Raw genomic sequence first — 72089 nt, forward strand, 5'->3', positions numbered from 1 at the left:
TTCTCGCGAGGAAGCCTATTCAGCATAAGGGAAAATCCCTTTAAAAAGGGATAACTTGGCAGCTATGGCCTGGGGTATGTTTCTCTTCCTGAGCTGTACACGTCTGTTACTTTCCATATGCAAAATGATCTCTCCTGCTGGTCTCTCCAGCTCCCCCCCTCCCTTTCTCTTTTTGTGATATCCAAATTAGGATTTGAAAAAGGAATAATGGCAGCTTCCCATCCCCTGCATCTTTTAAATCTTGCTAAATTCACTATGCAATACTACGGTATTACATAACGAAAGATTTATTTTTTATTTTGACACCATTTTCCGTATTTTAAAATCAGTGAGGATACTCACATGGCACATGTTATTTGTGTTTTTATGCAATCCCCAAGCAATAGCCAAAGAGCTGATGAGGCAGGGGGGGAGGGGGGGACGCTATTTGTTACGGCCTGCTGGACTGCATATGAAATTTACAATGAAGTCAGAGCTGTCTGGTTTTAATTCCCCCCCTTCCTTTTGTATGAGTCTTCAATAAAACATCACAGCCCATGGAGAAAAAGAAAAATTAAAAACAGGCAACTTCTGCTACATTGTCCGTTTCACATGCAACTAAACAGACGGCACAGACCTACAGGGAAACTCCACCTTTTCCCCATAAATCTGCAGAAAATCATTTTTAACGGGCACTACTTTCATGCTGGCTATTGATAATGTGGTTTGAAATCTACTGTTTAAATGTTACTCTAGAGGCAAGTAAGAATTCCAATCAAACCCCTTGTTATCAGAATGAGTCAGGGTAGATTGTTTGTGTTACAACTTGTTTCTTGTGGCTTGTATCAAGCCCACCCTTTGGGCTGTAATCAAGAGACGGTTCATAATTCTTTTCAATGCAGCTTGAGATTGTTGTTACTCCTGCAAGTGTCAACACTATAGTTACAGCGTAGAGTCCATCACCGACAGGCCAGAAATACCATGAATGCCTTCCTTGCATCACTGTGGCTGTTATGATTGCTCACAACTCCTGTGATATTTGGTCATACCAAATATTGGTATGATATTCGATACAAGGAAAGGTCCTAGAGCAGATAATTAAACGGTTGGTCTGTGAATGCGTAGAAAAGGATGCTGTGCTTACTAAGACCCAGCATGGGTTTCTAAAAAACGAGTCATGCCAGGTGACTCTCATTTCCCCTTTTCATAATGTCAAGCTTGGTGGATCGGGGTGAATCCTGTAGACATAGTGCATATTGATTTCAGGAAGACTTTTGAAAAAGACCCCCCATGATATTCTTACAAGGAAGCTGCTAAAATGTGGGCTGGACAAGGTAACTGTTAGGTGGATTTATAGCTGGTTGACTGACCGAACCCAAAGAGTACTCAAGTATAGTTCCTTCTCACCCTAGAAAAAAGTGATAAGTGGGGGTGCTGCAGGGTTCTGTCCTGGACCTGATGTTCAACATTTATAAATGACTTGGTTGAAGGTATTGAGAGGATGCTGATCAAATTTGCAGATGAGACCAACCAAACTAGGAGGGCAAGTCAATGCCGCTGAAGACAGAATTGGGATTCAAGATGACCTTAACAGATTGGAGAATTGGGCCCAAACTAACAAAATGAATTTCCATAGGGACAAATAAAAGGTTTTACACTTAGGTAGAAATAATCAGTACATGTGAAAAGGATCTAGGGGTCTTAGTAGACCACAAGCTTAACATAAGTCAACAATGTGATGTAGCAGCAAAAAATGCTAATGCTATTCTAGACTGCATCAACAGAAGTATAGTGTCCTGATGAAGGGAAGTCATAGTACTGGGACTATTCTGCCTTGTTCAGACCACACCTGGAGGACTGTGTTTAGTTCTGGGAACCACAATTTAAGAAGCATATTGACAAGCTGGAACGTGTGCAGAGGAGGGTGACCAAGATCATCAAGGGTCTGGAAACCAAGCCTTATGAGAAACAGTTGAGGGAACTGGGTATGTATAGCCTAGTAAAGAGGAGACTGAGAGGAGATCAGATTTCACATGGAGGAAGGAGCAAGCTTGTTTTCTCCTGCTCTGGAGCTTAGAACCCAAACCAAACCATTGGACCTAAACCAAGAAAGGCAATCACAACTCCATCGTGTTTTTATTCTTATTCTAATTCATTTAGTAAATTTATATCATGCCCTTCCTCCCAAAGGATCTCAGAGTAGCAAACACATCAAATGCATGGTTGTTAAGGAACCCCTCATGGAGCTAAACCTACCGAACACCTGTAACAAACTACAGTTCCCAGGCTTCTTTGGGAGAAGCCATAATATTGAAAGTGGCATCATAGTGCTTTAAATGTAAGGTGTGGATTTCTATATGCCTCCCAGGGGTTAGTAAAAGGCTTTATTTGTTTGTTTGTTTTCAGAGGCATTTTAGAATTGAATTTCTTTTGCTTCCTGACACAAATAATAAATTGTGCCGCACAGTTTTATTGTTCTTTGAACTAAGATTATTGATTATTTTACCCAGGTTTTCTTTGTGTGCTTATGCACATCACCTTGGGTACACACTGGAAAAATGATTAAAATATTCTTTCATAATTGCTTACCTAGCAGACAGGGAACTGTGATTCTTTTATCCCCCACCCAACCCCCACTTTAGAAACCTACAAGATGAGTGGAAGGCAGGGCTGCAAAGCCTTTAAAAAATAAAATAAAACTCATTTCAGGCTTGTTTAGCGGCCGATGCTGTTAAGAAACTGTTCATACTGTTTGACGTAAGCAGGAATTTTCTTTTCTTCTCTTGCATTGTCTATGCGAAAGCCCCCTTCTTTTCTCCACCCCACCCCTACTTTATAGTGTCTTCTGTGGGTGTAAAATTGGTTATGTTTTCCATGAGAAGAAAGAGGTAAAACAGATTTTTGTCTTTGAATTTTTATAGCCATATGCTCTTATGTTCTTTTTTCAGGTTTTTTCCCCCCTTTAAGAAAACTTTTTAAAAAATATTGGGTGTGCCCGACTGATGCTTGAGCCTTGTGAAAATAAAAAAGGGTGCTGTTCATAATGGCTTGAGTGCCTCGAGCAGGATAAATCAGACACATCTTGGTAGATAATAATGTTAAATGCTAATCATCCTTTGCTGGAAAGAAAAAGGCCCTTTGTTGTTCTTTTTGAAGTCTGGTGGTGAAGAGAAGCAGGGACTTTTGAGCCTGGTTTAGCAAAGACCCCACATATTGTAAATTTGATGGGTGCCTTGTCTATTAGATCTCACTGCTCAAAGTTAAATAGACCCTCTTTACTTGTTCCATCTTTAGAGTGTGTCTAATATTCTCAACAGACTGCTGCACACAAATACACTCTGTCCTTTCTCAAGTGGCGTCTACAAGTCTTGAAGACAGGAGTGTTAACTATGAACCCTGAAATATGGTATTCCCCTAAAAACCCATGTCCAATGGCTTGTGCTAGTTTTCTGAAATCATATACCACCACCACCAAGTAGAGACCAATATAACCAATCAGAGTTCCTAGTTAGCATCCTCCCCCCCCCAAACAACCCAGTCATATCAGTTCTAAAACTACACCAAATATTATTGCTATTATTTGAGTCTTTTGAATGACATAAAATTATCTGGGGAAACATCATGAAGTCACTTCACAAGAGAAAAAAACTTTCCACCCTCCAGTGGGTGAAATATTTATCTTGACTCATTCTAGGCTCAATTTTCCAATGTTTTCCTCACTTTTAAAAAAGCAAATTGGGGGGGGGGGAGTGGCTTAGTCTTGCCTGCCTCCTGGAAGCTGTTGTGCCTTTAGCATCTCCAGCCCATTTGGAGCCTAATACTGGACAAACAGTATTATGGAGAGTTCAAAGTATGACGAAAACTTTATCAGTACTAATGCAGCCATGGTTTGACTGTAGAGTATCTGGCTTTGCTTGCAGAAGATCCTGGGTTATGAACTGGGTTATTAGCTAAACCCCCTGCAATGCAGGAATCCTGCCCTCAGCTGTCCCTGGGAGGGCTGCAGCCACCAACCACAGGAGGTACAGGATATTCTCAATTGCCTGCATTGGCCTGGCTGAAAGGTTTTCTGCAGGTGTTTGAAAGTTGGCACAGAAAGCACCCACTGAATCTTTAATGGCAGAGTGTTATACAGGTCTGGGCTGATGACACGGGAGGCTCATTTTCTTGTTGTTGTCAAACAAGCCTCACCAACTCAAGGAGGGACCCAAGATGCTCCTGGAGGTGATCTCAGTGATCATAGCCAACTCCTAGGGGCCAAGGTCCTTTCACACACACCCATAAAATATTTGAGCCCAGCCCCCAAGTTAATGAGCATTGCCATTCAAAGGGTGTCCATTTACCGCGCCAAGTGTCCAGGGTGGGGCTTACCTGCCCCCCCAATATTTTCTTCAAGTTGGCACCCCTGTCAGTAATTGAGCTGGAATATAAGGGTTCAGGCAATCGCTGAGGTATCCTAGACCCAATTTGTTTAGAGTTTTGTACATCAACCCTGAACCAGGCTCAGTAGCAGACTGTAAGATAGATCAACCAACACGACTACCTGCTAATGTGACCTGTTTTCAAAGGCAAAGAAGCAGCAACAGCCCATAAAGCAGGTGTGGGGAACCCCCGGCCCTCCAGATGTGCTGAAACACAACTCCCACCAACCCTGGTCATTGGGCATTCAGGGTGGGGCTGATGGGACCTGCGCCCCACACCTGCCCCTGAACTTTAATTGAAACATGGGAAGTCAGCGAGGCTTGGCTACCAAGTGGTTGCTCATTTTGTTTTTGAGGGAAACCCTTCCTTCTGCCATGAAAAAGAGAGAGTTCCACACTGATTTCTTTAAAAGTAGAAATACTTCACTTAAAAACAACATCAATTACAAGAAAGCCCAGCTGAAGATGTCAAATGGTTTTTGGGAAACCCCAGAAGGCTGCCAAGTGCAGACAAGTGGAGAGGGGATTTGAAGAACAAGGGGCAAAATGGCAATGTGCCGCTTCCCCTCGCTGTCACTCCAACGCCAGCATCACACCTCTTTTACCTGCAGCACCAGTGGTATCCCATCTGTGAAGCGCCAGCAGCAGCTTCTGGCAAGATACCGCCGAAGTCTCATGAGATCTCATGCATTCCGTGGGATCTTGTGAGATTTCAGCACATCGGAAACCGCTACCACTCATGGTAGAGACAACAGGGCAGGTGATGGAGGCAAGGTGAGGTGAGGCAGGCTCCCCACCCTGCCCCATCAGTGGGCCCGGCCTATGTAGATTTCTTTGTAGATGAAAGAACATGTATAGGATTGCACTGTTGGTCTGCAATCCTATATGCACTTGCTCAGGGATTAAGCCCCCTTGTCTGACCTCGGTAGAGGCTTACTTCTGAGCAGCCTTGGACTGTGCTGTATGAGAGCTTATTCGCTGGCAACTAGAACCCTTTATGCCCTTTGTCAGTGGGGTTTTCACCTGTCCAAACACTTGAATATCCATCAAACCATTCAGATAAATGAGGTGTGCTCCAATATCATGAATTTCTGACTGAATTTTTATAACACTTAATTGACACATCACTAAAGCTTGTAAATAAAAAGCACCTCTGTATATTAGCTTATTGTAAAAAAGTAATTGCTGATGATGTGAATTTCTTGTTTTGGTAGTTGCGTTGGGATTTCCACCTTATTGTTTAAAAATAATATTATCTGGCAAACCTGATCAACAAAACATTTTTAAAAAACAACAACAACAACGGTTCTGGTATTTGAATAATAAACGTTAAAGTCATTATGCAGCAGAATTCAGGCCTTTAAAAGAAATTATAATTTACATATCTTAAATTCTACCCGGTTGGAAGTGTTCAGATTCTTCAAGCCAAATTATAAATTACGAAGGACTATTGCAAAACTGGGGAGAACAGGATGGAGGTATCCCATGCCATTAAAAGGCTTAGCATATTAACAGCCCTTTGACATTATCAACCATTCAGCTGCAGGATTCTGTCATAGGAAAGAAAAGGCTTCTTACCCCAACAGGAAGCACTGGCAAAGCAAAAGTGACATTAATTCCCTGTCAAATGAAACCTTAACTCTTGTTTCTGAGATGCACAATGCATGAAAATGCTTGCTTGTTTGTGCACAAATATTTTTTTTATGTAAACTTCTTCGTATATTAAGAAGCTCGTCCTTTAATTTTGAATCACTTTTTTATGAATTGTGTTTTCATCCTATTAAGTTTTGCAACAAAGACATTCCCATTACCCATTACAGTTCAGATCACAAAATGTCACCTCCAGCAGAAATCCAAATGTGCGCTCTCTCTCTCTCTCTCTCTCTCTCTCTCTCTCTCTCTCTCTCTCTCTCTCTCTCTGTAACACGTCTATTGAGGCTTTCTCTGCCCAAAGTCAATACTTCCACTTATATGTCATGACAAAAATTAAAAGCCCAAATAGAATTACTCACCAGGATCCATGGATTGCTTGTGTTGCTGTTGTTTTATAAGAGTCTGAATTTTGTGTTCCAAAGAGGCTGTGTGTGCTTGTTTTTTGTTTGTTCCAGAACTGTCACTCTAAATTTGCTGGTAGTGGCATGTCTTTGCGCAGTGAAATCTTGATCCTTTGCTAATTTTGTTTACCCATGTATTATTTTTACACACTCGCTCCTACACTGTCCTATACACTTTATATTGTCAATTATTTTTTTTCTTTCAGTGAACATTTCAAAAGAAGGGAAATAATCATTTAAGGGAGATAATCTCTTCTGTAACAAAGAGAGAGAATCAGATTTAAATGAGGCAGAGTTCATCAAAGAGACTTGTAATCCTTATTGTGTCTGTGTATTCCTCCTATCAATTCACAAAACGTACTTTTAAAAACCATAGCACAAATTGCAGCAAACCTAATACATCCATTTATATTCACACACAATGTTTGACACTTTCATATACTGCAAACTTAAAAATTACTTAAAACATTTTGTTCTTCCTTGCCTTTTCCATGCATCACATGGAAGCTATTGATGCAGAATTTAGATTTTTGTTTTCTTCCATTGAATTTAATTGTACCCACATATGTAATACTTTGTAAGAAACATTTTGTTGCTCTAGACAGAAGTGCACAAAAAATTATTAAGGTAAATTTGGAACCCTATCCATATCTATTTAAGCATATGCCCTATTGAACTTAATGGATCATTGCCAGGTAAGTAGAGTTAGGATTGCAGCTTTAAGCATCTATATTCTATATGATTTTATTCAAATCTTTGGAAGAGAACTAGACAATCTGATAAGAGAAGCTTTAATTTTTCTTGAACAGCTGATTTGCAACCAATGTGATATTTAGTGGTTTAATTTGCATCAAGCTAAATAGATTAGAATTTCATTATTTTATATAAATCTTTTTTATTTCTCCAAGTAGTTCTGGTAATTCTTATTAATCTAAAATTGTTTCACATACTCTTTTATAATACTTAACTATAGAAAACAATAGAACTAGGCAATATTGGAACTATAGAAGGATACATGTTAATGACACATTCAGTTTAAGGTTTTTCTAGTCCAAAAGAGATACAAGTATAATCCCCTTTAAAATTCTTCATTCTACATACTTTTAATCATTTACCAAAACAAAAAAGCACAGGCTAAGATTTAGATAGAAAGTGGTGGAGCTGTATAAAACGCCACATGAACAGGTTCCCAGAATAAAGTGCCCTACTTAAAGAAAAACTATTAGCTCCTATTTAGACACTGGCTATGTTCACACCACACTACAATTCCTTGAGTGGCTTAACATCCAATCCCATTTCAGAGAACTTTGGGAGGGAAATAGGGTCTTAACAACTCTCAGTACCCTTAACAAACTGCAGCGCTTGGGATTCTTTGGCAGAAGCCATGAGTGTTCAAAGTGTTATCGTAGTGCTTTAGATGTATGGTGTGGACACAGCCATCTTGTGGTCCTGGAATATCAAAGTCCAGTGCAATCCTGCGCGTATTTACTCTGTGGGACTAATTCCCAGAAAAGAGTTGCAGGATTGTCAGAAGTTGTCATGAAACGGACAGCAGCTGTCTAGGGTTTCAGACAAGGGTCTTTCTCAGCCCTGTCTGGAGATGCCAGTACATGGCAAAGCAGTCGTAGTATGATTTTCATGTACGCACATGCTACATTAAAATATCTGCAGAATATTTATTGAAATGCTAAACTTTGGTTTAAGGCAGTCTGCCCCAACCTGGTGCCTTCTATATATCTCTGGGCTACAATTCCAACCATTCCTGACTCTTGGCTTTGCTTGTTGGGATTGATGGAAGTGGAGTCAAAATACCAATTCAGGCATGCACCATACTGGGGATGGGGTTTTTTTTAATTTAAAGCATGGTGATTTTAATTCAAGGCACCTCTCCTCCTTGCTATAACATGTGAATGTGGGGTAAAGAACCTATATCGCTCCATATATTGTTGGACTCCAGTTCCCATCAGCCCTAGCCAGCATGGTGAATAGTCAGCGATGATGGGAGCTGTTGTGGTTCAACAGCTAGAGGTCCACAGTTCCTTATCCCTGGTGCAAGTAGTAAACATATCCTGCAGTCTCACATGTTGTGCTCATGTACATCTTGGCCTCCAGGCATCTTGAACCAGGACCAGCTCCACTTTTGAGAGGACCCTGGGCAAACTGTCCACTGGTTGGTCCTTCTGTTGTATTGGCAATAGTCCAAGCAGTGCTGGGCAGCTTGGTCTACCCATCCATTAAATTCCTCATGACCAAAGGCCATCCTGGCTTGGGGTTTTGAGAATGCAGCCCAAGATAGCTGGAGGGCACCAGATTGGGGAATGCTCATGCACACACTCTTTTAAAAAATGGATAATATGCAGAGAGCTCAGAGTACGATAGTGAAGAGGAGGAGGAGGAGGAGGAGGAGGAGGAGGAGGAGGAAGGTGGCGGTTTACAAAATTGCATTTGGGAGGAAAATGGATTTCCTATTGCTGAAACATAATGCCATGCAAGCATGTAAAGTTCTGCCAACAATTCATTCAAAGCATCATCAGCAAAATCATATTTCTTAAATATAACTAATGGATGAAGTAGAATTAACAGCAAAAGTTGACAATTTAACCTTTAACCAATGTCAATTTAACAATTTAACCAATGTCTCTGAAATAAGGATTCAGTTCTCATAGACTTGTTGCTATGTATTTAAGAATGACAGTATTAAAATTAGCAACATGTTTCCTGCTCCGTGTTCTGCCTCATCACAGTTTCCTTTGACACGATCTATTCTTTTTAAAGTCTCTAAAATGAGACAGGAAATGTGTGTGCGTGCGTACAGGGACGGGTGGGGGGACATCACTGATTTGGATCCTAACTTCATTGTGATTTGTCCATCAGTTCCCTGGATTCAGAATCTTCCATCACAATTAGCACTTCAGTGTCCGGATTTCCTTCTCCTTGAATGCCCACAAGGTTCTGCTGTGATGGCTTTTCAATGTGAAGACCTGGAACAAGAGGATGAATTCAATAGCAACCCAAACTGGTGAATGAATGGTATTCCCAGGCCATTGTGCTGGTTAGTCGCATGTGGGGAGGTAATAACAAGGCATTCTAGTCTTTCTTAATGTCTCATCTACATATCAGTCTCATGGGACCTGAAGCCTTTTCAGCCAAAGCTTTCCAAAATAAGAGCTAAGAGGTATAGATTTCCCAGGACTGCCAGCGTGAACACCAGTCATCTGAAATATGCAAGATCCCATTTACACTTCACTCCCTTTCTCTTTCTTTCCCGACCCCCAAATGCTTGGGATATCTGTAACATCAAGTATTGGCCAAAGTTTGAATATATTTAGACAATTATAAAACTGGAAACCCAGCCCCAGCTTAATGCTGGTCATGGGTATTTTGATTGAATAACATGTTTCAGTTCGCTTTTGAAATGACCAAGCTCTCCCAAAGTTGCCCTGGATTTACTCTGAAATGATCTGAGCTCTTCTGGGGAAATAAAAAAATCGAAACAATTTTTCTGAGCCAATCCGAGACTTTGGAAAACTTACCTGTCTGTCTGTCTGCTGTATTTTCTCAAATTGCTCATTGGAAGAGAAGTTGCTTTGCATGCAGCAGGTCCCAGGTTTAATCCTTGGCATCTCTCCATAGGGCTGGGAGAGGTACCTGTCTGAAATCCTGGAGAATTGCTACCATCCAGTGTATTCAATACTGGCCTGTGATCCAACTCAGTATGAGGCAGCTCCCTTTGTTCTTAACAAAGGCCTTCTCGGTGGTGGCGCCTGCCCTGTGGAATGCCCTCCCATCAGATGTCAAAGAGAAAAACAGCTACCAGATTTTTAGAAGACATCTGAAGGCAGCCCTGTTTAGGGAGGCTTTTAATGTTTAATTGTTTTATTTCATTTTTCTGTTGTAAGCCGCCCAGAGTGGCTGGGGAAACCCAGCCAGATGGGCGGGGTATAAATAATAAATTATTATTATATTATTATTATTACAACGTTCATCAGCTCATCACCAGCTCACATCCCCAAAACACGTTCCTCCTCCTCCTTATCCTCACCTGTAATTGGCCAATAGGGGCTGTCATCACCTGCCCCCCCATCCCACCCCACAAAATAATGCCTCTGGGAATGAGACAACATCATGGCGTGGCTTTGTTCTGTTCAAAATTACAAAGTGGAAAGCTGCTGGGATGCTGAGGCAGGAAAGTCCCCACCCCTCTGTGCTGGGAGGGGGGCTGGTGCAGGTTTGTTTTTAATTTATTCCTTTATTTTTTAAATGCATAACCCATTTTTCACCATCTCAATCCCCAAGCTGCTCATAAAATACATACAGAAAATATACAAAATGAAAACTATAAATTAAACTTCAGAGGATTAAAACACTGGTGCAGCATTCGTGGTGCAAAGGCCCCCTGGAATAAAATGGCTGTAACCAGGCATCCAAAATGTAGCAGGGACGGTCTCTGGCTGATTTCTACTAGGAGAGAGTTCTGTAGAGTTGAGCCCACTGTACTGAAGGCATAGCTCCTCATTGACATGAGTTGTGTTTCTGTTCCATGGGAGACTACTAGGAAGGCTCCATCAGATGATTGGCTTTGGACCTACCAACAGCCCAAGACATCTGGAGAGCAGCAGGTTGGCGTAGGCTGATCTAGGCGGTCCTTCCATTTTCCCTCATTAAGTCTGCACAGTCTTTTCCCCCCAGACAAGCACATTCAGAGCCTGCCAGGGTAGTCAAAATGCAGCTTGCTCCTCTGCTCAGTTCCTTCCCTGTGTGCAGAAAGTTATTCTAAGTACATGTGTTTGTGTTTTCTATTGCTTTATGATTTATTGTGGGATGTGGGTGGCCTAGGGCTTGCCAATCAGAAGGGCAGAAGGTCGGCGGTTCGAATCTCCGCAACTGGGTGAGCTCCCGTTGCTTGGTCCCAGCTCCTGCCAACCTAGCAGTTCGAAAGCATGTCAAAGTGTAAGTAGATAAATAGGTACCACTCCAGCGGGGAGGAAAACGGCATTTCCGTGCGCTGCTCTGATTCGCCAGAAGTGGCTTAGTCATGCCAGTAAAGCAAGATGAGCGCCGCAACCTGAGTCATCCACGACTGGACCTAATGGTCAGGGATCCCTTTACCTTTTTATGATTTATTGTACCCCTTGATATTTAATATGAGCTGGCAGTATAATAATATTTTTCTATGACTAAATACCACATTGATTCTCACGGGAGCGGAGAATTGCCGTGGAGGGAATGTTGCTTTGAAACAGGAAATTTAAAAGGTGCAAATGCTGCAGAAAAGAGGCTTGTGGCACCTTGAAGGCTAACATTTTTGTGTGTGCAGCGTGAACTTTCATATAGTTCTGTGGCTTTTAACTACCAAACCTCATACTGCCGTGTAAGTGCGCTACCCTTTGAAGGTGCCACAAGGCTCTTAGTTGTCCTTTCCTGTGGAATTGTATCTTTTTACACTCCCTGTTGCAAAGTACTCTCTAAATACCTCTATGTGCCATACAGCAAACTGAATTTAACAAGTCAGTTTGTTTCAGACTTGTTCAGCACAGCACTCCTGCGTCCAATTACTTCCCTTGATTTTCCCAGCAAAATTCACACAATCACGGTATGAATATGAATTCAGCATGGAACAGTTGGCAGGTTAATACATTTATGCGCATTAACATGGACACCTCATATTCAATGCATCTGCAGCTTTGTTAGTTCCTTTAATCTGTCTTGCTTATGCATTCAGTTAGCATCCCATAGGAATAAATGTCTCACACATTCCAAGCATTTCTGAAACAGACTCGTATCTCTTAAACATATGGCAGACTTGATTTCATAATGGGGCTCACCCATTCTAAGCTTCACATCACCTACCAATTACTCTGTAACTTAATTGCTGCTCTGATTATAGAATACATTGTTTTTTGGTTGTAGTAGTATGAAGTAGAATTACAAGTTATTTGGCTGAGGGAAGGTGGAAGAAGAGATAATAAATAGAACTTCTTTCGGTTTCTCGTTTTCCATATAAAAAAATGAAGCTCCATCAAGCATACTTTCAGGATAAAATGCTCTCTAGTCCACAAAAGGGGCTAGAGAGAATGGGTCAAGCAACTGTGCTTTCATATTACATATGTCCTCTTTTTCCAGGACATGCCCTCTTTTTCATGGATATGTAAAAGGAGAGTCATCATAAGCAATCCGTACCGGTAGTTAAAGGCAGAAGTCGGCAAACGTGTCTTCTTTTTTGCTCTTCAAAATATGTCGGCCCCATCATATGTCCATTTATTGTCTCAAAGGCTGTGGCTTTCTTCACGTATCAGATGCTGGCCTGTCTCTTCTTCTGTTCTCTTCTTGGGAACCTTTCAGCAGCTATGCCTGCCTATGTGACATGGGTCTCCATGGGGCCATTTTGTGGGATGCATTCTGCAACATGTCATTGGCACAAAAATGCCAAGAGAGAAGTGGTGGTGAGAGTGTGGGGATGGCTGACCCCTGAATCGGAAGAAACATCAATCTGCATAAAGCAGCAGGGCAAACAAGCAGAATGTGGATGAGCAATCAGTCTTAAACTGGACACATAGTGTTGTATCCCCATTCACGCAAGGACTTCCACATGTGCAACAGAACTTCTCCTCCCTCTCCTCCTGCACCCCCCATCTGTTCTAGGGATTCCCCCAACTCTCCAGAGGGGGGATGCAGGGGCCTATGGGTGGGGGGGGACAGCTGATCTAACCCATATACAGTGGTACCTCTACTTACGAATTTAATGCGTTCCAAACACACATTTGTAAGTAGAAAAAAAATTGTAAGTCGAATCCCATAGGAATGCATTGGGAGAAAAAATTCACAAGTAGAAGCAACCCTATCTAAAAATTCGTAAGTAGAAAAAATCCTATCTAAACCGCATCCAAGATGGCGGACAGAGCTCCATTTGTAAGTAGAGTTATTCATAAGTAAACGTACCACTGTACATTGTAGCAGTTTGGAATGAATAATCTCCATCAAGAGCCGAAATGGGGAACCAGTGCCCCTCCAAGATGTTGGGGAATGCCAACTCACATCAGTTACAGCCAGCTTAGCCAATGGTCAGAGATGATACAAGTTGTAGTGCAGCAACACCTGGAAGTCTACAGGTTACCCACCCCTAATCTAGAGCCTGACAGAGGAAGTAAGATTCTGTTAGAGCTTTTGGATCTCTCAGCATCTTTTGACACAACTGATCATCAAAGCTTTGTGAGCTGGCTGAAGAAGCTGGGTGTAATTGTTTAGACATAATTGTTTAGTGGTTCCATTTCTAGACCAGTATTCCATGTCTGCATCAGGACCAGTAGCAGAAGGTAGAATCGGATGAGTACTGTTCTGCCTCATATAAATGGAAGGAACAATAATTTGGAGGTATAGATATAGATATGTCAGGTTATGTATCCACAGCAGTAACCAGAGGAGGAATGACCTCTGGGAGAAGTGCAAAAAGAAGAAATGCCATGGTACACCTTCATCTGCTCCAGCTGCAACAAAACATGTCTCTCCCATATTGGTCTCTAAAGCAGCAGCAGGCACTGTAACTCTCCAAAGGTTTGACTTCACCCTCAAAGGCACACTCTTCCATTGTCTTCTGAGACAGACAGATGCCAACCTTATAGATACATATGAATTGAAGTAGCTTTGGAGGAAGCCTAAATCCTGAGCCGAAGCAGGGTGCTTTGGAGCAAATCGGGACTTGTCTGAGATGAAGTGGAATCAGTACAAGGCACCCCAACTCAAACCAGGAATCTCTGCTAAGCACCTTGCAGTGCTTGAATGAATCAGATGCCCCTACAGACAAGTGTCTGCTAAAAGTGGAACTCATTTCTCTAACCTTACCTTATAAGGAAAACATCAGAATAGAGGGGAAAGGGGGAGACAGGGCAAAAGGGAGATGGTAGGGGAGATTGTGACTGTCAGGTCAAGCTTGTAATCAGGAGAGATGATTTTACCCAGACACTCCAATCCCAGTATTTTCAGAAAGGAAAAACCAATAGATTTTAGTTTTGCCTCTCTCTGAAAATCAACTCTAATGGTAGTCAGTGCTAAGACTGCTGGACCCATTTGTTTGCAGTTGTCAGGTTTCTTAACTAGGGGCACCTCTCACATGCCTGCTATATTCCAACCAACTGGTTGTTGTTGTTTTTCTTCAAAAAACCAAACATTAAAGGTTTCATTGGACATGCCTGAAAATTTGATCTAATTCTGCCAAAATTAAAAAAGTTATAGAAGGTACACACACACACACACACACACACACACACACACACACACACACACAGACACACACACAGACATCTAGCACAGCACACACCCCGACCTATTTGTCTGTAATTTGGCATGTTTCTTTCCTCAAGGCACCTCTCCTATGTCTGGTATTTGCAGACCAATTGCCCACAGATCACTTGGGGAGATTAAGTGAATCCTTTTTATCCACTCCAAGGCTACAAAGGCTGCCCTTAAAGGAAAGCACTGCCACTATCCTTCTGAAATTTGGCAGGATTTATTCCCTTAGGAAGAGCTACCATGTCTGCAAATTGTATCCCATTTCAGTGTGTGGGTGTGTGGCAGGCACCACAACCAGTTTCTGCAAAATGGCCTTGTTTCTAGCAAAGAGGGGTGAGAATGTGAACTCTGAAAAATACCTCCTGAGAAATTTCAACTTGCACTGCCTCTAAAGTGTCAGAATTGCAGTCCTGGTATCCTGCTCTGCTGCTATATACACTAGTAGCAAAAGTAGCCAGGATGGCCGATTACCAGCTTTGATTTGTATTATGATCCTCTCAGATCATGAGCTGGCATCCATTCTGCATGCACTGATAATCTCCTGTGGATTGCTGTAAAGCACTTTACACAGGGCTGCCTTTAGAGACGGTTAGGAATGCTTTGATTATTGCAGAAACCAGCTGCTCTTTTACGGAAGAGAAATCATAGTCTTGCTAAGATTGGCTGCCTGTTTGCTTCTAGGGCCAATTCAAGTGTTAGGGCTTACCATTAAAGACTCAGATGGCCTGGTTCCTGCCTATCTCCAAGAGTTCCTCTTCCCATATGTGCCTTCCTGGTCTTTCAAATCTACCCAAGACATCTTGCTCTGTTTTCTATCATTATACCAAAGAGCAGAAACATCGAGGCCTTCACTGTAGCACTTCACTGTGTGGAACTCCCTAAAGATTCAACTTCTACCAGTTCAAAATTCTACCATTGTAGAACTGCTCCGGAGGGCAGAACCTGAACCAATGGCTTCAAGATACAGGAAAGGAGATTCCGACTAAACATCAGAAAAAACTTTCTGACAGCAAGAGCTGTTTGACAGTGGAAAGGTCTCCCTTGGACTGCCCTGGACTCCCTTGGACTGCCCTTCCGCAGAGATTTTTAAGCAGCGGTTGGATGGCCACCTGTCAGGGATGCTTTAGCTGAGATTCCTACCCTGCAGGGGGGAGTTGGGCTAGATCACCCTTGGGGTTCCTTCCAGCTCTACAATTCTAAAGACAAACGTCACAAATCTCCTAGACCTCTCGCATTTCATGGCCTTTTGGCCTCACTGTTTACAAAATTAGTTTCTGTATCTGTGTCTGCCAAGTGAGGATAACACTTCATGCATCTGATAAAGCTGATACTTTCCCCCTGAAGCTTGCGCCAAAATAGATCTTGAAGGTGCTTCAGAAAACTAAATTGATTTTGCTGTACCAGACTAATCTGACTATCCTTCTGGAGTTTCCCAGAAGTTAGGCATTCTTTATTTGATAAGGGTTCTGCTGGCACTTTGCTCATTGTATCAGAGTGTTTCAGAGGCTTCCACTGATGGTGGAAGTCTTCTTGCCAGCTGAGTGACAGTGTTGTATACAGCCCCGTGGTGTCTATTCACATATTTTTTTGTAGACCACCAAGTATAAATAAATCCAGCTATCATTTTAGGTTTGCATAGAACTACTAGGTGCAAGGAATTAATTCCTCAGCAAGTAGATCTGTTAATACACGATTAAAACTTCACGATCCCAGTGTCCACCAATAAAAGCTTTATTGTATGCAGGCAAAATACATGGTTATATTGACATTGTATGGTTTTACAGGATAAAGAAAGAGTCCCCGGAAGGATTCTTGAAACTGGACTAAGCTCTTAACGACATAAAGAGGAACAAAAACTGTCACAATATTTATTACAATATTTCAGCCTTCCTTCGAGAAGCTGAGGGCATTGTATAACCCACATTTTATTCTCACAACAACCCTGTGAGTTGAGTTTGACTGAGAGAACGTGCCTGGGTGAAGGTTCACCCCATGAGCTTTGTAGCTGAGTGAGGATTCGAACCTGGATCTCTGACGTTCTGGTTTAACATTCTAAACACTACTGCACACTACTAGCTCTCAGGTGCCTCAATATGAGACATTGGAAGTAAGTTAGAGTACAATTTTCTAGCATCTAAATGTGACTTCGCACCAGAATGAAACATTTATTCTGTGTGGAACAACCCTTTTACTCAATCGTGGTTGAATAAATAATAGTAGATAAAATGATTTGATCTGTGCTTGTTTACCACTTTCCCATAGCTCTAATTGATCACTTCTAAAATGTCTGTATTGCCTCGAACCCTGTTCCTTTTACATCCCCCAGTGAACTAAGGTTCAGATTTCATTTCTTCAGGTTTACTATGGTTCAGAGCTGTAGAAACAGGAGACCAATGGTTCCCGTGTTGTTGGACCTCAACTCTCATCCTACCACCTCTGGCCACAGTCAGTTCAGGCAATAGTCAGAGGTGATCGGCAACATCTCTGGAGGGATGCCGATTCTCCAGTCCTATGCTAGGCATTTTGCCAGAGGCCTCATGGCAATTTCTAATGATCTACTGGACTCCACTATGTGTATTCCTCCCATCACACAGTGAAATTTTTCCTTCACTCTCTGCTACTGATCACCACCAGTGTGGCCCCAAATCACATAGTGAGTTCAGTAAGCGATATGGCTGGGAGTAGTAAATCCACCAATCAAATATAAGGTTTAAAGCAGCGCTGCAAATAAGTCTTCAGAAGACCACTAGTGGCCAGTGTAGTGGGTATGGAACTTAACTTGAGAGGGCAGAGCAGTGGGGTTGTAAACATTTTGGGGGGTGGCTCACTCAGGTGGGAGTGTTGGCTTGCCTCCACCATAGCCCTGCCCAATCCCCATCCAGGTTATCTGCAGTGACACTGGTGTTTGGAGGGTGACTTCACCCTTCCACACCAGCCAATACTGCAAAAATTACTTAGCCCACAGGTTATTTTACTAGTCCACTTCTATTTGGTTCATCTGAAAGAAAACCGCTTCCACCATCACCACCACTTTCCCAGCGTATAAATGCTTCCCTTCCTAATCATGTGACGCTTATTCCTACTCCCCACATGTGATGAGGCAAGCAGCCATTTTCAAACACGGTCAGCACCAACTCTTGGAGTTCATCCAGCACTAGATTGGGATTTTTATATATATATATACCCAAAGAAAAGTGCAATTTTGCTTCCATGATGGAACTCAAAGTAGCATATAAGGGATTTACCTCCTGGTCTTCCATTCATAGCGTGCCCAGGGCTATACCTGCTTAGTTTTTAGTTGACAGGACTTCAGACAATTCCCCGGGGCTCGAAATAACAACCTGCATTCACAAACTTGGTGCTCTCCAGGTGTTTTGGACTGCAATACCCATTCTTCTCAGCCAGCAAAGCTAATGGTGAGGGATGATGGGAATTGTAGTTCAACACCTGAAGGGTACCAAGTTGGGAAGCCGGCTCTGAACCCTCCTAAAACTAACTCCCTCCACATTCAAAAAGCCTGGGGTAGGGCGGGGGCGGGGCAACCACATTAAGCAACCAATAACTGAAGTCAATGTATTATAGGGAAAAGAAATCCATTTTTTTATTTTTTTCACTCATAATTTATTTACAAATACACATTATAACTTTTATATACATTGCACATTTACATGGTAGAAAAGTACAAAACTATATATTTAAATGAATTTATATTTAACTCGCCATGTTTGAAAATATAAAATTGCCTCAGAAAAAAAAGTATTATGAAAAGCAAGAAACTTGAACTGATAAAGCTTTGATATAATATTCTGTGAACACTTTGGATGAGAAATGAAAAGGACTTTTAAAAATGGAACTTCAGGACTATCTTAAAGGAAACATCAAATAAAACATTGATGCATGTCACAATGTATTTTTTTTTCAATAAAAAATTATGCTCTCATTACATTTAGCCATATAGCTATTAACAGCCTTCATAATCCGATCTTTGGGTTTGGATTCTCATAGTACAGCAGAAATGTCCAGTACACTGAGATCACTTCAATAACATGAATCAATCAGAAGAACATAACCAAGGGATAACCAAGGGGGAGAGGTTTCCTTAAAGACTGCCTCATTGCACCCCAAATATATAGTTAAGTCAGTTTACAGCGCCTTTTGGTCAGTCAAGATTCCTTGTAAACAAATACCCGAGGGATTGTGGATGTATGTACAGAACCGGCAAGGAAATGCAATAAATAAAAATGTAACAGGAAACTGACATGCAAAGTTTTGTTAAAGTGGAAAAGAGTTAACATTGGCAGAAACAAGGATATGAAGAGTTGTGACGGGAATTGGGAGGGGAGGGGTAAGCTCTAAGGAATGGATTTATAGTTTACAAGAAAAAAAAAGAAGAAGCTTTACTATACAGGCAAGAGACCTCACAATAAATAACACTGTTCATCCCATAACGATTAAATTTCTTTCAAAAAAAAAAAAAGGTGTACAGTCAATCGGACATTTTTTATGTATAAATTATAAAACATGACACAGTATAAATAAATGTCTACAAGATTCAACTATATGTATACTTTTTTCTTCCCCAAATAAATAAGCATACATTTATGTACAGTATGGACATTGTATTTCTTGCCCAATGGCTGTTCCAAAAGTGATGGAAGTTTTACCACAGATTGGAAGATATAGGAAAGCTGTAGTCCTGGTCGTCGTCTTCTTCTTCTTCCTCAGCATCTTCATTAATGGCTAGATGGGAGAATACAGGGGAGCTGTTGTTTAAACACGGACAACAACAGCGCAGAAGCAGCTCAGTGCATGTTTTCAAAGCCCCCTGCATAGCCTTGGTAGAGAGTTGCATTTTTACTCTCTTTTTTTTTTAACCGTGGCTTGTAGTGAGATGCGCTTTGGCACCTGCTGTTACGCAATAAAGTTTTGGTGTGCATGTGTGTGTGTGTTACATAATCTATGAAGTCATAACTGCAGCAAGTTCTGAAGACTCAATGGCTCAGGTTTTTTTGGCAGATTCCTGAAATTAGATAAAAAGTGCTCTTGTGTTCTAGGTTTTTTAAACTGCTTTTTTATTTTTTGAGTCCTTCATTCAGAGGCAACTGCAAGGAGACAGCAGCCCACGTGGTTAAGTGTTAAGCTAGTTTCGGCGGGGTGGGGGTGGGGGTGGGGGTTGCGGGAGGGAGTGGGGAGGGAGGGTGCGATTAGATTGTAGCCAAGTGTTAATAAAGCAAACATCAAAGCACACTGAAGCAAACAATATTAAGAGAGGGCAGGAAATCGCCCGGAAGATGCATTTAAGGCAGCCCTCTGATCATGTTAAGCAGACCCTTTCCTACAATGAGAAAAGGCTCCCCAAAATGTCCGCTGTTGGCTATCTGTTATGCCTTACGAACCACAAGACGTCTGTATAATACTTAAATCTTTCTGTATGAGATCCCTCTCATGTTCCCTTTAAATGTTTAATAAGGGTGTCAGTCTTCCCTAAACTGGGGACTGTTTTGCCTTCAGAAGGTAACCGTTCCTGGGAAGGTTAAAAATCTCACTTACAGTTGCAAGATCCTGGGTGCTTTACTTCCAAAAGTACACCCAGTGAACACGCTGCCTCCTTCATAGCGCATTCGCTTGGGTAAGTGGTGTTATCGCTGGCACAAACAGCTTCATCCGATTTGCTTTCGGGACAGAGCTCGTCGCAGAGGGCACACCGGCCTCTGCCCACTTTTAAATCCCACAAACATTTCTTCCCGGTGCTGCACTGGATGTCTTCGCAAGATTTGGCCTCTACAAGAGATTTTCATTTAAAAATAAAAAAAAAAGAGGGGAGGGGGAAAGAGGTTGACGTTTGCTTGCTTGTTTTTTTAAAAAAAGAACAAAAGCAAAGTAACTGTGAATTTATATTCTGACAATTTCTGCAGGGTTACAAAGACGATTCCAAAAAGAACAACCCCGTGACTGCCCAACAGGAGGCAGTGGAGCTGGAGGTGTGGGGAGAAGCTAGGACTTAAAATTGAGTTTTACTTGTCTCCTGGTTTTCTGATGGAGGCTGGGGCCCTGGCTGAAAGTTTTAGCTAGAAGAGGGTTTCAGCTAAAGGCACTGGAGGCTAAACACTCTCAATCCAACACTCTCAATCAGCAGAGGCTGGTGCCCCTTAGGCCAACAGTAGATGCAACCAGAGTCAACGGCAGGTAGAACAAGAGACAATGATAGGCAGGGCCAACTAATTCTGGCTTTGTCCCTAGGTAGAGAGACAGGGTCACGATGCTGGTGGCTGAGAGGCATAGCAGTGAGGTGATGGGTAGCAGAGCTGTGTGGGCTACCCAGCCTGCCCTGCACCCCATAAGCTTTACTGCTATCCTCCTGTTTGGTGCAGAATCCTGTTCCTTCTCCTGTTTGGAAACAAGATTCATTTGCTAGCCTGATCCACTTTCTGAACATGGAAGGTTGAAGAGTGCCATCTGTTCATAGCTGTCAACTTCCGGATTGGAAAATAAGGGACCGGACATGTGCAGAAGTGACTTCCAGTGCCGGGCTGCCCGTGTCCACATGTCTGGGCACTGGGAATCACTTCAGCACATGTCCAGACATGCGCAGAAGCGATTTTCAGTGCCCAGACATGGGCAGAGCGGCGATTTCCGGCAACACTTGGCAAGTGAGCGAGCAGCCAGCCGCCGAGCGAGGCGTTTTACCGGTGCTGAGCCGGTAGGGAGGGAGAGGAGCTGCTTCATTTGAAATCCAGTAAATTTCCAGGATATCAAACAATCCGGGGGGTGCGGCGGGAAACAGATTTAAATCCGGGGGTTTCCCGCCAAAAACAGGAGGGTTGACAGCTATGCATCTGTTCCTTTGCTAGCCTTAAGATTGTTTTACTCTACTTGCCTTTGGGTGTAATGGCTCAAGCTGAAACCCTTGCCATGGCCAAGTCCAAATCCTATAAATCTGATTTATCGGCAAGAGCCACCACAGAAAGTGCCAGCCCCTAAAATTATGTTGTCTGGGGTGAAGGACAAGGTGGTGACACTCCTCTACTCCACATACAGAAACCAACTGTGCTGGTGGTTGGATCTTACTTCCACACTAATGACGGGATAATGCTCTTAACCACACCTAGAGAGGCCAGGAGAGGCTGTGTGGCAACACAAGGGAATGGCTGCAGAGCTCAGGAGGAACATTTGGTGGTTGCTGCTTCTACCCACCAGCATCTGCTGCCTGAGGTGGTTCCCTCACTTTGCCTAGTGGTAGGGCTGGCCCTGACTATAGGGAAGCTCTAGGGGTGAGTGTCAGCTCTCTGTCACCTGGGATAACAAGGTGAATCAGAGTGATTCAGAAGTCTTGCCCTGTCTCCCATGCTGAAGGGCCATGTCAAAAAGACAGACAGGCCCGCCCACCCAGGATTATGGACGAAAATGAATCCCTTTTATGTCCCTCACAAAAAAAACCAAAAAAACACTTGGATCAATTTATCCGCAATTTGACAGGCATAATCCACTCTGAAAGGACTCCTGTGCCTACAAACTTCATCCACTCTGGCCAAAATAGGGGAAAGGTTTTAGCTAATGTTAGATTCCCCATTACAAGCGAATGAAGAAACACAGAGTTGTTTTAGACACGGTGCCTGGGAACTAGAAACACAAATCAAAGCAGAGAGAATTCAGAGTGACCTTGAAAGGAACCGGAGTTTTAAAAAGGCAGAGATTCAAGGTGAATTTTTAAGGCCCATTCCCTATGAATAAAAGAAAACACATGACGGCCTCCAAAATGGCCCTAGGTTGCCTGACAAAGGGGCTGTTGGAGACACACATTGCCACTGAGATCCGTAATCATAAGCATACTCTCTAGGGAGAAAATCCCATGGAATCCAGGAGGACTTAGAAGTGGGCTATGTGGCTCTTGTGTCCTACTGATGTTCCAGGTCAGAGGTTGTGGTCTACTGCCAATGTAACAGCTTCCACATGAGCTGCTGAGCCAACTCTGAGCATAGGGACAGCTCCCAGTGCTGGCACAATGTTATAAACTAGTAATTGCTGCTGATCCCAAGACCCCTATGCTAGATTTTTGAGACCAGAGTGCAAAGATCAGAATAGGATTTTTAAGGGAAAGGCATGCGAGGAGGGAGGGAGGGAGGGAGGGAGGGAGGGAGGGAGGGAGGAAGAAGCATCTTGCTTTCTAGGGCTCAATTAGTCTTCTATTTTTATAAACAGTAGAAGACCCAGCCGCAACGGTCACACTGAATGACTAACTCTGCATTCTCAGAAGGGTCAGATAATGTAGCAAACCACTTATGACACCAGAAGGAGTTGCAAAATCAGCTCGTGTTACAGTAAGGAGCCCAATCAAGATCAAAGTTTTGTCTCCCACTCTAGGTGTTAAGTTAGCACAGCAAAGCAAGGGAAGAGTGCGTGATCAGAAACCTCTCTGTTTTGAACCGTCGCTGTACTCATTTTGCCTATGTTTGAATTTGCATAGGAATGTCACAGGCTGTACATTTTGCAAGTCAAGGTCCTTTAGCTTCAATATTTACAGCCAACTGAGGACAACATTTCATGCAACCAGTACAATGGCTTGTGGTGCATGAACACTAATACCAGGTTAAATTTATTTACCTTGAAGGATCCACTGCAGTCTTTATTGACTGGACCTAATGGTCAGGGGTCCCTTTACCTTTTCGCATGTGAGTGTATAGGGCAGTGGTGAGGTGGGGCGGGGGGGGAGAGCTGCTGTTAAAAATCTAAGATCTTGGCCACATGCAAGGTGCTTTTTAGATTGTAGCTGTTGCCTTTCTTTCTGTCCATAAATTCAGTACAAGATATATAATTTGCAACCAATTATCAAATCAGTAAATTATATAGGGAATTCAGTTGTACAACTTTCAGCTGAAACCTGTATTATTTTCTTTCTCTGATGCTATGGCTATTATGCATGCTGACATGGCTGCACTGTTATTCCCTCACTCCTGTGGGGTATCTAGTTTCCCCCCACTGCGGAAATTCAATTTCTCAATGGTCCAGGCATAAGAGAGGTGAATATGAAAGAAAGTCCCCTTGTTTTGCTCATCTTCTGCTTGTGCAGTGTTTATATAGCTTCGTGTTAATCGTTCCTTCATCCCACACTTTTCAGTGTACTTCCCCGTCACTTTCCTAACTGCAGAAAGTCTGTTGATATTTTTTTAAAAGTGGATTTGTTACACTAAGGCCCCAGAGCACTTCAATCTTCTTCAATTGTGCAAACCTAAATGTCCACTATGTGCTTTAATCCCTTGACCAAACATAAATGGAAGGATGTAGGGTTGCCATATTTCAAAAACTGAAAATCCGGACAAAAACGGTTGTTGAGCGCTTTTTTTTTTTTAAAAAAAATATTATTTGCCAAATAAAACCACATTTCTGATATGGACTGTCATATGCCTGGGTTTCCCCAGACATATTGACTGATTTCCAAAAATGCCACCTGGGTGCCATTTTTGATGCACGTATTCCAGACATATGGCAGCCCTAGAAAGATGAGAATGCAAGTGGGTAGTGGGGGGGGGATGACTTGAAAGCTCACTGAAGCAGCTGAGGGAGTGATCAGAACCTGTCATGCTGTCAGTGATATCATCAGGGAGACAACAGGCTGAGTTTATTTTTTTCTGAATTTGTTTTTTCCAAGCCCAGCACCATGCATGACCAGGGTGGGTAGTGATGGTTCCCCGTCACTAATTTTGACACTGGCAGATATCACCAATTGGCTGATCTCCACAGGTATGCTCAATTAGGGTTCTGCATTTTCCACTTGTAGAAGTCACAGACTTAAAATATGAAGTTCTTTGCTTTTTATCATCCATTGTAAATGCTCACAAGTGATGGATTCTGAACTAAAATGTGCTTTTAATAGCACTTAGGAAAGCTGCCTGGGTGGCAGAGCAGGATAGAGTCCTTAATGTAAGGGAGTGTAAGTACAAAGGAGCTACTGAGGTGTAGTGTCTATAGAGTGCCGGATTAAAATAAGTTAAACATACATTCAGAACCCTGCTCAGCTGTGATGCACACCACTTGGTCTTGGGGAAGACACAGGATAGATTAGAGCTAATCTAAACTCTGACCCCCACAAATGGCAGATGAGGTGGTAAAACTTTGCCAGGACAATGCCTCTTCAGACTGTATTAAAGGTAAAGGTACCCCTAACCATTAGGTCCAGTCACGGACGACTCTGGGGTTGCGCACTCATCTTGCTCTATAGGCCGAGGGAGGCGGCGTTTGTCCACAGACAGCTTCCGGGTCATGTGGCCAGCATGACTAAGCCGCTTCTGGCGAACCAGAGCAGCACACAGAAACGCCGTTTACCTTCCCGCTGGAGCGGTACCTATTTATCTACTTGCACTTTGACGTGCTTTTGAACTGCTAGGTGGGCAGGAGCAGGGACCGAACAACGGGAGCTCACCCCGTCGCGGGGATTCGAACTGCATATATGAGCTCAAATGGCTGAATGCAAAAGAGAGAGAGAGAGAGAGATCCCTGCAAAAATCCCTAGAAAACTAGAATGCCAGGGGAAAAAAAGCTAAGCTAGAAGTTCTCTTTTTGATCTACTTTTCTACTACGTTTATTTATTTATTGTATGGAGAAGCACTTGATCATGTAGGTCCATAGCTGCAATCTGAATTGGTACAGCACTGGCAGTTTAACATGCTGTCCACTGTTTGTGGAATGAGGTTAAAAAGCCCTTTCTTCAAAAGCCTGCGTTTTTGGAGAAAGGGAAGAGCAACGAGCTGAACTCCCATGTTTCCCCAATAGGACAGAGTTATAAAGCATCTCCAAGGTTAATGAGAAAGTTTCTGGAAGATGGAGAGGAGTGTGTGTTCTGTGGAAACAGGCAAAAGCCGTCTCCTATCACATGCAACCCCACCCCTCTATCTTCAAGTTCCATACTGGAATCAGCAGGGAACTGGGTTTTGTAGAAAAATTATCAAGTTAACTAGGGCTAGAAGTATTAACTGCATTTGACTGTATTTCTGCCAGTGATGAAAGTCTCAATTCTGGGGTGTACAAAAAAGGTTTGTTTCAGTTGCCCTCACTTATCCCTTAGCTGCCGTCTGTGATACAAATCTGACTGGCTTTGCAAAGTTGTAATGATATCTCATACTTAATTCCTCAGTGGGTACGGTGATCTATGAAGAATGTGCAAGAAGTTGCAGCAAGAGGGGGAATGGCAGAGATATAGCAGCCAGGTAAATGGAATTAGAAAAGTGGGTTTTCTGTAGAAATTTCCATGCCACTGAAACGGTTAGTCTTGACCAAAAAGCACAGAAAAACTGGCGCACCCCTTGCACAACACATTCCATGCCTCATCTTCTACACCAAAACCACAGCAGAAGAAAATGCTAAAAGTTCCAAAATTACTTAAAAACCAAGTAGGAATGTATTCCTGGAATCCAGAAATCCAGGTTTTAGTTCAAGAAAACTTTCGATTTAATTCCGCTGACAATTACTGAGGACAAATCTTTGGCCCACCTCCCATTGGAACCCCTAATACATGAGGATACCAGATCTTTGAAGATGTTTTCAGACCACATGGCTTCAGTGTTGAAGTCAACTGGATTCCAATAGAACTGGATTCCAATAGAAACAACTGCCTGAACAACAATTCATGGGGAATATTATTTTACATGGACCGAAAATAGCTTTTCTCCCTTAAAAAAAATCTAGATCTCTCACAGGAGTGGGAAATAACAGTTTGTAGTGAAGCCATGTAGTGTGCATAGCCATAGCATCAGAGAAAGAAGGGATGAGAGAAACCACTTTCTAGCCTTGGTGATAGGATGGAAAGGAGGACTGAAGGTCTTATTGGACACAGGTTAAAATCTGAACCGGAGAAGAAATTTGGGTCTCATAATACCAGCCTCATATTGTAGTTACCCAAATTTGCGTTTTTGGGCTCACAATACTAGTTTCCTATTGGAGTTACCCAAATCTGCATTTTTAAAGCCTGGAGTTATGAATTTCAGCACCAGCCCAACTCCCGAGACTCTCTCCTTGCTGTCACTTAAACTGCCATCTGCTCCTCTTCTGTTGTAAAGAGATTGTATTAGAATGATTATGGTTGCTGGATGAAGGAGAAATTTTAGGGGATTATTATTACCTGATAGTTTAATTGATTAACAGTGCAACACTAAAGATGTCTACTTGTCACCACCACATCCAAATACTAGTTAGATCAGCTCATGGATCGTGGGGGCAGGGGACCTCAGGGGATACACAGGGCTTTGGATCCAGTGGCTCTAAAGCAGGTGGCTCCCCACAATGGAAAGCCCTATTTTAGGGCTTCGTGAGCTTTTTTTGTGCCCACTTGGGCATAGCACAGACCCTCCAAGTGCCCCTGTTTCCCAGGGACATCCCTGATTTAGAGAAGACATTCCAGGTTTCCGATTTGATCCCAGAATGTCCCACTTCCCCCTAGGATGCCCCTATTTTCATTGGAGAAATGTTGGAGGTTATGGAGTTATCTGACCCTTGAGTTGTTTAAAGGCAATCCTGTACAGTCATACCTTGTTTTGCGACTGGGATCCGTTCCGGAGCCCCAGCCACTAGCCAAAAAGGACGCAGGGCAAAGCGCTGCGTTTGCGCACACGCGCTTCTGGGTTTGCCGCAGACGTTTGCCGGAATGGACGCTAGACGAGGCGGACGTTCGTGGAGGTATTACTGTATAAGGAAGGTTTTTTTTTAAAATGTTTAATGTTTTATTGTGTTTTTATATATGCTGGGAGCTGCCTAGAATGGCTGGGGCACCCCAGTAAGATATGTGGGGTATAAATAGTAAAAAAAATATCATTATGGAATGGGACCTCCCTATTTTCATTGGAGAAATGTTGGGGGGGGGTATGATAGCATGGGGCCTCTGCCACAGTGGAGTCATCCCATACTAGTGGTGCAGAGGCCAGCAGGGAGGAATCCATGCAGCTTCCTAACATCTCAAGTCATTGACATGGACCACATGTGTTAGGATTTTTCCATCAATCTATGTACATTTTCCCATGAGAGGAAAAAAGCCACAGCAGTTCTTAAGAGGGAAGCATGCTGAAATTTGGTTTGAATGATGTATACATCAGAATTTTGTAAGAGGTATTCCCCTTTCACATAGGAGAGAATGCCTCTTGCAAGATGATGCTCTCTGTCTGCAGTGTTCACAACGATGGCTATTAAAAATAATTTTCAAGTTGACCTCAGGGCACCTTTTCAGTCAATATAATTGTTTGAAATCGATTCATCTAAGCAATTTAGCAACTAAATCAGGTGTGGGGAACTTGAGGCTCCACCATGGTTGGACTCCAATTCTCATCAGCCCCAACCTGCACAGCCAACATTTAGCAATGATGGAATATTTAGTCAGCAGCTTCTTCACCCCTGATCTGAACCTTGGCATCTCAATTGTAATAGAAATGTAGTTTGAGAGCAGGCAAAGGTGGTTTGAAATAAGATCCCTCTCACAGAATCACCAGGTAGCCTTGATCAAGTCTCACACCTTCTTTCTCTTACAGCCTTTAGTTCTTTAACTTTAAAATGGAAATCATACCTCACAGAATCATTGTGGGGGCCAGTGTGTGTAAAGTAAATGAATATATATTTGCCTTGCTGGCTTATGCCACCTATTTCTGAGGGGCACAGATACCCTGAAAGCAGGTTGCCCAAATCCAGGTGTCTCGTCCAGCCAATATTGAACAGACACTCCCTGACACTGGCTGTTGTATGGCGCTCATTGCCCTTCTTGTTAAGGCGATTGTTGGAAGTTCTCTGACTCCCGATAGGGTAGGCCCACAAGTCATTTGCCGCTCCACACATTGGTAAACTTCCCCGTGAGACAAGAGGAAGCAGAATGAGGATTACAATAACAGTAAATGGTAACATTTAATGTTCATAGAGCACCTTTTGAGTGTTCAAAGTCCTACATTCCTGCAGTGTGATTCTATAAAACAGTATTTTCCTCACTGTTCCATAGATACAGTTGGCCCTCACTCACCTGAGGTTAACTCAGAAAACCTACCAAGATAACTGGTGGAGAGCCCACACAGAAGAGGTTCTGTGGGCAGAAAGAAGGGGTGTATGTCCTCAGATGGGGGAAATCTATTTAAAATGACTTGAAGAGGAGAACTGGTCAGGGTAAAGGTTGAACGCAGGATCATAGGAAGCTGTCTTATGCCAAGTATTGTCTACACTGATGGGCAGCAGTTCTCCAGGAATCGAAACTGGGTTTTCTCCCAGCCCTGCCTGGAGATGGCAGGGATTCAACCTTCTGCAGGCAGGACAGATGCACTAGCACTGAGCCAAGGTCCTTCCATAAACACTCCTTCCACCTGTCAGTTCTCTCCTGTGGCTGCCTTTCCACTAGACGCCGAGCAGGGAGCCCTGTGCTTCCCTCACAATATCTGGTTCCACCCATGAGGCACAGGTCCCAAGTTGGATGGTGTAGCCTTCTTCATTCAGGCCTCTCGCTTTCCCCCCCTCCCCAATGCATGGTACTTACTGATACATTTTCCTTCGTAGGCTAGACCAATGGATCTTCCGAGCAGGCAGGTCGCTTTCCTCAGATGACAAGCGCTTGCATATGTGATCCCGTCGTTCCCACAGAGATACTGTTCAGGGGAGGTAGGCTCTGGGCAAATCCGATTGCATGTCACACAGTTGGCATTATTGTTTTGGTCGACCACACACGTGGAGCTGCCAGGGCACAAAACATCCCTACAGGTCTCTGAAAGAATAGACAGGGGGGACAAGCCTGTGAGCAACAACAGGAGCCACCTCCACTACCAAGCAGCCTAGAATAACATGTGGCACCAACAACCATCATTGAGAAGTTGTTTAGTAGCTTTTTACATTTAATGGAAATGAACACAGTGAAGAGATGACGACTTACGATTCTCTGTCTCAGATGGGGAGTCTCTGGCCCATCTCTGGCTAATTAGGCCTGTTTTTCTCAAACCATTCTGGCCCACCTGCTCCACCCCTACAAATATATCTGTCTGCCCCACACATCAGGGCTTGTAAAGCGTGAGCAGGCAAAAACAAGTCAGACTGCTTAGTCCTCATCTAGTGGGCTCCCATTTCCAGTTTTTTAAGTTTGTTGCAATCCAGGTGAATCCTCTAGTTCCTTGATGTAAACTGCTGTTTTTCTCAAAGCAGTTTACAACAATAATAGTGATTTGTTACTTATTACCCTCCCACTCATCCAACTGGGCTGCCCCAGCCACTCTGGAGAGATTCCAACAGAATATAAAATTCTGTTACAGGACTGCCTTCAAATGTATTTAGCAGGTTGTGTAGTTGTTTATCTCCTTGACATCTGATGGAAGGGCATTCCACAGGGAGGGTGCCACTGCTGAGAAGGCCCTCTGCCTGGTTCCCTGTAACTTCACTTCTCGCGGTGAGGGAACCGCCAGAAGGCCCTCAGAGCTGGACCTCGTGTCCAGGCTGAACAGTGGGGGTGGAGATGCTCCTTCAGGTACACAGAGCTGAAGCAGTTTAGGGTTTTAAACATCAGCACCAACATTTTGAATTGTGCTAGGAAATGTACTGGGAGCCAATGTAGATATTTCAGGACCGGAGTTATATAGTCCCGGCAGCCGCTCCCAGTTCCCAGTCTGGCAGCCACATTTTGGATGAGTTATAGTTTCTGAGTCACCTTCAAAGATAGCCCCATGTAGAGCTTCAATTTGACTAGCCGCATTTACTTCATACTTAAGAAGGATGTGTGTGTGTGTGTGTGTGTGTGTGTGACAGCCGCCACACATGAGGCAGATGACAGCTGCAAGAGCAGGAATTCCAGGTGGAGAGGGTTGCAAAACCATGCACATCCAGGCAAAGACACATCTGTCTCCTGCCTGGTGTGAACAACACCATGCAAATGTGAATTGACACACAGTGGGGGGGGTGGGGGAGGGAATGAACTTGCTATGTTTTAAGTCTCCCTTATCTGTGGCGGCAAAGGGGACATAAGGATCCGGCCCATTGGCCAGATCCAGTTCCCTACCCCTGCTTGGTTTACTAGCCACAACATGGATAGCAATGCAGTTTTCAAAACTTGAAGTAGGCGTCACATCGTCTGAATCCCAGTGCCCCTTGTGGTGAACCCTTGCCAAGCCAAGAGGGCACAAAATCACCACACCACCACCTATATTTATATGGGTCCCTACTGAGAAGAGCCATAAAACAACAACTGTAAATAAGAAATATTTAGGCGGGGGGGGGGTGCGCGCCAAATTTTGTTCTTGCCCGGGACGCCATACTACCAACATCCACCCCGGGATGTGGATGAGTGTGACACTGTGAATGTTCTCTTGTGGAAAAAGTAACAGCTCCCAGCGCATGAAAACAACTAGGGCATCAAGGAGCAGGGGCAGCGTTAACTATTCTCCAGGATGATTCTTGCTTTTTAATTGTACATAGGTTTTAATTGTACATACTGTATAATTGTTTTTTGGTGGTGGTGGGGGGTAATTTTCAAGTGGCATTCCCCACCTATAGCCTGAAGAGGAACAATTGAGCCAACCGCCTGAGGACTCTACCACCTCATTCCATTACACATGGGTAGGACAGACGTCCCGGCACCCTTAACAAACTACAGTTCCCAGGATTCTTTTTCCTCTTTCTTTCTTTCTTTTTTTAGAGGGGAAGCCATGTGCTTTAAATGTATGGTGTGTACACAATCCTTATTGGGGGAACTTGAGTTAGAATCCACAAGGCACTTTTCTGCACTGGTATCTCCTGTATTATATACCATGATAAGTACGTAGTATATCGGGAGCATCAGCAGCTCCTGATTTTCCAGATATACCTTCTCCCCCCAGCATTGCCCAGAGAACAGATTTGTTGCAAACTTACTTTTGCATCTGCCCTGGTACTGGACTTCAAGTTCAGGCTGCTCTTTACACCTGGCTTTCAGAAGGGCACACTCATTCTTGTAGGTTTTCCCATCCAAGCCACACACCGGGCCCTTCCATGTGATATTAGAGCAATCTGGAGCACAGACACACCGAGGTTTGTTCTTCTTGTTCATTTTGCATTTCTTCCCAGGCCCACAGTCCACGTTCTCACAGGTTTCTAAAGTGGAAATGGGAAGGGAGCAGGGCGGTGTTGGGGGCGGGTGGAGGAAAAACCCAGAGACATTGCTTTAATGAAACACCCAGAGTCCTCGCCACAGCTTCACAAACCACAGGCTGACCCAGAAAACAAGGAAGGTTACCCCCTCTCCCCTCGCCGTAGCAAAAGGCCATAAAATAAAAACACAGGATCTTCCCATCTGCTGAGCTTTAAATGTGACGCACAAGTCTGTATCCACTCCACTCCTTCCCAAATGCCCCTTATTCTGGTGCAATAGGCACAAAATCATGTCTGTGTACTCCCCAGTTATTAACCTGCAATAGCAATCATTGGGCAGTAGCAACAGACATTAGACCCCCCCCCCGAAAAGGTGGAACATGCTATCCATTTAAACGCCTGATGGCATGCCAAAGGAGCTAATCCCCAACGAGAAACTGCATGCGCAGGACGAGCAAGTGAGATGCATGTCAAGGATTGCTTCTTTGAGGAAATCTGCCTCAGCTCCTCCCTTTCTCCAGTCCATTAGAACCATAGAATTGTAGAGTTGGAAGGGGCCACGAGGATCATCTAGTCCACCCCCTGCAATGCAGGGATCTTTTGCCCAACATGGGGCTCGAACCCTGAGATTAAGAGTCTCATGCTCTACTGACTGAGCTATGCAGACATTTAGAAGACATCTGAAGGCAGCCCTGTTTAGGGAGGCTTTTAATGTTTAATAGATTATTTTATTTCATTTTTCTGTTGGAAGCCACACAGAGTGGCTGGGGAGGCCCAGCCAGATGGGCGGGGTATAAACAATAAATTTATTATTATTATTATTATTATTATTATTATTATTATTATTATTATTATTATTATTCTCTGCTCATCCAGCACCCCTGACCTTTGTTCTCTACCCTCTTTCATTGGGGAGGTCATTTAAGTTAAATAGCCCAAGGTTGCACGTGCCTCTCTGAAAAGCCCTGGCTGCGATCCATTTCTTTTAAAAATTATTATTCTAGAATAATCCTGCCCAAGATACTTGGGTAAGTGAGTTGCTACTACACCTTAGTTCTTCATAAAACAGCCTTCGCCATCCTGGCACCCTCCTTATGTTTTGGACTACAACTCCCATCTGCCCCGGCCAGTGCAGGAAGGCACCAGGTGAACAAAAGTTGCTGTGGAACTTTGCACACTGTTGCCAGTAAAAGAAAGTTCATAGTGGTTGCCACCTTCCTCTTCCTCAAACACCATGTCTCTCTCTCCCCCCCCCCCCTATGTAACCAGAGCTCAACTTGAGTCTTCATCACAGCAGGTTTTGGACTCTGGTGGTCAGTAAGAGGAACAGGGGTGTTGTTGTTTCTGGCAGGGCCCCCATGGCCATAATAGCTGTGTGGCAAAAAGCTGCTCCCAGCATGAAGATGAATTGACTGGGAAAGGGTGGCCTGCCAAACTTCTGCTTGTTGTGCAGCTGTTAGAGGCACAGGGGGAACTGCTGGCAAGCCTACCTGCGGAATTTATTTCTGCATAAATCTAGCTGCCCCTAAACACATCTAGAATTAGCTCGAGGCAGTCCTGGAGCCCCAGGAACTCTCCTTCAAAAATAAAATAAAATAAAATAAAATAAAATAAAATAGCCACATCTATTATAAGGAGAAGCTGTTATGGTCAATGCATTTATTTTCTTGTAGAGAAAGAGACACTGGATGGCAGACTGCCTAGAAACACCAACCTGAGATCTGGAAGCCCTCTCTGTTACTGTAGGGCTTTCGCTAGTCAACAAACGGCAAGGCAAATGCACTCTGTACCCAGCTCAGGGGCACTTTAATCTCTTCTGCCTTGCTACATATATCACATGGTTAGTTAGTTATTCAGCATGTAACCCGCTCTTCACCAGATGATCTCAGGGTGGAACATGATTGAGCCCACGGCACTGAAAACAGATGCCTGGGCTCTGAGCCTTGGCACAAATTATGAAGCCCTAGGCTGTGGTGGGTGGGGTGAGAAGTCCCCTCCTTCCTAGGAAGGGGAGGCAACTCAGTTTTAGAGCTTTCTATGCAGAAGAACTCAAGTCCCACCTCTGACTGCTTCAGGGATAAGAAGGATTCTCAGGTTGCAGGACTGGGAAAAATGTTCTGCCTGTGTGACCTTGGAGAGAGAAGCGCTGCTGGTCAGAGCAAACACTACTGGTCAGTGTGGACCAATGGTGTCTGACTCAGCACTGTGCAACTTAACAGTTTCATTCACGTTACGCTGGACACAGGTACAAAGCTGTCACACAACTCATTGAATGTAACACGCTGGCGTTATATATGCTGGCGAAGAAATACAGTCCTTTCCTATTTTTATTTTTAAGAGGCCCCCACCTTTGCAAGGGATACAGTTCGGGGCACCCCCGCTGAAAATCATCCACTTGAAAAGCACGTGATCGCTGACGTCCTCCTCGGTCCAAGAAGTGGTAAGCCTGCCGGTTTTACAGCACTCCTCCTTGCTGAGACCATTTTTGTAGAGGACCTGGCAGCGGCCGTTCCTGGCTTGCCGGAGCCAGCAATTCCCAGCTGCATTCAGAGAGAGAGAGAGAGAGAGGAGACCCAGCCATATCAATGTCAGTTACCAGTGACCCAGACACAACACGTGCGGCTTTCATTGACTTTTACTAGACTGTTTACTTTTTATTTGTCCGGTTTCATAACCTGAAGCTTCTCCTCTGGACCAAATGGAAGCGCTATTCCAATAACCTGATCAAGTCAATTTGACGTCTTACTTTTCCATATGGAGAAAGCGCTGTAGCTTTGGAGGGTAGGGTGGGGGCCCGAAAAGACTTAATTGCACGTGACAGGGGTTCGAAATAGATCTCAGGAATTATTATTTTTTTTAAAAAAAAAGAAGGAAGGAAGGAAGGAGAAGATCGTAAGGAAAAAATGACGCTTATTATCTCCCCCTCATTTGTCCATCCCACACTCCACCCCCCCCTTGCTTAATCAATACATAAAAGTTAGCACGCACACACAACAGACGGGGAAAATTCACTATAAGTCTTTCCCGTTCCTCCACCCAAAGTATAGGATTTGGCAACGGTGGTAGCAGCGATGATAAAACCGTAGTCTTTCGAAATCATCAAACTTTGCTGATTTCATCAATAGAAGAAATAGATGGCTTGTAGTGGAGGAGTGAGTGACCGAAGTGTGCACGCGTACTGCTAAACGCAGCAGGAGGGAAGCAGAGAAGAATCGGATTAAGCTACACAAGTTTACACGGGTTTACTAGAGAAAAACAATTGGGGGGGGGAACATACGCGTACACACACACACACACACACACACACACACACACGGTTACCCACAACAACCTTGCGGCTGTCTGCTGCTGCTGGATCCGAACCAAGAATACTGATTTGACCTGTAGCCCCATTCTCTGAGAATGAAGAATTTTGGGGAGGGGGGTGAGTTCCTCGTGAACCACCAATGTGACTCCTCCACACACTCAGTGGCAATCGATTCTGCTTCTTTATCCATATGGGAATTTTGCTTCTTTATCCATATGGGAATTTTGCCAGAGCAAAGAATTCAGAAGGAAATCACACACACACACACACACACGACTAACATGGTCCCAAGCCCCAAATCTATCCGCCTGAAAACTTCAAAATGGTAATGGCAATAATAATTATCGTATTATAGCTGCTGTCAGTCTAAGGTTCCAATATAGCACCAAGGGAGGCATAATCATTAACAAAGCAAACAGAAATAAATACCCCATGTCTAAACTGTAGAGGTATCCTTATAACTCCTCAATCCACATCTAATCAATACTCAATACTGGAGTGGAGATGGGGCGAAACGCTTTTAGTTGTAACTACGTGGTTACATTGTGGGTTTTTAAAAAATCACCCTAAGATATCCTTTGCCAAAGTTCACAGAATGGCATAAAACTGGAGGAAAGCAGGGGCACATAAAACAATTATCCAAACTTGAAAAAAACTCCTTTTCCTCTAGGAGTGTGAACTATAATAATGAATTCCTTTTGGAGCCCATATTCCCATCCTCGTCGCGCCAAGATGATTTTAGCAAATTAAACAGCAACCTTACCAAAAAGCTGCAACAACAAAAACAAAACTGCACAGCCTCTGCCTCTCCCTTCCTCCCTCCCTCTCCCTCTCTCAGAGCGCGCGCGGGAGCACACACAGATTCACACATGTTCAAAACCAGACCTCCGTGGTGGTCGAACTCAGAAAAGTTCTTAGCTGCTGCAGCGGCTCATTTAAGCTGCAGCGCGTTAGGGATGCAAGATAAAAGCTATTGAGAAAGGGACTACGGTAGAGCTAATGATGATGAAGGTAATCAAGATTTTAATGATGATTGCGCCTAGCTTCTCTGGCTGATGCACCCGGCCAAACGCGGATCGCCCTGTCACCTCTGCGCCGTTTGTGCCAAGGAGCCCGCGCAGAGCGATCCTAAGCACGTTTCCGCTCCAAAAAGTAAGTCCCAGTGCGAGTTGAACGGACTTGTTTATTTATGTCCGAGACGGCAGCCGTAGACATGCAAAATCCCAGACATGTCTGCTCAGAGGCATGCCCCGTTGAGTTCCACAGTCAGCTCATCTGACGGGAGTCTCTGGAGAAAAGCGTGGGGGAAAGAAGGCAGAAAGGGTAGACAGACAGACTCTCTCTAGGCAGACGGATGACAGAATAGGCACATCTGCACATTAAAAAGGCGTAAACGCGCATCTTACCCTGTGCTGTTTGATCTTCCATGAAGTGGCAGAAAAACAGCAGGAGAAAAACCATGCCCGGGAAGATTCTCTGATTTAACATCCTTAGTTATTTCCCTCCAGCGGAAAGAGAAGACGCAACCTCTCAAGTGGCAGGAGGAAGACGAGGGAAACGAAAGAGCACGCCAGACAGACAAGCCTGCTTATTGAATGAACGTCAGGCTCCGAATGCTGCCTCTCTTTAAATCTATGGGGTCTTAGCTCTGCGGTGGGCGGTCTCCTAATGTGTGTGTGTGCGCGCGCGAGAGAGAGTGAGTGAGTGTCTGTGTGTGTTCGGAGGGGGGGGGAGAGTGTTGGAGATTTTTAAAAGTTGAGTGCGAATCAGTGTGAAACCCTTTCCAATGATCCGACCCCCCCTTTTTTGGGGTGCGCGCGCGCGCGGGCACACACAGACACGCGCGCCCATCTAGTCTTTACGCTCCGCAAGCCAGGCACTCCACTCGCCACACTGGCGGTTAGACCGACCCTACCTACCCAAAGGGACTCGCCTCACCTTTCTTACTGTCTGCGGTAGCAGGAAGGAAGGAGCGTTCGTTGTTGTGGTTTGTGTGCGTGTGTCTAAAGCTAACAACCTCCGTTTCTAATAGCCTTAAAAGAAAAAAAGAAGAAGCAAGCTTATAAAGATTGAGGGAAGAAGAGCACCCCTCCGGCTCCAATAAGAAACCAGGGCGCAGGGAAAAGAAGGGGGGAGAGGGGCGCGTTTAGACAGGAGACGCTACTTCTTAGGGAGTCTGTTTCGAAAGCCTATTTCGCTGGTTTGCAGCGCCTGCTTTTCCCACCCTAGTTGCCCCTTCCCAACCCAACCTGGCCGGGTGGTGGTGGGGAAATATGCGAGTTGCAAAACAGCGATTGCGTTTGGAACGGAAGAGAATTGTGTGTGCAGAGATATATGCATGCAAGGAGGTGCAGCTGAGCTAGACGGCGACTGAGCAGTCACGAAGTTTCCACCCGAGAGAAAAAGGACGAAGCCTTGGCGTTGTCCTCGTTGTCTGTCTCTCCTGCGCCCCTCTCCATGGAAGTGTTTGGAGTGGGGGTGTTGCACAGTCTCCCCACCCCTCCCGCCGTCTCCCCACCACCAGCCCCGCGCCCCAGATGTTGTGGCTACTCATAAATCTCTAACCCTCACACCTCCAAACAGTAGTTAAGTGTCTGGCGCGCACATATTTCGCCCTCTCTGGGACTCGTCAAAAACAAATCAAAGTTTAATGCCCGGTTCAATACCCAAGTGTGAGTCTTTTCACTTGGGGGCGTCTGGAGTATTTGGAGTTGCAATGGAAGGTGGTGGCGGCGGTGGAGAGGAGGAAGGAGAAGGAGAAGGGACTGGCGATGGGGAGGCGACGTAGGCGGTCCCTTTTCCCGAAGAATAAAATAATAAGCCATCCTCCTCTACGACGGGGGAGGCGGAGAGACGGGACGGACGCGATTGCAACAGGCCTAATGAACTTTTGCAGCGTTGCTAGTCTATTAAGCGCTGTCTGGCATTCTTCTCGGCTTCTTTCAAGAAGAGTTGGCGGACTCATTTATAATAACATTTTTTGGCACCGCTGAATGAAACTGAGTAGGCGATATTTCCTTTTATACCAAACGATTACTTAACGGGAAAAAAATGGGGAGTGTTGATTCAAAAAGCCGCCTCTTTAAAAAACAGCAATAAAAAAACACACACCCAACACCCTTCTCCTCCAAGCCTCTTCCAGTGCCCGGCCCTTACCAACAGGGCAACAGACAGCAAAAAATGCAAACATTCTTGCTTACTGCCAGGTCACTGGGATTTGTACCGAAGTCCGGCCGATCCTTCTTCAGACTCCCCCCCTTTATCCCCCCCGTCTGCCCCTTCTCCCCCCTCCATCCCCAAGTCTCTCTCTCTCTCTCACTCTGCCCCCCCACCAACCCCCCTTCCTACAACTGCAAATAACTCAGTGATAACAGATTTTTTTCCACCAACTGCAGGAGATAGTGCTAATCTTTTAATAAAAGATCCCATTACAATGGGATCTGTCTGGACAGACTATAATAGATCTAGAAATACAGCCGTGCTAATATTAGAAGACAGTTGTTTGGGTGCCTCAGACTGGGCCACGGTCCCGCCTTTGAAAAATGGGCATGAATCACAATACCACGCCGAGGCATATTCCCCCCCTCCCCCTGTCACACCCATTCACAACCAGACTGGTAAATGACTGGCCTCTCCCTTGCAATTTATATACTGTATATATATTTGGGTGGTGGTGGTGGTGGGTGTATAGTCATTATGATCTTCATTGGCGAGCTCCGGGGCATTTTGATAATTTCAGAAGCTTCTTTGCATCCTCCGCCGCAGCCCCCCCCACTCCCCTTCTCACCCCGTTCCCCAAATCATTTCAGCCGCGCTCTCCCTTTCCCCCCTGTTCTTCCTCTCAATAGCACGCCTGATGCGGGGTTGATGAGCGCCCTCTTATGGCAGATGCCGTTATGCACGGACAGGATGGAATAAAACAAGCCAGGCTTCTGCAGGTACCGTCGTTAAAAATGCGGGATTCCTGTCGAAAACAGGTAGCGACAGAGTCTAGGATGGATCCCGGTGTTCCCGCACGATTTTGACAAAGCCGGATATTTTATTTATTTATTCTGGCTTCCCTTAAAAACACGCGCGGACGTAGCGGGTGGTGTTTTCCCAGACACTGACTCTTTTGAAACTTTGCTCGTTTCCTTATGAATCAGGCTTGTAAATGTTACCGCTGAAACGTCCTGCCTCTCCGATTTAGCCTTACGCCATCCCCCAAAGGAAGTCAACGTGGGGCCCTCCAAAGCTGAGGCTGGTGGGAATTGTAGTCTAGAACAGCTGGAGGGCTCCTGGTTGGCTATCTCTGCCTTATGTTCTAAGGAAATACAGTAATTAGCCATTGAGAAAGCCGGATAAGCTCGCTGGCTTTCCACCCTCTTCTCAAAGTCACAACGGACGAAGATGCAAAAGGGTCTCTTGTGACCTGAGGCTGATTACAGACCTCACCGCACCCCACCTTTTGTACCACATATTTGACTCAGAGCACAGCACACACAGCACCCCAATAATGTATTGCAAGATCTGGGCAAAATGAGCTGGTATTGTTATCCAGATGTTGTGGGTGCCATATTGACTTAAGGCCACTTCCAGCGAATTTGTGGCCAAGGAAATATTTGAACTAGGAAGTAGTCACACAGTTACTATACCAGTCAGTGTTTTTTTTTTTCTGGGGATACTCAACGGTAAAAGTTAAAGGACCCCTGGATGGTTAAGTCCAGTTAAAGGTGACTATGGGGTTGCAGCGCTCATCTTGCTTTCAGGCCAAGGGAGCCGGCATTTGTCCACAGACAGCTTTCCAGGTCATGTGGCCACCATGACTAAACCACTTCTGGCACAATGGGACACCATGATGGAAACCAGAGCTCATGGAAACGTCGCTTACCTTCCCATCTACGTGGACTGGCGTGCTTTCGAACTGCTAGGTTGGCAGGAGCTGGGACAGAACAAGAGGAGCTCACTCCATCGCGGGGATTCGAACCACTGACCTTCTGATAGACAAGCCCAAGAGGCTCAGTGGTTCAGACCACAGCGCCACCTGTGTCCCTACCACTACTCAACTGTACACTACTGTCTTTTTTCTAGAAGAAAAGCACCGTGTTTGAGCCTAACAGACCCTCATCTTGCACAACCCCGTAGATCTCTATCTATTACACCCTTTGCAAATATGGTGCCCTCCCATAAACCCCAGACAAAACAACATCTGGAAGGCAGCTGGTTCCCAAGATGAGAGGGTTTTGGATGGAAGTGATGGGAATACAGTTAACTTTCACTTGTGTACCTCCTGTTGGTGCTAAGTATGAAATGAAATGCATTTGTGGGCCCAGGATCTCAGCTTTCAATCCATGTTGGATACTGGATAGATAGATAGATAGAGAGAGAGAGAGATGATTCCTGAAAGCCATTGCAATTTGTGTGCAAACTTATATAAACTCAAAAGATAAAATTGCCATATTAAATGAAAAATTATGCAAACTAAAACTCTGCATCATCATGGCCCTGATTTAAATATCAGCTGTTGGAAATTTTGTGGTTTTGGGTGTCACCAGCTAATCTTGGTCTGCAAGGAGAAAAGTAATGCAATGAGAATACGAGACATAATCAGTGGCAAACATAGTCAGGGACAGAGCAGCAGAAAGAACTAGGCCAACAGGATGGAGTAACAAAAAAAATTAAAATTAAAATTTACCTGCCTTCATTCTTTACAGCATCCTGGCAATTCAAGAAAAGATTACTCCCTCTCCCCGATTCACACATGTAGCAAAGCACTTGGTTACATCAGGTCAAGGACTGAGCCAGTGTGTGGGATCAGTGTGGATAAAAAGGAGGGTCGTTTGCTCTGGAGAATGGTTCACGTTCTCCCACCTTGATCATGCTTCACCTTGGCTTCGTATTGATCCACTGGGCAAAATGTTTATCCCAATTCTAGAAAGTATTTGCTATTACTTGGGCAGCTTTAACAGCCCATATTCCTGGAAGCAAACCTCATAACAGGTCATAACTGTCCCATATGCGCCTCAGATGTGCATCATCGGCAGATCAATATGATTGCCCTGGTATGGAGACTTGAATCACACCTGTTTTCTGACATCGCATAGAGACAGCTGCAGTCTCCTTTATTGTTTTGGCTTCTTCAAATGCTAGACATTTGGTTTTGCTTGCACCTAAATGTCGGGGAGCAGCATTGTTGGACCTGAAATCTTCCTTTCATATATCAGCAGGCCTACATTTTTGACTGCTCTGCCTCCCTCCTCTTGCTTTGTTGACAACAAAATGTAACTTACAGTAAGGGCAACAATAATGCCCACTCTGTAAACGAATTGTCTCACGGGACACAAGAATGCTGCTATTCTCAAGCTTTGCGTTTTCTCATTAAAAAGCTAGCTTGTTTCAGAAGCCTATACATTTTAATATGTCTGGCTGCATTCTGAGGAAAATAACAATGAGGGGGGACCCGGCCCTGTCTCATGGGAAAATGGTTCTTTGAGGCAACTTGTGAGGAACCATATTCAGTATGTCTTTGTAAGGAATGTTATTTTTATTGTCATTTTAATCAGTTTTCATTTTAGTAAACACTGGGAATTTTCTCGAGCGCCTGTTCCAAGGCTTATCTTGCCCTCCAGAAGGATGACCTTCACCGTCAGATGGTTCCATTTTCCTTGATAATTGTTCTTGTTTCTCTGTTGTTACACTCAGGTACTTTGCTTCCCCAAAACATTTAACAGGTAGGAACAGTATGTGTGCATGAGGTACTATTTCTACCTGTTGAATGTTTTGGTGAAGCAAAGCACCCGAGCGTGTGGTAAATAGAAAATCTTTCCTACTAGAGATTAAACACAGTCTAGGCACAGGTTTGGAAAATGTTATGGCTTCTCTAGCATGAGAAGAGGGTTTTTTTTGGGGGGGGAGAGCGGGTAATACTGAGCTAACATTTTCAACATGAGAAGAGTTTTTTTTTGGGGGGGGGGAGCGGGTAATACTGAGCTAATATTTTCAACATGGTTAGTCCCATTTTATAAATGACAATGGAAACAAAGAAGATTTTATGCTCATATCCGAGATACTTCCCACAAGCAAACTCTTCTCAGTTTTGTGGGGATCTTTGGGAAATTGTCCTTTGAAGGGCGACCTCCTATGTTAGTGGATTCCTGGCCACAGGCTCAGTTTGAAGTGGTGGCTGGTGGCTCCGAGTCTCCCTTTAAAATTCCCCACTTTGGGGCAACGCTACAACAGGGGCATTCTGAGAAATTTAAAATGGCAGTTCACAGACCCAGAACACACTGTAGCCAGGACTGGCGGGGCAGGAGTATCATCTTGTAAGTACTTGGGAGTAGGAGAAAAATAGCAGCTAAGAATAGAAATCCACTATCTTTGGCCAATTGCTTTAGGTCAGGGGTAGGCAACCTAAGGCTCAGGGGCTGGATGCGGCCCAATCACCTTCTCAAATCGGCCCGCGGATGGTCCGGGAATCAGCGTGTTTTTACATGAGTAGAATGTGTCCTTTTATTTAAAATGCATCTCTGGGTTATTTGTGGGGCCTGCCTGGTGTTTTTACATGAGTAGAATGTGCCCTTTAATTTAAAATGCAACTCTGGGTTATTTGTGGGGCATAGGAATTTTTTCATCCCCCCCCCCCAAATAGTACGGCCCACCACATGGTCTGAGGGATGGTGGACCGGCCCACGGCTGAAAAAGTTTGCTGACCCCTGCTTTAGGTCTTTTTCTTAAATCAGCTACCTTAGATTGTTCCAGAAAAGATTGTTCCATTTTTAGGGTGTCACACTTCCCAGGCCACATGCCTTGCACTGGCCTTGCTTCATACCCCATATCCTCCAACATCCCACTGATCCAAATAGGGACACTCATAGAATCGTAGAGTTGGAAAGGGACCTGAGGGCCATCTAGTCCAACCCCCTGCAATGCAGGAATCTCAGCTAAAACATCTATGAAGCAACTCAGTTTTTTCTTTGGTCTCAGGGTCTCATGGGAGCTAGTTGACTCATGCCACAGTGCCGGACCAAAAAACGGGACATTCTGGGATCCAGTCAGAAGCCGTGATGGCTTCTGTAATTCCAGATGTCCCGCTCAAATCGGGTTGGTTGTGCAGTTTGACATCCTTGGTGAGAGGATGTTAATATGTCATTGAACTCTAATAATGACTCTTGCTTAGAGTATATATATAGAGAGAGGTATGTGCATGTGTGTATAGAAATTAGCCTACATTTATATCCATTGCTCTGCTCACCTTTGCCTTTGGCCCTGCCCACCACTGGCATGTGACCTCTGGAAGGTTGCCTAGAAGTGAACGTGGGAAAGTGAACTGAGAAAGGTTCCTCACTCCTCCTCCGTAGACACTCTGGCATTCTCAGCACATTCAGCTCACGTGCAGAGTTCCCAGGGCAGCACTATCTGCCAGCAGAAAGCTATGCTTTCCAGATGGTCAGGGTGGTCCATATTGTGCAAAGCTCCAAGTGTTATGGCTGCCATTTGGAGCATCCATACGAAAGCCAAGCACATGTTTAAAGCTCTACCTTTGAAATCAGTGGGACTTGAAGGTGCCTTCAGTGCATCAATAAATCAGAAATGGAAAAGAGTGATGGAAAGAACTTCCTTAATTTTAACACATAGTACTGTGTTTTTCTGTGTATAACACGCCCCTGTGTATAAGAAAACCCCTATTTTTTGGGACCCCAAATTAAGGAAATGCGGGGAGATTGCCCGGAGTTGTTGAGCTTTTTTTGGGGGGGGGGGGATTGCCTGCCTGACTGCCACTGCCAATCGCACAACTCGCCAAAGCCACCAATCGTCTTCCTACTCGCCGCCAGCCGCCACCAATCGCCAACCCAATTTCCGCAGCAGCCACCAATTGTCAACAGCTCTTGCCGCAGCTGCCAATCACCCACCCAATTGCCACAGCAGCAGCCAATCACCAGCAGACCTTGCCTCAGCTGCCAATCACCCGCCCAATTGCCGCAGACACCAACCACCCGCACAATCGCCACTGAGAATCTCCGGCTCGCGGTTGCCACCAATCGCCCATCTCCCCCTCTCCATTATCCATGTATAAGACGACCCCCAATTTTAAACATTTTTAATAATTAAAAAAACATCGTCTTATACACGGAAAAATATGGTACTTTAGTGACAAATATTTGCATTGGTTTTAGAACCAGTTCAAGTAGCCAAGTTCCGTTATCTTAATACTATTGAAACCCTATTGGAAATTTGTATGTGAGCTTGTCAAGTGCAAATTAGATCTATTTGGGAAGTTTACATTATTTATTTACTTTCATTAGTTGATCATCATCATTATTATTCATTCATCACTACTACTACTACTTCTTTTTTTTTTACAAAAAAACTCGAAGCAACCTACAAAGATTATGAAAGAAAAATGGTCATACACATAAACATAGACATGACCTTATTGTTGTTGTTTCCCCCCTGGCTTTTATGTATACAAATCCAGGCAGACCAGCACTCTCTCCTCCACTCTCAGGTGTTCATCAAGCAAACCACCATAAGAAACTTCACTGCACTGTCTCCATAAAAATCTGAATCATTTTGCAGTGGCTTTATTAGACCAGTTGTCTCTTTTGCGTATTTGGTTCATCACGAGCCAAGGGAAGGATAGGGAAGGGGTGTTGTGTCTGTGCTGGCTGTCTGTGACCTTAAATACAAGAAGCCTCTTGTGAAGCTTTAAGGACTGTGGTGACTGTGTGTGGTTAGACAAATGCTTTGTGTGGATATAGTTAAAAGGGCATGCGAGCAGGTGGCATTCCCAAACGCCTCCAAATAAATCTGCACATGCTGTATAAGGTCAAACTTACCCGTGCTTGGGGTTTATTGGTAGCTGAAATAGTAATAGCAGACCCTTGTGTCCCTACTTGAGGTCATAGATTTTGACACACATTGTTAACAGTCGGACAGTGGAGAAAACGTAAGGGCAGGTTGGAATCTCATAGGGCTGTTTTGTGCACTGTCGTCAAGGGAGGGCCCAGAAGCTACCAGAAAATGGGTGGGGAGGGGGGCAGGAAGGGAAGAGAAGAGAAGAAAGCAAAATAAAACATTAAAACCCCCCTGGAATATGACATTTATTTACGCAGATAGAACTTTTATTTTGCCATTTAGGCAAAAAACATCTCTCAGAGTAGCTTACCTGTTCCGTAATAGAACAGCTCCTGCCTTCAGGCTTACAGCCTAAAAGACAGGACACAGAAGGGAAAAGGGAAAGGGAGGGAGAAGGAAAAAGAGCAGGACTACAATTCCCACCATCCCTGACCACTGGTCCTGTTAGCTAGGGATCATGGGAGTTGTAGGCCAAAACATCTGGAGAGCTACAGTTTGTGGATGCCTGAAAACGAGAAAAAGCAACCTCAGTGCCACTTCTTAAAGATACAGTTCTAACAAAGGCCAGCTGTGATGCAAACAGTTCAGGTAGCCTGATGGAATGACAGTTGAGGGAGGGCAAATGGCGGCTCCTCCCTCAGTCAGGGTCCCTGCTTCTCTTCCTTTCCTCTGCTCTGCACCCTGATCTTAAGCTGCAAGTGAGAAAAGGTTCAGCTAGATGGGCCCACCATAAACACAACAAATGAAAACGGTGCCCATTTTTCATTTTTAAACATACAGGACCACAGTTGCAACCACATGGGACAGGCACCCCCAAACTGTGGCCCTCCAGATGTTTCGGCCTACAACTTCCATGATCCCTAGCTAACAGGACCAGTGGTCGGGGAAGATGGGAATTGTAGTCCAAAACATCTGGAGGGCCGAAGTTTGGGGGTGCCTGACATAGGACTTCTTCACCCATTAACGCTTTTCAGATATACATCTAAGCTGCTTGTATTGCACAACTCCCACCATTCCTGACTAGTAGATTGGCATCCAATAACATCTAGAAGACAGCACATTGGTTTCCCTTGGTGGAGGCAATGCAGAATGAGAGTAATATAAGACAGTTTCCTTTGAGGATCTCAGGCAAAAGGTTTTCCCAGTCTACTGGAGGTGCCAGGATTTATTTTTTTTGCGCATTCAAAGCCATGTGCTTCAACACTGAGCTGTGGCCATTCCCAATCATGCTTTGCAGTGTATTAATTTCCCTAACTTTTATGACTTAAGTCTGCACTTAATTAAAAAACAACAACCACAAACCCATTGAACCATAAAACATTTTAGTGTCAGCTGGTTTCGGTGGCTGGAAAGCAATCAATGCCAACATGCATTTGCAGACTATTTCTACGAATGCCACACCAAATCACGTGACATTTTATGCAGAAAACAAATGGAAAGCATGAAGTTGTAATGTGACACACACACACACACACACACACACACACACGCACACACATTCCATAAACAACAAAGCTAGAAAGTGGCTTGTGATTTACTTAATGTGTGAAAGCCTTTGCCTTTTCAAGTGCTTAGGATTGTAGATTAAGTAGTTTATGGAATACATCTTAATCTGTTTACATGGATATCTTAACACAGATCATTGAAGGTTCTGAACTGATGATTTACAACAGCAGTTGATGTAGCAGCCCTTTATATAGATTCTATCCAAACTGACTTTCATTTGTGTGTTCCACTGGAAAGAATGATGGGATTTACAGAAGGTAGGTAGAAAAGAAACAAGCTCTCTCTCTTTGAAGCAGGGATTGTAGAGCCATCCTATGCACATTTGAACAGAATTACTGTAAGTCTTACTGTGTGCCCTCTGGGTTTACTCACAGGTAGGGATGGGGGAGAAATTCAATTCAGTTTGTCTTTAAAGGTGAACCTACCCAATTCACATTTTTTGAAACAACACATAAACACACAACCATCCTTTGAAATACGCATCTCTCTGAATTTTGCAATACACTTCTCCAGCCAAATACAGTGGTACCTCTACTTACGAATTTAATGCGTTCCGAACGCACATTCGTAAGTCGAAAAAAATTGTAAGACGAATCCCATAGGAATGCATTGGGAGACAAAATTTGTAAAGTCAAAGCAACCCTAGCTAAAAATTTGTAAGTAGAAAAAATCCTATCTAAACCCCATCCAAGATGGCGGACGGAGCTCCATTCGTAAGTAGAGTTATTCGAAAGTAGAGGTACCACTGTAGCATGTAGAAAAATGCACATACTATACTAGGGCAGGCACCCCCAAACTGCGGCCCTCCAGATGTTTTGGCCTACAACTCCCTTGATCCCTAGCTAACAGGACCAGTGGTCAGGGATGATGGGGATAAAGGGTGCATGTATTTGTAATGCATTCGTCGGTGAAAATAACATACAAAAATCCATTATATTAGGAGAAATTGGTATTAGATAAAATTCTGTATATTAGGAGAATTCCACCCAGACATGCTGATGAACTTTCAGGAGGATTAAAAAAATATATCTTGCAAACTGATGTGGAAATGTGGAGAACTGAACTTGAGATGGGAAAAATGAGAAACTGAAGTTGACAGATTTGCTCATTGCAGCTGCTAGCAAAATGTGTATAGACCTGCAACCTAAGATTCTGGGGTCCAGGATAGGATGAACATCATTGTCAAAGGTTGCAAGAAGCGTGCACAGATTTCTGACCAAGAGAAGTGGTTAGCCCCATTTCTACCTGCTGGGTGTGGCGTTTCTTTCTCTCCACACAATAAAAATTTTGTCTGCAGAGAGAGAGAGAGAGAGAGAGAGGGAGAAGGAGAGGGAGAGGGAGAGGGAGGGAGGAGTAAGAAGATTTAAATGTAAACAAAGCCCAAAAGAGAACAACCCAAATAAGCAACAGGCTGGCACCTCCAGTGAACCTTAGCTCCTTCTCCCGGCTGGAACTTATTAAAGACATTCTAAGTCTCACCGATGGTTAATTCACACCCTAGCGTTCCTCTTACAAAAATCAGTCACCACCCAGGCCATCTCCAACATGCAGCCCATCATTTCTCACTCAGTTTCTAAAAGCAATTTCCATTTCCTGCAATCCTGCATAGTGTTTGCATTTTTCTTATCCTCCAAAACTCATTCTGAGAAGCCGACCAACACTCAGTAAGCCTCATTAAAAAACGAGAAGCAAAACCAACATATGGAAAACCACCTACCTACCTACCTACCTACCTACCTACCTTTATCTCAGGCCCTCCATGACCTCCCCCAGGTCTTGTGTTTATCAGCTGTTTATCAGCTCCATCTGGTACGCAGGCTGAGACCCTACCTGCCTGCAGCCTGTCTCACCAGAGTGGTGCATGCTCTAGTTATCTTCCGCTTGGGCTACTGCAATGCGCTCTACGTGGGGCTACCTTTGAAGGTGACCCGGAAACTACAACTAATCCAGAATGCGGCAGCTAGACTGGTGACTGGGAGCGGTGGCTGAGACCACATAACACCGGTCTTGAAAGAACTACATTGGCTCCCAGTATGTTTCCGAGCACAGTTCAAAGTGTTGGTGCTGACCTTTAAAGCCCTAAATGGCCTCGGTCCAGTATACCTGAAGGAGTGTCTGCACCCCCATCGTTCTGCCCGGACACTGAGGTCCAGTACCGAGGGCCTTCTGGCGGTTCCCTCGATGCGAGAAGCCAAGTTGCAGGGAAACAGGCAGAGGGTCTTCTCGGTGGCGGCGGCCGCCCTGTGGAACGCCCTCCCATCAGATGTCAAAGAGAAAAACAGCTACCAGATTTTTTGAAGACACCTGAAGGCAGCCCTGTTTATGGAGGCTTTTAATGTTTATTAGATTATTTTATTTCATTTTTCTGCTGGAAGCCGGCCAGAGTGGCTGGGGAAACCCAGCCAGATGGGCGGGGTATAAATAATAAATTATTATTATTATTATTATTATTATTATTATTATGTCTGGCTAGAATGTGTCCTTGACCTATGACAATATCTTTTGCTTGTCTGGATGGGCAGATGTACTTGCAGAGTATGGACAAATAGTCACATCTGTTGCTCCACCCCTAGCATGTGGCCCTTGGAAGGTGCCCATTCAGGAAGGTGGCCTTTAGGTTACAAAAGGTTCCCCCACCCTAATCGTCAAGTGAGGTAAGTGGCAACTCCTTTTGAAGACTTCAGGGGAAAAAGATATTCTCCGGTTGCATGGTTTTCCAGAAAGCTTTTGTTTCACCCATCCCTCCAAAAACCAGAAAAGACAAACATAAAATTTCCCGCACAGCTCTAGTTCATGTACTTGTTAGTTGAGGCACCCCCAAACTTCGGCCCTTCAGATGTTTTGGACTACAATTCCCATCTTCCCCAACCACTGGTCCTGTTAGCTAGGGATCATGGGAGTTGTAGGCCAAAACATCTGGAGGGCCGCAGTTTGGGGATGCACGTGTTAGTTCATTGGTAGCATTTACACTCAACTACACAGAAATAGCTCCAAGTCTCTATTTCCCCCCCCCGCCTCCTCCTGTTTCTTCTTTTCATCCTTGCTCTTTATACCTGAAGTCCCCTCCACTTGTGTACGTAATGCTAGGCTTTGCCACTTGTAGTTAATAGGGATGATTCACATAGCCTATAAAGACCGATGGCCACATTCCCTTCTAGGGGCCATATTCTAGTGGTGGCTGGCCAGAGGCAAAAGTAAGCATAGCATTAAATGTAGACTTCACCTTTGCGCAGTAGGCTAGTTTCTTCACTCTGTCTCCCATCTAGGCAAGCAAGAAGCATCATCAGAGTTCAATGACACTTTCAAGCTAGAGAAAAGCACTCAAGGAGGTGCCAAGCAGGGACAATGAGGGGTGTGGCTTAGGTGTGTGTGGTCTTGGGAGAGTTCTGAGGGCCATACAGAGAGACCTGGAAGGCCACATTTGTCCTGTAGGCCTTGAGTTCTTCATGCTTGCTATACACAGCGACTGCAATGAAAGCTGGCTGAACCTAAGCTTTCAATGAAATGGAGACGTGTTTTTTCTTTTTGTTTTTGCATATGAGAACTGATATTTACTGACACAGTAAAGTGGAAAAGTCATGGCCAGGATGAAAACTCAACCCCAAATGAGTCTACAGTAAAACTCTCATTCTAACATACTTTCAGGTTTGTCAGAACGGGCCCTCAGTTACTGCATTTTGTGCCACATAAGGAAGACAGTGGAGTAGACCGAATGGTATAATCATTATAAGGATGATTAACAAATGAAGCGGAAGGAAGGAGGATGGGTGCTTGTGTGGGTTTTTTTTTTTTTTTTAATGGATGCGTGTCCATGCATGCAAGAGAGAAAGAGAGACAAAGAGAAGAAATGGAAGGGAGAATACCACAGGTATAATAATAATTATTGTCATTGTTATTTATTAATTTATATACCACTTATATGCCAAAATGGCCAGTATGTGGTCCAAACGCTCCCCCCAGAGGAATACAACTCTTGGCCCTGAAACACTTGCCCACTTCTGATACGATGGATCCTTACCATTTTCTTTTCTTACATTAGGACGCAGAGGAAATTCGGCTCCATTAGATACGGCTACGAAGGAGAACTGAGTTTCAAAAGTTTGCCGCGTGGATGCACTGCCCTCCGTTTTCCTATATTTCCACCCTTGCCTGGTGAGATGGAATGCTAAATCCTGACTTTCTCTTCTCCCCTTTTTTGGACCTCTGCCTCGAGCCTAGGCAGTCATGCTTTCTGTGGTGACTGCTAAGGATGACTTTCTTATGACCCTGTCTAAGCTGATGCTCTTGCGTTCTTGAATGTAAATAATCTAATAGACTTTAGCCAACAATTCCCAAAGGAGATGCAGCTGTAGTGCTGCTGTTACTTGTGGAATAACAACCAAACCAAAGCTATTCAGGCTCGAGGCTGCAGTGTATTCATCATACGATACACACAGGGAAACACAATATTGTAGCAAAACATCAACTAAACAGATACTTGAGGCATAGGTTATGCCCACAGAAATGTAGGGTGCATATTTCTCCAAATACCATTAACACACATAAGATTTGTTCTTCCAACATTTCCAGTGGGAGCTGATTTATGCCCCCCAAATACTTTTTCTTTTCTTTTACTGGAATTAAAAATGATCTGAGCTGCAGTGCCCTTGGGCTGCTCTAAGTGCAACCAGTTAGGCTGCTTAAATCTCGTGGACTGGAATTGCATTTTTAGGCAGTCTTAGCCGCATGCCAAACCGTACGCCTTCGATAGCAAATAATCAAGCAATGAAATTATATGCCGACAAATGCACCTGAGCATCACTCCACCACCCCCCGCCCCAGTTCTCCCCCGGGCTTTCAACCATGAAAAGGAGCAATTGTACAGCATCCCATATCGAGAAGCCCTGATTTGGCTTCCAGGCAGCACAGGCTTGTAAGAAATGAGAAAACTGAAGGGCTTTCTGAACTTTTATAGAGGATCAGGAGTAAGCTGTGTGGCACAGGTGTTTCTGTAATTATGATACACTGGAAAAATTCATGGTGATCCACAGCACTCATGCTGAGGCCACAGCTGTTCCAACACATACTTCTCTGTATATGATGCTGTGCTTTAGAGTTAGCACACTTGGTTCTGGGTCATGTTAAAACAAACAGGTTTTCCCCACCCCAAAAATAGGTTTCAGTACTGCTACCGGATGGTGGGTTTGGGTTGTGTGTGGTTTTTTTTTTAAAATCACTGTTCCTTTCAGTGCAATGCTAGTATTGGACAGTATCCCTTGCGTTCTGCTGGTCTCCACCCATCATTAAAAGGCTTAGAGGCTATCAGACACCTTCCTAAACTTTTCTGCGCCGCAACAGATCACATTGTTTCTGTTGCCCAAAGGATGGTATTCAGCAGGAAAGGTGATGAAAGTACTTCTTCACACAGGGCATAGCTAAGCTCTGGAACTCACAACCACAAGGTGTAGCAGGCTTTAAAAGTGGATTTAGCAAATCCATGGGGGATAAAGCTATCAGTGGCTATGTGATCTCCGGTATTGGAGGCAGTGAATATTCGTCGCTGGGACCACAAGAACCCTATTGTGCTTATGGGCTTCCCACAGGAATGCTAGACTTATATGAGTCTTTGGTCTAATATTGAATATACAAATTCAATAACGCTGGCAGTCGCTCTCCCGGGTCTCAGACAAAGGTTTTCCTTTTCGCCAGCTACTTGATCCTTTAAAAAGAGAAAAAGAAACCTGGAGTTGCCAGAGTTGCACCTGGAACCTCCTGCATGTCTGCGCTTCACCGTTGAACGGTGGCTGGCAGAAGCCACTCCCCAACCTTGGTGGGCTGTGTGGGCTGCTTTGACATTCTGCCCAGACACTAAGGTCCAGCGCCGAGGGCCTTCTGGCGGTTCCCTCGCTGTGAGAAGCCACGTAACAGGGAACCAGGCAGAGGGCCTTCTCGGTAGTGGCACCTGCCCTGTGGAATGCCCTCCCACCAGATGTCAAAGAGAAAAAACAACTACCAGACTTTTAGAAGACATCTGAAGGCAGCTCTGTTTAGGGAAGCTTTTAATGCTTGACACACTATTGTATTTTAATATTTTGTTGGAAGCCACCCAGAGTGGCTGGGGAAACTAGCCAGATGGGTGGGGTATTAATAATAATAATAATAATAATAATAATAATAATAATAATAATAATAATTTGAGAGACCCTGGCATGGATGCAAATCCGCAGCAGACCTTGCAGATGCCGAACAGCATACAGCTGGTTTTGGCACACGCTGTCTGAGTGAAGGATGCAGAGCCTTGCCTCTGCCCTTAATTCCACCCCACATTGAGAAGATGGGCTTAGCCTGTATTATATTAATCCTAGGGTGCATTGTGCATCTGCTAGGCAGCACTTGTGCTGCAATTGGGGATAAATCCAAACAGTAGCTGGTTGGTTGGCTTTATTCCTATCTGACTTCTTAGAGTAGAAAAGGAGGAAAGTTAGCAATAGTACAAGTATGGTTGACAAAGGGCTAGATAATCCACAGAGGAGAGGTGTCTCAAAGGCTATTTAGTTAAGATTATCAAGGGACTGCAATCTCATGCTTAGTCTGTAATTGCCCTGTTTCTATTACGCTTCCCAGGAAACCTCCAGTATCAATTACTCTTAATGACAGGGGTCTTCACCGATTCTGAGAGAAAGAAAATCTCAAATAAATTATTCTTGTCTTGCTTGTGGATATGTACTTTTACATTCTGCTAACTCATCATCATGATGATGATGATGATGATGATAAAATGCATTGATGGATGACAACAACAACAACAACAACAACAACCCAGTCCAAGAGAAACACTTTTAATGAGATTCCACCTAAACATTAGGAAGAACTTCCTGACAGTGAGAGCTGTTCGGCAGTGGAATTTGCTACCAAGGAGTGTGGTGGAGTCTCCTTCTTTGGAGGTCTTTAAGCAGAGGCTTGACAGGCATATGTCAAGAATGCTTTGATGGCGTTTCCTGCTTGGCAGGGGGTTGGACTGGATGGCCCTTGTGGTCTCTTCCAACTCTATGATTCTATGAGATAAACTGAAGCATGGGTTTAATTCTCTTGCAGAAGTCAGTGAAACTTAAAAAGTGCTAAATTTTGGTAGGAAGATACAGTACTTTAAAAACAGTATCCCTCAAAGTTGAATTCCAAAAGCACAACTTGGAAATTCTGGGAAACTGATGTTTTGCTGAATTTAGAATTTGTGTGGAATTACATTTCTACCCTTTGGGGCACAGCTGGTTAGACTCTAATATGACCCGTAGTGAATATTGTGTGTTTTTAGAGAGACAACTAGTGAGAGCTGCCAATCAATCATTTTATTCGTGTGCTGCCTTTCCAAAGCTAAGACCATGCTCGAGGTGGCTTACAACATATTAAAAAATTACACAAAACTGCAAACATAACAAAAGTAGTCATAAACGATAAACAAAACATCAAATAGTATACAACTAAATCAAACAATTTCCACATAAATCATAAGATCTAAAATTAAGATATAAAAAAAATGACATCAACAGTGACAACAACCCTCCCCAACAACCCCCAGCCCAGTTGTATGTAAGGAGTATGGCCAACTGAACTTCATTTTCACTTTGTGGCAAATTGGACTAGCATAGGAGAGAACTGTGGTCTTGCCTCTGCCATGATTCATCAGACACTGGAGCACAGGTGAATATGGCTCCCACTCTCACATCCTTCTCTAGAAGGATGTCCCACATAGATTGCATTGCAGTAGACAAGCCTCTTTGAGGCTACAAAGATAAGAGCGATAATTAAGCCACAGAAAGTGCTGCAAAATTGAAAAACCTATCCAGAACTGCTGAAAAAGCACCACGAGGAATATATTAATACCATTATTAGGTAGGCAGAAACAATCGTCCAATGCATATTTAATATTTCATAGAATCATAGAGTTGGAAGAGACCACAAGGGCCATCCAGTCCAACCCCCTGACAAGCAGGAAACACCATCAAAGCATTCTTGACATATGCCTGTCAAGCCTCTGCTTAAAGACCTCCAAAGAAGGAGACTCCACCACACTCCTTGGTAGCAAATTCCACTGCCGAACAGCTCTTACTGCCAGGAAGTTCTTCCTAACGTTTAGGTGGAATCTTCTTTCTTGTAGTTTGAATCCATTGCTCCGTGTCCACCTCTCTGGGGCAGCATAAAACAACCTTTCTCCCTCCTCTTATAAAAAGCTTTATAAAACTCATGCTACTAATAATTTGTCTGGGAGGGTCAGACTGTCAGTTAACCACATTCCTTAGCGAAAAATGAAGGCAGGGGAGAAGAAAGAGAGAGGGACGTACAATTTTGTAACTTGCTTTACCCAGTACGGATATTCTACTCTTGTGGCCTGGCAATGTGTTATTTTGTACTCCTGAATCTTTAATAGGCAGCTGTGCCAAAAAGAAAAGGTCCATTTTTATTTTATGCCCTTATGGCACATCTGTTCAATTAACAGCATCACGTAGTTTCATTGCAGCTGGATTTGGGAGGCTGCTGATGAAACCAAATTCAAATTCAAATCTCTCTCACTCTATTTTCCCCTTTTCCTTTCACATCCTGTGTCCCTGCAACAGCCTCATAAACCTGTTGGCTGAACAACAGTTTAAAATCTATTTTAGAACCCTGAATTCCACATTCCAATAATTTGTTTTCTCAAAGCACCCTGGATTTTAAACAACATGAATGCCGGATCCTACTTGGTACATGGGCATCAGGCGTTTGCAGTGATTGCTGTGGCAACAAAAACTTGCAGCTGGGGATGAGCATCTGATCATGTAAACCATTGGTACTGCATAGTATGGATGGAGATAAACTTCCTCACCAGTTGAAATGTACTCGGAGTCGAGAGTGAATTTCATGCTCTTTATTCAGCTCATAGTCATCAAGGAGAAGAGGAGAAGAAGAATGGCTCTTTTCCCAAAACCATCTGCTTATATACATTATTTACACAATAGGTCTTGTGTGATTGGCTACTTCAGGGCTACACCTGTGGGCCAATTATATTGTGGATTGACTTCTGCCTGCAGCCTGATTGGCTGCTCCTACAGGCCAATCAGGTAGCAGATTCACTTCTGCCAGCCGCCTGATTGGATGCTCCAGCAGGCCAATCAGGTTGCGGATTCACTTCCACCTGGAGTTGGATTGGGTAGCTCCCGCTGATTCTGAATCCTATTGTTATAGGATTCAGCTCAGTACATAACACCAGTCTTATGCAGTGCTTTTCTTTTCTTTGGTCTTTTCTTTGGGCTGTGTATCTGCATGTCACTTCATTACTTAATAGTCCTCAGTGCTACTCAACCTTTCTGTGGTTAATTTTTGTAGTGTGCTTTCTGCTACTGAATTTATTATTTCTTTTAAGTTTATGGTGTGTTTATTTTGTATTGATCTTTTAATCGGTTTTTTCGAATATTCATTGGTGTGCTTTAATACGTTGTTCACCCTGTGATCGTATGGTGAAGGGTGTAAAGGTAAAGGTAAAGGGACCCCTGACCATTAGGTCCAGTCGTGACCGACTCTGGGGTTGCGCGCTCATCTCACATTATTGGCCGAGGGAGCCGGCGTATAGCTTCCAGGTCATGTGGCCAGCATGACAAAGCCGCTTCTGGCAAACCAGAGCAGCACATGGAAACGCCGTTTACCTTCCCGCTGTAGCGGTTCCTGTTTATCTACTTGCATTTTTGACGTGCTTTCGAACTGCTAGGTTGGCAGGAGCTGGGACCGAGCAACGGGAGCTCACCCCGTCATGGGATTCGAACCGCCGACCTTCTGATCAGCAAACCCTAGGCTCAGTGGTTTAACCACAGCACCACCTGGGTCCCATGGTGAAGGGTGTAGAATGACCTAAATAAATAGGTAAATTAAATGAGTAAATCTCTCCCTCTTCCTATTCAACAATGGTTTTCATGAAGGCAATCTTCCTCTCCCCTCTGCTTGTTACCTTTTAACTCAAAGTAAATTATAGTAGTATTCTGGCCTCATTTTACTAGCAAGTTCACTCTGGGCTGCCTAATTCCCCATAACAGTTCCTAGAGATGGTATGTGTGTGTGTGTGCATGCGCACACACACACACACACACAAATTTTTAATTTGGAATCAGTAGCGGGGGGAAACAAAGAAGAAATAATGAGAAATACCAGGGCAGGAAACTGTAACAAGAATAGAAGCAGAACAGGCGGCGGCGGCAAACTACCAGACGTTTACTGCATTATTCTGTAGCAAAATAAGGTTTTTTAAAAAATTACACAAAACATTTGCTTTCACATTTTTAATTAGATTTTCTGGAAATGGAAAAATAATTTGCTTTAATGGAATTACTATCAGCCTGTGACCCAAAACCTCTTTCAATATTTAACTGTATTAATATAAACCAGTCATTTTGAGTTAAGTAAAATAATATGTTCAAAGTGGGAAATAATCCAGACAATCTACCAAGCTCGCTTTCTTTTTACAAGCCTCAAATAGCTTCCATTCTACTAATGGGCTTAATTCCGTTTTCAGAGTATACATAGGAAATGTTCGCGGCATTTAGATGTCTTTATCCAAAACACGTATTACTCAGATTCTCTCTCTCTCTGTGTGTGTATCAGATAAACCGCAACGCCAGTATTTTAAAACCCTAATAGTATTGGCAGTCCTTGAAAAATCTAAAAAGAGTTGGGAGGTTTGTCATAAGCTTATGTGTCAGGGAGGCATGAGCTTAAGAGAGTCAACAATGCTTTTATGATACATGGTTCCTCATTTCCCCCCCAGCCTCCTGAAAACACATGGGTTAGGCAATACAAATGCACAAGCCTTTATTGGTGCGCCAAGTTATGTGTAACTAGGTTCAGAAGTTGAGGAGGCTGGAAGGCAGTGGATGTTGAGAGAGATTAATGCTTTATTGATCTGTTGTACCAAAGATGGGAAACATGGAGCCTTCCAAAAGCTGCTAGAGGAGAGTTCCACCATCCCTGATCATTGTCTATGCTGGCTGGGGCTGGTGGGAGTTTAAGTCCAACAACAACTGGAGGGTCACAACTTCTATATCCCTGGGGTACACATTGTATTCTGTATTGGAGATATTGCTCCATTGAGATCCACCTTTATTTCTTGCAGTTATACCTTGGGTTAGCTAGCTGATTTGTTCCCCCCCCTGAGTTATTCTTTTTTACTTGGTCTATTTCCCCCCCCCCCCTTGCATCAACTGTACTTTTTAAATACCGGTAAAACCCATGCAGCACCCATCACAATGTTTTCTGAAAAAAATCTAAAATTAACTTCAGATGTTTGCAACTCACTCAGTGGAGAGTGGCCTGAATTTGTTCAGCGATACAGACGCAGAGAGGAATCTTAGAGCTATAGGATCATAGAGTTGGAAGGGACCCCAAGGGTCATCTAGTACAAACCCCTGCAATGCATGCATCCTGCCCACAGCCATCCCTGGGTGGGCTTGAACCACTAACCTTCTGGCTAACAGCAAGACACACTGACCCATTGTGCCATGAGGTGGTGGAATCCCAGAGACAGTCTGCTGTTTCCCTGTGGTGGTGAGAAGGCCATTGTGGCAATTTTTTCAGGGGTTGTGAACATGCAACTGAAGAAATAATATTTGGACTGGGGAATATGCCTTGTCACAGTACTTGTGGGTTTTGTGTTTCTTTAGCAAATTGTGTGTGCTGTATCCATTTGGCCTGTGTCTCTTCCTCCCGGTGTGTACTGTCACCAGATGCCCAAACAAAGCAGACAAAATGAACCACCACTATAGAGAAGTCTGACAGCCAGCCATGTGAATCAATTAGGTGCAAGAAGCAAGACTCAGAACCGGCCCAATGCAATGCGAAAGGTCCCAAGTTCAACTCCCTGCATCTCCAGGTAGAGTTGAGAAAGAACCTGTCTGACACTCTGGAGAACTATTGCCAGCCAGTGTAGACAAATGGGTCAATGGATGTCAGGGACTGGACTGAGGAGGAATGGTGGGCTGTGCCCCCCCCCTGCACCTTCCAGAGAAGATGAGGACAGTATAGATTTAGAACAGTGGTTTGCAGAAGGTCATAGTTCAGAGGCTGCAGAGGTGAGAAGCTGGGAAATATTGGAGGAGCAGCAGGAAAAAGAAGCACCAGGGGAGAGACAGCTGACAGACTCAGTGCCTCTTGACAGCATTCCTGACCCTCCCTCTCCCAGAACCAGGCGTGCCTTGAGAGTAGTAGAACAGAAAGCTCATAGGCAAAAAGCACAGATCAGCTGGCACAGGGGTGACGTAGAATAGGAGGAACTGAGGGGGTGGGGCCTTACTTGGGAGCAATGCCATTATCTAAGCTTTGCAGATGGTAGCAGGCAGTGAAGGAGCTGTAATTTGGGACAATTGATTTTTAGGTGGGTATGCTCTTTATTCCAGATCCTGGATTTACTAGCCCCATTTGTCCCACCAAACGGTGCCCATGATTGTATTCTTTATTCCCATATAAGTGAATGGCTGCCATTCATACCTATGGAGAACATCAAAGTTCTGCAGGGGAACAATGGCACAAAGTTGGTGGCCTGGCTTCCAACAAGAACACTGCCTGCAGGCCCCACTATATATGAATATTCTCTCCAAAATACACTACCTCCCATAATAATGGACATTTTGCTAGTGAATTACAGTTGCAAGTAGAATTCTAATTCCATGCAGAAGGTATTATTATGAATAATCTCCTAATTGTGTGTGCACCTGCAAATTACAGCCACAGTTTGGCACTGTATCAGGTACACTTAAGCCCCATGAAATCAATGAGCTTAAGGCACAACTAACTTTGCAGGATTCTGACTTGTGAGCAAAACGTCAAGAGTGTGGCTTTCCCTTTTATACTTTGGAATGGCACCGGCATTTTTAGGATTCTTGCTGAATTCCTATTGGAAGTTTGAGTTGCTGCACCTGCTCGATAAATGCAGGTGTGATTAGGCAACCATCCATGCAGTTACCTGGTTTCATAACTGTGTTTCATTTTGCAGGTTCCAAAAGCGACCTGATTATTTTAGTTTGCTCACAGTTTCACTTAACCTTGTGACTCCTGCTCGAGAGCTGTCTGTGACATCATGTGGGGAAAATGCCATTTTAAAGTTCAAACCCTCAAATCATTGATGCTGCCCTGTTTGGTTGCAGATTCTCTAAGTAGCATTGGCCACCATTAGTACAGTTGGGTTGTTTTGTATGGGATTTCTCAGCCACCCCAACAATGCTAATTTGGATTATAAATAAATAAATAAATAAATAAATAAATAAATAATAAATAAATGCAAACAAACAATAATCAACTATTTATTTAATAAAAGATCTAGGTCAGTGTTTCCCAAACTTCGGTCTCCAGTTGTTTTTGGACTACAATTCCCATATCTCTTACCACTTGTCCTGCTTGTGAGGAGGGATGATGGGAATTGTAGTCTAACAAGAGTTGGAGACCCACGTTTGGGAAACCCCTGGTCTAGGGGATTCTCAGTCCAGGTTTCTGCACTGGTGAGGGAGAGGACCTATATCATTTCCTATGCTCACTTCATCTCTATCTGCCCATCCTGTTCTCCCTCCACTCATAACACCAATGATGGTAATGAAATGTTGACGATGGAAAAAAGAAGAAAGGTGGGAGAAGCAGTTAAATTTTACAAGTGTGAGAGTAGAGCAAAACTCTTCTCATGTTCATACAGTGACTGAAGAATGCGGACCTGCCACTGATCCTGCTGTTAGCATCAGGCATGCGTTGGCGCTCGGAGATGTCTTGACGGAGGACATCTAAGTGTGAAGAGCTGTTGTGTGTAGGCTTCCATACAACTGGGACCCCCATAAGTCAACAGCAGCCAAGTAAGAATCATATAAACATTTACATTTAAGAGCGAGATTCACTGATAGTGTATCTTCAACAGATCTTTCAAAATTATATCAACGCAATTGTAATGTTGTTATGTTGGATTGTAAGCCAGGGTTAGCCAATGAGGTGGCCTCTGGATGTTGTTGGGCCAGAGCTCCCAACATCATTGTTGGGCCAGAGCTCCCTAATCATTGGCCATCTGGTCACTTCTCTTCTTTTAGTTCTTCTCTTTGCGCTTTTAGTTGAGCTATGTCAGAAACCTAACCAAATGACTCATAGAATTTTGGGATATGCTTCTCTCTCTCTCTCTCCCTCTCCCTCTCCCCCCCCCTCTCTCTCTCTCTCTCTCTCTCTCTCTCTCTCTCTCCTTCTGATTACAAAGAAGGGCCCACAAGTATAGCAAAACCATAACAGGGGATGTTTTCAACATTGCTGCCTTTCTTAATCACTCCTTAGCTTTTGTAAATAATCTGCGCAAGTACATCCGCAGGACGTCACAGGGACACCAATGAGTAATTGGCAGTTCAACAGTGAAAACCATGAGACCATGAACATTTTATATGAATTTTCTCATCATCACAGGCCTTTCTTCCTATTCCTTGGAATTCATCGGAAACAAATGTTTTGAATTGTAGCTGCTTAATGCCAGACACTTATTAATTCTATTTATTTACTTTTTAAAAAATTCCATATCCTGAAGAAGCGTTTACTCAACGAGGCAGGTTTAAAAATATATTTATATAGTAACTAATATACTTAACCAGATTTTTTCTGCCTTCCCTTTGATGAATTTTCGCTTGCACTTTCTGAAAGACTTCCCCTGCCCCCCAGGATTTCAACGATCATTTTTGTTATTTGCTTTTCCTGTTCAATGTTTTGCAGAGAAAAATAAAATAAAACTTGTTGCGTTTATCACATGCCACATTTTCTTACAATGGATGTGTGAGAGATATGACTAATTCAGATTTAATGGTTTTGATGTGTGATCAAAGAAAAAAGAGAGGACAACTGGGTATAATAGGGAAAGGTTGGTTTAAAGGAAAAACAAAGAAATAATTCAATATATAAGGTACTGTCCACCACAGACAGCTACGGTCATGTAATGGCCACAAGCCCAACTAACTTGAATTTATGAGATAAATGTACTCAAAGTGCATTTTTAGTGTTTGGTGTTTAGGCCTCAAAACTGACTAACTTCATTAGACCTCTAGAGTGCTGCAAGTAAGGATTTCAGTAAGATGCTATAGCCACTGGCCATTGGAAAGTTAACATTCAAATTTGAAAAAGCACACAAGAACACGCACAACCTCTGAAGTTATACAATAAATGAATGTAAGGCATGATCCAGTTGAATGCAGGCAGGCTGTGTGTCTACATTGGGGTTGCCATATTTCTAAAAGCAAAATCCAGGACACACCAAAAGTTGCTGAGCTTTTGATTGACTTGCTTTTGAAATCCCAGTAATGTCTGGACGCATGGTAGTCCTAGTCTACATGGCCTGCCTACTCTACCCGCCCCCCGATAATGTCTGTATAAGGAGATGTGTAGGGTCAGTGTTATGGGTACAGTGTTCCCCAAATTTGGGTCTCCAGCTGTTTTTGGACTGCAATTCCCATCATCCCTGACCTCTGGTCTTGCTAACTAGAGATGATGGGAGCTGTAGTCCAAAAACAGCTGGAGACCCAAGTTTGGGTAGACCATGCTGTAAAAGGTAAAGGGACCCCTGACTATTAGGTCCAGTCATGGACGACTCTGGGGTTGCAGCGCTCATCTCGCTTTACTGGCTGAGGGAGCCGGCGTACAGCTTCCGGGTCATGTGGCCAGCATGACTAAGCTGCTTCTGGCGAACCAGAGCAGCGCATGGAAACGCCATTTACCTTCCCGCTGGAGTGGTACCTATTTATCTACTTGCACTTTGACGTGCTTTCGAACTGCTAGGTTGGCAGGCTACTGTTTATTGTAACATGCTGATGGGTAGGTAGATCAATGTGGATGTTTGCCTCCAAATGTACAATAAGAAAGAGAGCTTTGCAGAAATCAAAACTCAAATCAATCTCCTATTTTGATATTTAGCTTTATACAGCATATCATTATTCATACTGATGGGAGTGGGAAAAGGCAGAATACAGGAACAGCAGAATTTTGGAAAGATACGGTGTTATCCCATGATGCAAAGTAATCCTTCTTCTGTTTTGTCCTATATGAATGCTAGTAACACACCTAAAACACTACCTCAAATGGCTTTTAATTCCTTCAGCATTTTTACAATAACTCCAGCCATGATGAATTCATTTGGCACTAATATGGATGTCATAAGTACTTTATCAGATTTCCACCTCAGTTCATTATTAATTACCTTGGCCATTACTAAAAGAGTTGCCCAGATGTGCTTATGATAGAATTAAAGTAAACAATGACTGATTCTCTCAGGTTATGATTAGAGCAACTCAACACAATCTGAAAAAAACCTCATGTGTCTTAAATGTAAAGCACCTGCCAAGCCACATGTGAAACAGGCTCCACAGAAATCCTTGTCACTCACTAATGTGGGAAGGTTGGTGTAATGAAGAACTAGCTCGTATTTTAAAAGTCAGTGTGTGGAATAAAATACTCTTTCAAAAGAACCAGGCGTTCTTCCTCTTCAAAAAAACCACAGAATCGACAATGGCAGTGTTTAGCACACCAGTGGTTTTATGAGTGAAATATTATCATCTTAATTTTTCTTCATCTGGTGCGCTATATCCTGACTTGCGAATAGCACATCACAGAAAAATGCACTGTTTTCATGGACATACAGAAGTTTAAAGATTGCACAGAACAATGAGCTCATCCAATTCATTTTGCTGTCATTCTTCCTGACGATTATTCCACACAATTTCTTTCCTTTCCTTTTTCGTGCTTTAACTTTAAATGAGCATATTCTGCTTTGAATTGGCTTCTGCATTGTTTCTTAATTTTGCTAAACTTCCAACCATAGCTTTGCTAGCCCAAAGGTAAATCCTGTGTAAAATAACAATATTATACTATTTTGAAAGCTGCTTGTTCACTATGCATTTGGTTAGATACATGGTTTCATCTAGTTATAGATTTTGGCCATGCATTTAGACACCTCTTAAGATATCATTGGCACTGATACTACTTTAATGCAGCAGCAAAAACAGTGCAAACATTAAAAAAATTAAATGGAATTTGCTGTTGTGGCAAAATGGATGGCAGTGCTGTTTTGAGGCTGTCCAAGATGTAGCTTCCCCTGTGCTTCACTCTGAAAAAGAACCGTAAACCTTGATGTAGGGTCCTTTTACAGAGCAAGGCATTGTGGGACAAGGTGGCCTCAGAGAGTGCCTGCCTCACCTCCATTTTTCAATAGTGGCAAAAACACTATTTTCCAGGGACAGTCCCAGATTTACAGAAGCCATCCCAGTTTCTGATTTGATCCCAGAATGTCCTGCTTTTGTCTCTATTTTCACTGGAGAAATGTTGGCGGGTATGGAATAGGTTCTCCCTATTTTCATCAGAGAAATGTCGGAGGGTATGCAAAAACCATTTATAAATTGGGTGTTGCAGGAAAGTGGGTGGCAATGCTCTGTGCCGCCGCCCCCCCACTTTTATCTGAGTTCTTCCTCAGAGTGAGTCATAACTGCACTTTGTCATGGAGGAGGTGGGGGAAGAAGAAGAAGGTGGCAGCAGCAGTTGGGTGATCTCCCTCAGTCAGGTGGCAAAATGCCTTGAGCTGACCTGCTAAAAATACCACTCTAAAGACTCTCCTATGCATTTGGAGCACAGATAGTGCAATCTTCTGAGCTGTCCACATGGGGAAATGTTGGTCTAATATGTAGTCCAGTTTAGTTTTCAAAATTGTAATTAGTAATAGGGGTTCCCCTTGCTTTTCTTGGCCAATGCCCTTTTCCTTTTCCGGGTTTAATCAATTTCACGGGCAGGCCATTCCTAGCTTACTTCCCTCCCCTTTTTGTTCAGCCCACTTTCCCACTTCTGGCATTGACAGTCTTTGTTTATCTGGAGCTCTTTGTCTTTCCTGACTAGCTAACTACACGTTTGTCTATTCTAATCTTTAATCTTTCCTCCAGCTCCCGCCCCCTTTTGACCACTTTTGTTACTCTGCTCTGCGCTCCCTCCAAGTCATCAATATCTTTCTGGCGTTGGCCGGTAGTGTCACAACCTCTCGCTCTTTTCTATTCCTCCGTGCCTTTATTGATGCAACAGAAAAGAACAAGGATGGGCTTGCCGCTTGTCCTGTGAGATGCGCAGGCCTAAACTCAGTGCCTTGGATCAAAGCTCTTGTCTTTTTAAACGGCTTCAGTCGTTTATTTTTGTTAGCTTCTTTTGCTAAGGCCTGATTTCCCCTCTCCTTTATTTATTCAAAAATGCATACCTGAGTAACTGAACATGCATGCACTGTGTAAAGGGATGTCTATTCGATGCTGTGCCAAAAAGGGTCTTCCATCCCCCCCACCCCACAACCATTTTTCATCAAGTAATGTGAAAAGAATTGGTATTTGAAAATCATTAAAAATATTTCAGAGAATTTTTGCTGTTGCACTTACCTTAATTTTGAAGTGGCCGAGAGGGTTTGCGGGAGCCATTTCTCTCATTCTGCAAAGCCTCTCTCCGGTGGTCTGTATTCTGAAGCCTTCCAGGGTGGCCACACTTTATGAAAACCCCAAGGCATCCCCAGCTGGTTTTTCTTATAATCACGTGAAGTCACGGAAGCTGCCTACCATGCTCCTGACAGCTGCTCATTGTTGTTGTTGTTCAACATTTTTTAAAAATAACTTTTAGTCTTCATCTGTTGTTGTTGTTGTTTAGTCGTTTAGTCGTGTCCGACTCTTCGTGACCCCATGGACCATAGCACGCCAGGCACTCCTGTCTTGCACTGCCTCCCGCAGTTTGGTCAAACTCATGTTCGTAGCTTCGAGAACACTGTCCAACCATCTCGTCCTCTGTCGTCCCCTTCTCCTAGTGCCCTCCATCTTTCCCAACATCAGGGTCTTTTCCAAGGATTCTTCTCTTCTCATGAGGTGGCCAAAGTATTGGAGCCTCAGCTTCACGATCTGTCCTTCCAGGGAGCACTCAGGGCTGATTTCCTTAAGAATGGATAGGTTTGATCTTCATCTACTTGTACAGAAATCAGAGCATTTTTTAAAAAAACAAACACACACACCAAAAACAAAAACAGTGAGTGCCCTGATACCAGGCACTTGGAAGCCAGCCTCCTGCACTTTTTAGGAACATAGGAAGTGGAGCCAGACTGTTGGTCCACCTAGCTTAGTATTGTCTACTCTGACTGGCAGCAGCTCTCCAGAGTTTTAGACAGGAGCCTCTCCTAGCCCTGTCTGAAGGTAAGGGACCCCTGGATGGTTAAGTCCACTCAAAGGCGACTATGGGATTGCGGCGCTCGTCTCGCTTTCAGGCTGAGGGAGCCGGCGTTTGTCCACAGACAGCTTTCTGGGTCAAGTGACCAGCATGACTAAACCGCTTCTAGCGCAACGGAACACCGTGACGGAAACCAGAGCGCATGGAAACACCGTTTACCTTCCCGCCACAGCGGTACCTATTTATCTACTTGCACTGGCATGCTTTCAAACTGCTAGGTTGGCAGGAGCTGGGACAGAGCAATGGGAGCTCACCCCATCGTGGGGATTCGAAACTGCCGACCTTCTGATTGGTAAGCCCAAGAGGCTCATGGTTTCAACCACAATGCCACCCGTGTCCCCATCTTTGTTGGGGATTGAATCTAGAACCTTCATGTAAAGTAGATGTTCTACCACTGAGCTACATCGCTTCCCTGAACTATGTTCCTTCCCCAGGTTATATAACAGATAACAGTGTGCATATATGAGGGACAGTCAGTAATACAAGTGACCACCATAGCTGCCAAGTTATCCCTTTTTTAAAGGGATTTTCCCTTATGCTGAATAGGCTTCCTCGCGAGAAAAGGGAAAACTTGGCAGCTATGGTGACCACTGGACCTTCCAAAATCTAGAATGGTCAATATCAACTTCTTTCTAACATTCCCTGATGCTCTCTGAGGATTTATAATGGAAGAACATTTCCTCATGTGATGTCCCCACCTGCACATAGGAAAAGAGGAAGCTGCTTTATAGTGAGTAAGATCATTGGTCCATTTACCAGTAACTCTGTATTGTTTACACTGGCTATCAGTGAGTCTATGGGATTTCAGGCACAGGGTTTCTTCCAGCCCTACCTAGAGATGCTGGGGATTGAACTTAGCATCTTCTGCACGCAAAGAATATGCTCTGCTATTTAGTTATGGCTCTTCTCCATCAAAGCCCAGGAGAAGATATCATGAAAACTTCTGCCATGGGGCTTTTTTTGCAGATCTGTAGCAGTGAGGTGGTGCCAACAGCCAATACAAGTGAGACATTTTTTCTAAGCAATAACAAAGGAGGCCACAACCTCATCATTCACAGACCACCCATCATTTCTCCAATGAAAGTAGGAATGTCCTATTCAACAACAACAATGACAACATTGACAATGACGACAATAATTTTGGGAAGCTTCCACATCTTTCTGGGTTGCACCAGCCACTCTGGGCAGCTTCCAACATACATAAAAACATAATAAAACATTAAATGTTTGAAAAACTTCCCTATACAGGATTGCCTTCAGACGGCTCGAGAAACCCACCGGCGTCTCCTGAGCTGCAGAGACTCAGGTCTGAGAGAAGGAGAGACCTGGGTACTCACAGGAGGAGTGTTCGCATTCAGGCGAGACAGGGTGGTGAGTCGTCAGGGATCGGGACCGGCCATTACCCCGTCAGAGATAAAAGGCAGAGTCAGTTGCGGGAGCAACTTTGCTGTTTGCCAGATCCTGCCTGTGTTCCTGCCCTGCCCTGGTTTCCAGGTTCTCCTTTTCCTCTGGGAAATTTCCCCCCCAGAGTAGATAGAGAGTTCCCCTGTTTAGCTTCGTTTCTATGCCACCAAGTTCCAGGTTGTTGTTGTTGTTGTTTTAAAAAAAATCAAAGCAGAAAGCTCTTTTATAAAATACTTTTATCTTCTACTCTGCCACATTTCAATGTAAATTGTATCCATGTTCAATCTTCCCTGTTTCCTTACAGGACAATCAGGGTGAAAGTCTCCAATATGTATCCAAAAGAAAGGGAGTCACTGTAAGTTTAAAATTGCTAAAAGGTTTCCTGCCTGTGTTCCTGTTCCTGACCTTGCCTGGTTTCCTGCCCTGCACTCTGCTTCGGCTACATCAGGCTGGCTCTACATTGACTCTTTGGGCCACGGACTGGACCTGGACCTCGCTTCTCAGATTACCCACGGGACCAGCACACCCTCCCACATTTCTCCAATGAAAATAGGGACATTCTGCCATATCCTCCGACACTTCTCTGATGAAAATGGGGATGTCCTAAGCAAAAGCAGGACATTCCAGGATCAAATCAGAAACCAGGATGGCTTCTGTAAATCCAGGACTTTCCATGGAAAACAGGGACACTTAGAGCGTCTGCATTCATACCCTCCCACACTTAGAAGCCAAAATCCAGGATTCCATTTTCCCGGACACCATCTCCCCATTTTTTAAAATCATGAGCGCACAATGGCCATTTGGTTGCTGTCATCATGAGTGATTTCGTGCTTTGGTTCCCACCTCCCCCCAAAATTCATTTTCTTGGGCACAGTGCCCCAAAACATGTGTTTGGGGTGCTGCGTTAGATCTCAGGGGGAAACCACACTGCAAAATCACTGTTGCTTACATCCTTTTTGAAACAGGAGCCACATCTCGAATGCACTTATTCATTTACTACATTTCTATACCTACTCTCCCTCCAAGGAGCTCAAGGTGGTATACGTGCTTCTCCTCTTTCCCATTTTATCCTCACAACAGCCCTGTGAGATAGATTAATCTGAGGGACAGCGACTGGCCTAAAGTAAACACATGGTGAGCTTCATAGCTGAACAGGGATTCAAACCTTGGTCTCCCAGCCCAGCTCTCTTCTCATTACACCACACTGGGGATTCAGCTATACAGCTGCAAATAAAATGTTTTAAGTGTGTTGCAAAGTGATATGCAAATGTGACACTGGCGACAGTGAACTATGGCAAATCCAATATATTTTTCCAAAATGTTTATTAAAAGGCATTTTTAATACCATTTTTGTATGTGTGTAGATTCCTGCCTTCTCGGTGGTGGCGCCCGCCCTGTGGAACGCCCTCCCAACAGATGTCAAAGAGGAAAACAACTACCAGACTTTTAGAAGACATCTGAAGGCAGCTTTGTTCAGGGAGGCTTTTAATGTTTAATAGATTACTGTGTTTTATTTTTCTGTTGAAAGCTGCCCAGAGTGGCTGGGGAAACCCAGCCAGATGGGCGTGGTATAAATAATAAATTATTATTGTTGTTATTATTATTATTATTATTATTATTATTATTATTATTATTATTGGTCTCCACTGAGTAGGCCTGATTCGCACACTCGGTGTCAAAACTGTGAAAAAATGTACTAGGGTTGTATTCCCCCCCCTCCACAACATCCATTCCCCACACCTGCATTTATACACAGAATATACTGTATGCACAACAAAACAATTTCAAAAGTCACCCCCCACAAAACCCGTTACAGTTTACATGGGACAGTTACTGAGAATTCCTCTCAGGGATCCTGACCTCCCTGGGCTGTGTTAAAAAGTACCTGCAGATGGAATGCAAGTGATAATGGCTTGATCCTTTAAGCTCAGATAATAGGATATGCTACTCTTTTTCAGGTTTGTTTACTTCAGGCTTCGATTCTGGGACTTGGTTCACACCCAGGGCAACTCAGTTTCATTCAATGAAGAGTGGGTGTTTTTCAAACGTTGGCCCCATAATAAAATAGAAGAGACTTTGCAAGAATGTGTTTGTTTTTATAACTTTATCCTAAGTCCTCCCAAACATGATATGGCCCTGAATTTTCTTAAGGGATGGGAAAATACCCAGAGGTTTAAAGGCATTACGATAGATCCTTAGAACATCAGGGCAGCCTTTCAAACGCATTAAAGCAAAGAAGAAAGAGCTTTAAAAGTCATTGATAATAGGACACCTCATTTTGTTTGTTTTTTCTTTCTTCAGGTTTTATCCTATTCCTCCTTTCCTGATCAGTCTATGGCGAGTTTAAACAGCAACACCACACATGTACCATCACCCACAACAGGAACACTAGCCAAAACAACTTGAAAGAATGGCATGCTTCAGGAAATAACTTGATGCCTTTGCTCAATGATATCGAAATAGTGTTTTAAATATTATTATTATTTATAAAATTTGTATAACGCTCTATATCCACAGGTCTCAGGGTGGTTACAACATCAAATCACAATATAAAAATGCAAAATAACATAATAAAAACTAAAACAAACTAGTAAACCCTCCTATATGTTGCAGATGTGGTTCCTGCCTAGTGGTCCATTTACCCTAATCCCTCATAACCCTTTTCAGAGTTGTTAGGAAATAGGACATTGTTGGGGAACCTCCACCCCATTCACCTACCGGTAATTATTCCTGCAAGGGTCCTGCAGTTGGCCATTAATGGCCTATGAAGTCTTTTGATTGGCTAAACCTTCTGTCAATACCTGGAGCCTGAGCCATCAGAAAAGAGGCTCAATGCCATATTTGCTCCCTCCCTTCCAGTTGTGGCCCTTCATATGTTTATCATAATATTCTCCACTTGGCGTGGCATCCATTTAGTAATTCCCTTAGCATAATGATTATTTCACTACATTAATGAAACATAAATGTTGCTGGAGAAAATAAACATAATTTGGATTCTGGTAAGAATGATGCTACATCTGTGCAAGAGGTAATTTACACAGTACAGTGGTACCCAGGGTTACAGACGCTTCAGGTTACAGATGCTTCAGGTTACAGACTCCGCTAACCCAGAAATAGTACCTTGGGTTAAGAACTTTGCTTCAGGATGAGAACAGAAATCGTGCAGTGGAGGTGCTGTGACAGCGGGAGGCTCTACTAGCTAAAGTGGTGTCTCAGGTTAAGAACAGTTTCAGGTTAAGAACAGACCTCCGGAATGAATTAAACCCAAGGTTCTTAACCCACTGTATATATTTTTTACATTATGGTGGTGAGTGGGATCAAACCACCTCAAACTTAATTTTTTCCTGGTACTTTTTCTGATGCATGTTGAGATCACAGCTCAGTATCATTTACAACCTTTGCATTCTTCGGACCACATAACTGCTTTAGACGAAGCCTCATAAGTTGGCTTTTGTTATATTAGACAGTTTTATGAATGTGTGAGGATGATCCCAATTTACATTTGCTGAACTCACAGCTCAGAGGATATGGTTGGCTGTGATCTCAGGACACATTTGTCATGGGAATTGGCTCTGGGAAAGTCATTCACAAATAAAAGTTCCCGCAAGTCCCCTGTTTGTTTCAATCAGGCTTTACTCGGAGCAGGACTCTGTGAATTAATCTCTCCGTAGACACCTCTTTGATGCTGTTGAAGAATAGAGAAAATTATCCCAACAAATGGAGTTTGTGAACAAATTGTGCAAAAAGAAAATTGGGAAGATCAGGTTATTTTTTGTAAGAACATCAACTTGCAGGAAAAGCCCTAAGGGTGTAAATAAATTTTCCTCTTCTTGTTTTAATATTAACACTAAATTACATATGAAAGTTAATAATCAGAGTGGGTGGGTTATAAGCAAATCAAATTTCATATATACAGTAAATGCTGTTTGTGATTAATACAATTTCAAGGAAAAGAAAGCTTTTTGTGTTCCTGCAAGTAGAAAACCCTGGGCCTTGAAATGCCAAATCCATCTACCTGAGCTTTTCAATAATAGTCTTAAAATGAGTCTTCTTTAGTGCGTATACTCTATGCAGTTCTTTAACTGGGCAAACCAAAGTAAAAAAGGAATTGTGACCTTTTGTGATAACTTAAGCCGAGAGGAAAATATTTGGGGCAGCCTAGGTCAAAGTGTATTTTTCTTTATTTCTACAGCTCCTAGTGACCTGATCCCAGATTGCAACTCTGGCATAAATTGCAGTACAAATTATAGATATATCAATAATTAAAATATGTATCAAACTGAAAACAAACACTACCTTTGTGGCATTTTTTTAAATAAAACAACTGGACTGTGCATACTGAATTCTCCAAGATCCCTCAAAACCAAGTTTCACATTTTGCTTGAGCCAAGGAATAGGGCTTGGTGCCAAAACAATGTGATCATTCAAAAACATATTTTGTTGTACGGAATTTACTACATTTTGATCATTTGACCTTTGCATTTTTAAGGCAGCAAACAGCCCCCTTTGGGGATGTCCTCAGTGCCATTTCAGGAGTTGGCAAGATCGAAAGTACTCTGTGTACTCTTGAAAAATGTCATGGACCCCGCTCCCTGCTCCTCTGGAAGGTGAAGCTTTATCTCTGTGATGGACACTTCATCTGTCTCCTTGACTGGTCTTGGAAAGTGATGGCATGACCCACTTTTGGTGCTGTAATAGTCATTATGTCTCTGTCATTATGCTGTGATCCAAAGCTTAGTTGCTGACACTGTAAATTCCTCTAATCCCTTCGAAGACAAAATCCTTTGCAACGAAGACCCAAAAATGTCATCAACAGATTTTGGAAGGGAGACTGAAAATTATTCTATGGGTGGATCCATCTTTCCTGGGCCCTTTCTTCGCCCTCTTTCTTTTAATGAACCAGCTGTTCCTGGTTTACCCGAATGCCTAATAATTTTTAAGGGTTATGGCTGGTAGTAACCGAAATGAATGACGTGAAGCCTCCGTTTCCAACTAGCCCCCTCTTTC

At 43.7% G+C, this 72089-nt stretch overlaps 1 protein-coding gene and 1 long non-coding RNA gene across 3 annotated transcripts; one reads left to right on the top strand and one right to left on the bottom strand.

Annotated features, from left to right (window-relative positions):
• Positions 1-16455: 16455 nt before the first annotated feature.
• Positions 16456-36709, bottom strand: FST (follistatin). 2 transcript variants are annotated; one of them, XM_035100573.3, is made up of 6 exons: positions 36515-36709; positions 34150-34341; positions 31586-31804; positions 29232-29456; positions 20291-20521; positions 16456-19480 (listed from the first exon to the last, which is right to left on the bottom strand). In XM_035100573.3, exons 1-6 carry the CDS (start codon positions 36594-36596, stop codon positions 19401-19403), a joined length of 1029 nt encoding a protein of 342 aa, XP_034956464.1. In that variant the 5' UTR covers positions 36597-36709; the 3' UTR covers positions 16456-19400. The 2 variants fall into 2 exon arrangements, with proteins under 2 accessions (XP_034956464.1, XP_034956465.1); XM_035100574.3 differs by having other exon boundaries at positions 16456-19760.
• On the top strand, positions 36125-60280 carry LOC132592807 (uncharacterized). The gene is made up of 3 exons (XR_009558331.2): positions 36125-36260; positions 50488-50600; positions 60127-60280. It is a non-coding gene; the product is annotated as an uncharacterized LOC132592807 (long non-coding RNA).
• Positions 60281-72089: the final 11809 nt, after the last annotated feature.

Source organism: Zootoca vivipara, chromosome 10, assembly GCF_965207765.1.
Source record: "Zootoca vivipara chromosome 10, rZooViv2.hap1.1, whole genome shotgun sequence".
Taxonomy (NCBI): domain Eukaryota; kingdom Metazoa; phylum Chordata; class Lepidosauria; order Squamata; family Lacertidae; genus Zootoca; species Zootoca vivipara.

What these genes read in the sequence shown, in the direction of transcription:
- FST (XM_035100573.3), bottom strand. Translation starts at nt 36,596, where the DNA reads ATGTTAAATCAGAGAATCTTCCCGGGCATGGTTTTTCTCCTGCTGTTT. An exon ending in GGAAGATCAAACAGCACAGG is followed by an intron (nt 34,342 to 36,514) that starts GTAAGATGCGCG and finishes CTCTGAATGCAG; the next exon opens with CTGGGAATTGCTGGCTCCGG. An exon ending in GTACCAGGGCAGATGCAAAA is followed by an intron (nt 29,457 to 31,585) that starts GTAAGTTTGCAA and finishes CTATTCTTTCAG; the next exon opens with AGACCTGTAGGGATGTTTTG.